Source organism: Prorops nasuta, unplaced genomic scaffold (assembly GCF_024137725.1).
Source record: "Prorops nasuta isolate Cenicafe-Biocafe unplaced genomic scaffold, Cenicafe_Pnas_1.2 PNAS00034, whole genome shotgun sequence".
Taxonomy (NCBI): Eukaryota; Metazoa; Arthropoda; class Insecta; order Hymenoptera; family Bethylidae; genus Prorops; species Prorops nasuta.
This window is the reverse complement of record NW_027116831.1, coordinates 1,201,577-1,273,665: the sequence shown is the minus strand read 5'-3', so window position 1 is coordinate 1,273,665 and position 72,089 is coordinate 1,201,577. Positions and strand designations below refer to the sequence as shown.

Genomic DNA, 72,089 nt, shown 5'->3' with positions numbered 1-72,089 from the left:
TCACTCTCACTTTTTATTGATTGAGCAGTTGATGCCGGTTTGATATTTTGTCTTTTTATTGATTATTCAGAAATTTTGGAATTTAATTCGCATTCTCGCGCAAAAACTAACGCGTACGCGCAATTTACCTACGGAGAATTTTGGTTAAATGTTATTGTGCATCTCCATACAATTTAATTTACGATACCAAGTAATAATGGGCAAATGTGGATAATGCAAATTAAATTCTATGAGAATTTCACGCTGTAAACCAAGACTATGCACCAGTCAATGAGCGCTCAGTTGTGCATAGCTAGCGATCATTGACTGGTGCATAGTCTTGGTTTACAGCGTGAAATTCTCATAGAATTTAATTTGCATTATCCCGATTTGCCCATTATTACTTGGCATTGTAAATTAAATTGTATAGAGATGCACAATAACATTTAACCAAGATTCTACGTAGGTAAATTGCGCGTACGCATTAGTTTTTGTGCGAGAACCCGAATTAAATTTTTAAAATTTTCGAATAATCAATAAAAAGACAAAATAGCAAACCGGCATCAACTGCTCACCGATTATGAAAAAATCAATAAAAAGGGAGAGTGAAACGTAATAGCAGCAACTTCTCTCTTCTATCTGATAATTGCACTTGTCACACGAACTTACCAATACTACTGAATTCATAAAGGTGATGCTCTTAATTGCACGCAAAATGCAATCTATTACCTCTACTTAACCAGGGGCTAGATTTAAAAACAGCCAACGACGTTTTGCTTATAAATATCTCAGGAATCACCCCTTTCATGGGATTGCGGCGTTAACGTTTCACCCTATAAACTTATGTACTTTTGAGTATGAGAGAATATTCCATAGTATATCGAATACATTTGAAAGAATTCTGCTGAATATTCGTCTGCTATCTGGAAATTTAGTGCAACTATACAGAATCTTGTAGTACTCAAGAAAAGTACTAAACGATTTTAATATTCATTAATGGACAGAGCCACATATTTCAATTTTACAACTGAGACGTGTTACAATTGACTCCAGTCTCCCCTATACGTGTATATACATAAACATACGTGTATGCTTATTATTTATATAAAATTCTAATTAAAAGAACATATAAACATAAAACTACAATTACAGGTAATTTTAACAATGTGTTATATAAAAAGATTACTTACAGTTTTTTCATCTTTTAAAAATTTATCCATCGTTGGTGTAACAATTCCGCAGGCTTTAACGTAATGTTCTCTTAATGAAAGAGCACGGTAGACAAAACCACAGTCTTGCATTGAACAGTGAAGAAAAGCTATTTGATCCGTGATATTGATTAATAACAATGAAAGTATTTCATAACGTTTCATCTTTCGTATATTGTATTCTTTAAACAGATATTTTTATCTATTTTCACATTAATTAAGATGCAGACACTCCTTATATTTTAATAATATCATTTTGCTCCGCGTACAATCTTATATTGCATTATACTATATCTATATTTTTTTTTTTACTAATAATGGACACATTTTACCCAGTTGGACAAATAGTTTTAATAATAATTTCTTCCAAATTAATTCTCCAAATTGCGTGTTAATCATAAAAAACTGTAAAATTAAATGTAATTAAGAAAATCACGTAACTTATTTTTACGCTTTATGATTTTGTAAAAAATCATCTTGTACTAAGATTAAACTTATCGTTTACGAGACGCTCGATATAAACGATTGTAACAGTGTGTATATCTATAAATTCAATGACATAAGCTATTATAACAGTGAACGTCATCGTAGATTCATTAAGAGTGAATTTTTTGATAATCTCTGATATGAAGAGGCCCTGGTCCAATTTGCGGCCTGATTGCCCTTTGCGTTTGGCCTCCACGTATTATGCAAGATGTTAGAATTTCTTCTTATTTTTTTAAAAATAGAGGAAGTGCTGTCCAAAGATATTCATAGTACTGTCGTTTTACATAATATTCAAGGAATATATGCAAAAAATTTCAGCCTCATTGCTCTTTGCGTTTTGCATAGGTATTGTTTTTGAAAATTTAAGAGTGATACAGTCCTTAACAAAAGTTTCGCGGACTGTAATAGTGTGATCGGTAATTGTGGCTCTCAGTTTCAGATTCATCAATGCAGAGCAAAATACAGGACATTGTTACGATATGTTATTTTACAATCCACATTTTTTTAATTAACGCTACAAATTGATCTTTCTCTTAAAGATTCCAGATTATACAAGGCACAAAAAAAAGACAAAATGGATTAAATAATTGGTTTAATTTTATTATTACACAAACGAATTTTATACGATGGGCGTTTTTACAATAAGATGCCACTCCAAACGAGTAAAAAAAGTCACAAAATTTTAAATATGATGAGAAATGACTAAGTATCGTTATCTTGTATTTTTGAGACAGACTGACAAAAACGAAGACATAACAGAGACTTGATAAGGAGGGATACTATAGGAATAGTAGAGTAATATGTCGTGTCACGGATACCAATTTCTACTTAAACGTTATTCATATACAAATGCAGCTACACAATCTTATCGAAAAATTAAAAACTTATGTCCATAGCAAGCTTCTTTTTGCTACAATAATATAAAATTATTCATATTATAATTGTACTTTTCCTTTTCTCAAAATGAATTGTAAAATCGAAGACTATACATGATGTTTCAAACATCGGGCATACAGAAGAAACGGTGGAAATTGAGAAATAAAACATATTTTACTAAAAAATGCTGGAATTAGGCATTATTGAAACCTTTAATTATATAAAGTAGCGTAAACAAAATAAAATTTGGGTAAAGAGAGTATAGTGTTTTCGTTTTTAATTGAACGCCAAAGAAAAATTCAAATTTTTGTCGCGCTTTTTCAACTTGCAATGCTCGTAGTTATGTAACTATGAGGTTTCGTCAATAAACCATTCTTTACAACAATACGTATAAAGAAGTACTTCCATAATTCTTCATTTCAGCAAGTTTTCTGGATATACACTGCTAGCCAAAAGTTTAGAACAACCCGACAAAATTGGCAGAATGACATGTTCTACTTCATGTGCCAGTGGTTTAGCAGCCCCAGGAGTTAATAGAAATCTTAAGGTACTGTTGGAAAGCTTATAAAATTTCACGTAGAACCATAATGGTTTGATCTTAAAAAAAAAACCAATAGATGCCCTTATTTTTGAAGAGAAATATCAGACAATTTTTTATGTCTCATTATATATGGATATCCAATTTCAATGACTTGCACCGAGTATAGTAATACTCTTATGAAGTTGAAACTTAAGCTTTCATTTAAGACCAAAAACATATACACTACCGGTGAAAAGTTTAAGACCCCTTGACAAATTTGGCTGAAAAACAGTTGCTTCTTAAAACGCGCATAGCTTGATAATGAAGAAAGATACAAGAAAATTGAAAACATTATTGGAAAGGTGACGAAATTCCGCATAGGATGGAATCAGATTCATTTACGAGAAGCTTATAATTACAGAGTTGCAATTAAATAATAATGCTGCTAAATTAAAAATTTTTAATTTTTCGTTATGTCAATTCAACCTGTTGCAGCACTTGTAATAATTATGATAACTATGTGAAACTTTGGTGACATAAAGCTCAAAGTCTTAGCTTTAATTTGAGCTATCAAACATAACAATATTCATTGTATTTCCTTATATTCATAACGTTTTTCTGAGTGATGTTTAGAAAAATTTTTCACAGAAAAACAACTGCCCAAGCATTTGAAACAATTTCAGATTGAAGAATCCGTCGGTATTAAACGACTTATTCTACTTTTTTCATATTGCACTTTTATTCAATTAGATAAAAAAAAGTCATTTTTAAATTAAATCAACAAATGTAGAGTATTGATTAACTAAATCTATTTTAAAATTCGAAGATTTACAATTATTATATTTCTTTTAATTGAATAAAATTGCAATATGAAACAAGTAGAATAGGTCGTTTAATACCGACGGATTCTTCAATTTGAAATTGTTTCAAATGCTTGGGCAGTTGTTTTTCGGTGAAAAATTTATTTCAACATCACTCAGAAAAACGTTATGAAAATAAGGAAGTACAATGAATATTGTTATGTTTGATGGCTCAAATTAAAGCTAAAACTTTGAGCTTTATGTCACCAAAGTTTCACATAGTTATCATAATTATTACAAGTGCTGCAACAGGTTGAATTGACATAACGAAAAATTAAAAATTTTTAATTTAGCAGCATTATTATTTAATTGCAACTCTGTAATTATAAGCTTCTCGTAAATGAATCTAATTCCATCCTATGCGGAATTTCGTCACCTTTCCAATAATGTTTTCAATTTTCTTGTATCTATCTTCATTATCAAGCTATGCGCGTTTTAAGAAGCAACTGTTTTTCAGCCAAATTTGTCAAGGGGTCTTAAACTTTTCACCGGTAGTGTATATATTGTTATTTAGTCCGGAGTTATATGACAATTAGTCGAGCAGTGCGCGACCAGCATTTCGTCCGCAAAATATCGGCTCGTTAAGCTGTAAGAAAAAATGCAGGTCGGTATAAGCAATGGGTACCAAACGGTTAGCATTTTTAATTATTTTAATTTTGATTATTAACAATAATACGTGTTACAATTCAATCAATAAAAGTATAAATATGATAATTGTATTTAAGCTTTCATTGTTTTTTTTGAAACCGTAGAATAGTTGTCAATCAAATGAAAGAAAAGTTAAATGTGGCTCTCCCTATTGGCATCCATAATTTATACATACCAGAATTTGCATCTAGGGCTTAGCGAGCAAATGTTTTATGAAAAAAATGCTGGCCGAACACTGATTCATTAATTATCAAATAACTACGAACATAATTAGAATTTTTAAACGTTTTTGAAATTGAATGAAAGCTAAAGATTCAAGCATTCACTTTTTTGAAGTTCAAATGCCTCGGACAATTTTTATGAGCGGTGCAAAAATTTGAAATTTAATATTGATAAATAAAGAGACATTAAAAATGTTGTCATGTTCCTCTCCATTAATACAAGCACGGCAAGAACTCATTAGGTTTTCTTAGGTCAAATGAATGTAGTAAGACGCAGAATTTAATAAACTTCATGACGATATCCTTAAATTTCTTCAACCTCTTAGGGTTACCAAACTACTCGCACTTAAAGGAGATATATTTTTTTTGATAATTTTACCAAGTGGTCCTAAACTTTTGGGCTGCAGTGTATGCTAATGTTTTATTGTCTAGCGTTTCTCACGTACACCCTGGATTTGGAACATCACGTAATTTTCGATTTTACAATTAATTTTGAGGAAAAAACATAAATACAATTAATATTAATGAAAACCATTAACGGGATCCCTCAAGCCCTCTGTAGCCAACATTACGGAACGAAAAACGAGGGAGAATTGTCCAGCGTTCTTTTTCGACCGATTTTAATGATTTTGGGCTTGTTGGAACCGTTAGGACTCGCACCTTGTCATAAAAAAGCCTTATTTTCCAAAAAATGAAAAAAAAATTGTTTAAAAATTCGCATTAATAATGTTGAAACGCAAAACAAATCGAAAAATAGGGCTTCTTTATGACGAGGTGCCAGACCTAACGATTCCAAAAAGCCCAAAAACATTGAAATCGGTTGAGAAATAGAGCCGTACCATTGTCCCGCGTTTTTGAGGTGGACGAAAACTAAAAAATTTTTAGGAAGAAAGCTAGGCTTCCACCCCTCTCGCGGCTCACGCTAACGTGTTCCCCTACTCCAGCATCGAAACTTACTGCGAAGCTTTCCTCATATTTACGCTATTCCCCTATCTGTAGCTATTCTCATATATGTACAGCTGAAATAATATTGAGAACATTTCATTTCGCCGATATAATGAAATAGCTGAAAATGCAATTATCATTTTGAAATAAAATTGTAGAAAAGGAGATTTCGTAATGCTTGAAATATAGGGCATACGGCGAAACGCGGGATAATGGTACAGTCGTATTTTTCAACAGAATTTGATGAGACTAGTAATAATTAAAGCCATTCTTCGTGTAGATTGTCCTAAAGAGCTCGCATTTTCGATAAAGCTTATAGTTTTCCAATTATGAACGATTGAAGATGGACGTGCGCAACAGTTGATCTACGCGAGAGAAGAAATATGTATTTGTGCGCCGTGCAACTTCAAACGTTCATAGCTGAAAAACTATAAGCTTTATCGAAAATGCGAGCTCTTTATGACAATCTACATGAAGAATGGCTTTAATTATTACTAGTCTCATCAAATTCTGTTGAAAAATACGACTGTACCATTGTCCCGCGTTTCGCCGTATGCCCTATATTTCAAGCATTACGAAATCTCCTTTTCTACAATTTTATTTCAAAATGATAATTGCATTTTCAGCTATTTCATTATATCGGCGAAATGAAATGTTCTCAATATTATTTTAGCTGTATATATATGAGAATAGCTACAGATAGGGGAATAGCGTAAATATGAGGAAAGCTTCGCAGTAAGTTTCGATACTGGAGTAGGGGAACACGTTAGCGTGAGCCGCGAGAGGGGTGGAAGCCTAGCTTTCTTCCTAAAAATTTTTAGTTTTCGGCCACCTCAAAAACGCGGGACAATGGTACGGCTCTATTTCTCAACCGATTTCAATGTTTTTGGGCTTTTTAGAATCGTTAGGTCTGGCACCTCGTCATAAAGAAGCCCGATTTTTCGATTTGTTTTGCGTTTAAATATTATTAATGCGAATTTTTAAACAATTTTTTTTTCATTTTTTGGAAAATAAGGCTTTTTTATGACAAGGTGCGAGTCCTAACGGTTCCAACAAGCCCAAAATCATTCAAATCGGTCGAAAAAGAACGCTGGACAATTCTCCCTCGTTTTTCGTTCCATAATGTTGGCTACAGAGGGCTTGAGGGATCCCGTTAACTGATTCAGCTGATGCGAGATTATATTTTTGAAATCAGTGCCAATCTATGCAACGGAGATATTTTAGACTGTTAAACAGTTGTGCGAGAAACATTTATAGGTTTTCAGCTTAATAATTTATTCTACAAGAAAGTTACATTACTTACTCCCTTCTACGCTGCGCCTCTTCTACAAAATATTCCAATTTAGCAAGCGCTTCTTTGAATATTATTCAGTTTTTAACTTTACAAATTCCTATTAAGAAATACAGATTTTAAATTTTCTTAATGAATGTAAAATTAAAATGAAAGAAATTACTTACGTTATCAACTAATGAACTGCTTATTCTTTTAATTAAAATTAATGTATCCCAATATTTCCAGCTTCTCAAATTATATTATATTTCTATATTCTTTTATTTGAAACTTTCGCGAAACAATTTGATTTGGAAATATTTTGAGTAATATCGATTATTCGAGTAATCGAGTTATCTGACAAATCTGCATTCATTCAAAACATTCCAAAAGCAAGCAAATTAATTGATGTTAATTAAACTTTTGTACAATCGATTTAATCGAAAAAATCGAATGTTTTAAAAGCTAATATCTGATTATTTATTTCAACGATTAAATTCACTTCTAAAAAAACCGTTGTCAGGGAAGGATGTCTGAAGTACGTATAACATTTCATTTTTCAATTTTCATTAACATATTTTTATTTTAAAAAACTTAAGTAACACATTAGTAAATATAATTAATAGATATTGTTTTTAATTACAGCAAAAGCAGATGCAGAAAGGAAAAGAAGGGCAAAAAAGAGCTACAGCTCAATTTGGCCCACCTGGATGGCAGACAGGAGGCCGAAGGCCAGGCGCTGCCCCTGCCGCTGCCGCTGTCGCTGCCCCTGCCGCTGCCGCCGCCGCCGCCGCCACGGACCAGCAGTCCCAACCGGGTCCGTCGGGTATTAAATTAAGAAAAAATGAAGTGCCGCGAGTCATGGGTATCGGCGGCGTGGTGGACGAGCCGATGCCCATGACTGAGGCGGCACGTCCCGACGGACCCACCAATGAGGATGGTCATGGTGTCGTTGGAATAGAAGAAGGAGAGTTTCTCCATGAGGGAGCTATTGAGGGAGAGAATGGGCAGAATGGGCCCCCAGCTCATTATAAAAGTATGTATTTCTTTTCATAATCTATATATATATATATATATAATGTAATAATTTTAGGTAATCAAAAATTGGAAATTAATAAATATGTATTTTATTATTTGTTGCAGAAACCAGGCGGAACTATCGAGCTGGCAGGAAGGTCCGGCAGAGGGCCCAGCAAAGGGGGAAACAGAGGGCCGCCGCTTATATTGGGCAAATTATGGCGGCCCAAAGTTATTATATAAATAAAATTTTTACTTGGGAAGAAATGAAGAGAGGGAGGGGAGGGAGGGGTGGGCGTGGTGGTATGGGTGGCAGAGGTGGGAGGGGAGGGTTGCATTTGTAAATTGTAAATAAATAAAATTTTTTGTAAATATTTATTTAAAATGTAAATATGTTTAATAAATTATTTAAATCAATATATATTTAAAGTTATTTTATAAAATTAAATAATATTCTTTGAAAATTTAAAATAAATAAATTTTTTAATTATAAATTATCGATTTATTTTCATTTATTAAAAAATACAAAAACGAAAAGTTAAAAATCTATTATATCTTTACGCTTAAAAAAAAGTACAAGTCAAACACACATAATAATAATAAATTGAGACTGTGTACAAATGAAAAACATTAACTTTAATGATAATGCTATATATTTCCAAATTTATCATGTTTACCATTACTTATTTGTATAAGAATGTAGCTACACATTATTAATATATTATGTTTTTATTAGTACTTGCCATGGTTTATAATCTGAATTAATAAACGTGTGAAAAATTTAATTTTTAATTAAAAATAAAATGATTTCCATAAAATATGACTTGAGAGCAACAATTACTCTGAGAGCAATTTGGTTGAAGCCACCAATCAGCAGTTCATCCTTCGAAGAATCCTTGTTGCGAGTTGAACCATCTCTTTTCTCTTGGTTGAATCCCTAATGAACGTCCACTTCAAATGGTGTTCAGAATCCTCAAGCAATATTCCAACCATAAGAGAATCTTGATGCTGGAGTGGGCCGCAGCTTCTGCAAATACAGATTTATAAGTTACAATGCAATGGTAATTAAGAATGAACTATCTTTTACTTGTGTTTATATGTAACACTGAGGATGACATTTTTGTAATCTGTAATATACAATTTCAGCATGCCTGCCTCTGATTAATGGTCCAGATGCAGCGGGAAAGCATGTGGATCGTTTGTTGATGAAAAAAGCCTCCAGTCAGAATAATGACCAATTTCCTTGCATTCAAGCCACCAGATGCATCGTTTGGAAGAATTTCAATGTGTACCTGATAAAGTAAGTTTGCTTTTAAAAAATGTCATTGGATCCTTTGAAAATGATTTCATTATATTTGCATATTTAAGTATAGCTCTTAGTAAATTCCATAAATACCATAGAAATGTTTTCATATCCTTGCACTTTTGGATTGTAATCAATTTTCTCATATGCATTTTCTCCATTTCCAGGCAGATGGCTTATCCGACAGCATTGGACATTGGTTGCAGAATAATACTGTGGGGACTCTGAGAGCAATTTGGATGAAGCCACCAATCAGCAGTTCATCCTTCGAAGAATCCTTGTTGCGAGTTGAACCATCTCTTTTCTCTTGGTCGAGTCCATATTAGCGTCCACTTCAACTGGTGTTCAGAATCCTCAAGCAATATTCCAGCCATAATAGACTCTTGATGTTGGAGTGAGCCGCAGCTTCTGCAAATACAGATTTATAAGTTACAAAGTAATAGAAATTAAGAATTAATTATATTTTACTTGTTTATATGTAACACTCAAGATGACAGTTTTGAAAAATATACCTTATTATTGTAACATGTATCTGCTGTTGATTAATGGTCATGAGGCAGGGAGGAAACAGGAAAATGATTTAGTCAGCAAACTACCAATCATTATTGGAATTATACTACCAGATGCCACTATTGGAGTAGATTCAGCGCGTGTTCCTGTTGAAATAAGATTTGATGTACAAATGTATGACTGGATTACCTTAAAATGATTTTTCCATCTACTGTTGTCACTGATGCTTATATTGTTAAATCCATCAATACCATAAGAATGTTTCTACATCCATGAATTAATGGATTATAACAAGGCAACTTCTCTCCATTATCTCCATTTCCAGGCCGATGGCAAATCAATGAGTATTGTACACTGTTTGGAGAATAATGCTCTGGACGCTTTGATTGACAGCAAATTGAAAGAATCCACCATTCAGCAATTCATCCTTCGAAGAATCCTTGTTGCCAGTTGAACTATCTCTTCTTTTGGTCGAGTCCTTATGAACGTCCACTTTAACTGGTGTTCAGTATCCATAAGCTTTATTCCAGTTATAATTTTTTTTTTTTTTTTTTTTTTTTTTTAATTAGAATGGCAGGGAAAACTCATGTTCACCCGTGCAAACGATACAAGGATCCTTTGCACGGGTAGTGTGGGACTTGCTGCCGACCTGGAGAGGTCAAGTTATTTGGAATATTAAATCCAAACTCGACACTCAACAGGATTTATGGCTATTCCGCACCTACCCACCAAAACCCTTCCATTAAAATAACCTACAAAAACGAAAACGTTGAAACAAGCACCAAAAACTTTACAGAATAATTCATAATTTACCTGTGGATGTCATACTCGATGATGATTCCCCACAATCTTCTTTATTATCCACACTTGACATTTCACTTCACTACACTTTACTCACGTAAAACATTCGAACAGGTTAATATAGATTATGAACACGAGAATTTTTGACACTTTGCTAAACTTTGGGAAGGCTCTCACGGATGGATCATACATATGTGTTAGTCTCCCGGTATTCGATAACGCAAGCAGCTCACACGCATATGCCGTAGACTTGTGTATGTAGAGTGACGTAGTAAATGTCGCTGTCCTTCTCTAAAGCCGAAGTTGCCCGAATCGGCATAAAAGTGGCTAGTCACACGCATAGGGGTATTTATCGTTGTGTGCATGCCCCCTCTGTTCAACTGTTTTTTTGGAAAAAAAGTCCGTTTCTGGCATCACTGGGGCACACTCGACTAAGAGTCTTCTGAAAGGCGTCTTTTTTGAGTCATGCTTAAGTCGTTCCGAAATTGTCCACTTAAAGTTGACTATCTTGAAGTAATCTTTGAAAAGTCGACTGAAAGCTAACTTTTTCCAGTGAGCCTAATGTCATTCTTAAAACGTTGACCGAAAGTTGACTTTTTCCAGTCAGCCTAATGTCATTCTTAAAATATTGACTGAAACCTGACTTTTTCCAGTCAACTTAAATGTCATCCTTAAAACATTGACTGAAAGCTGACTTTTTCCAGTCAACCTAATGTCATTCTTAAAATGTTGACCGAAAGCTGACTTTTTCCAGTCAGCCTAATGTCATTCTTAAAATGTTGACTGAAAGCTGACTTTTTCTAGTCAAGTTAATGTCATTCTGAAAATGTTGACTGAAAGTTGACTTTTTCTAGTCAAGTTAAAAAATGAATAAAAATTTGGCGCGAAATGGATGATAGACGCTATTTCCGACTTTTTCACTGAGGAGTGAGGATTATTGACTTATAGCGTGTTCCACCGTGTATGTATGCATATACATTTCACAACTGCAAATATGAAAATTATTATATTTTGTAAGCATTAATTTAAAATTTCAAACTTATTCCCGCCGACTAGCCGATAGGCGGTAGACTATTTGCGTGCGCATCGAAATTAGAATATATATAGACCTTGTACAGTAGGAAGAAGTCAGTGTGTGAAATAAAGAGTCTGACGACGAGCATTGAATTTATTGTGTATTCCTGACCAGTTAAAATAGTTTACAGATTCAGAAGTGGGATCCGTGCTTAGAACGCTATAAGATTACAGAGCGTAGACCTGACTTATCGCAAATTAATATTGTACATTAATTGTTAAAGTCCCGTTAACGATACAGTGAATTATTGAGACTACGTGTTGAAGTCAGTCCACAGTGCTGGGAAATATTGAAATCCCCAATAGGGCCGAACGGAAGACACAATTGTTAATTTAAAAGTGAGATTTTGATTGTTAAAGCAAAATTGCCGACGGTAAGGGACACTAGAAGTGGGTCGGTGAACATTGGCGAGCGACATTTGAAGCGTAGCGGTGACAGTTTGTTTTGAGGAAGACCAGTTTTTCTACCCGTGTTACAGCCAAGTTAACCGTCTTACATAATTCGCCCAACACCTAAACCGTAGGTGAAACCTTGTTTACTAAATCAAAATGGTAAATCGAGAAATAAATGAATACACAGTACAGGAGCTGAAGATAGTGCTCCGTTCGCTTAATATACCGTCGTCAGGCTCCAAAACGGAGCTAATAAACCGATTATTAGCAGCAGATCCAAATATTACAGAAAGGATGGCAGAAATACTAGAATCCGGTACAAATACCGGAAGCGGGGAAAGAGAAGAGACACGACCAAGGGAGCAAAATGAACCAGAACCAACCGATAACGCAATACCTGGATATGTGTTGCGGGAGCTAGAACTACTCAGACGCGAGAAAGCGATACTAGAACACGAATTGAGGTTATCATCCCACAGACAGGGACTCGATACCCCCAGTTCAGTAGCAGGTAGCAGCCAAAATCATAGTTCATATGTTAACATAAATACTATCGGGGGCCTAGTCAGCGAGTTCTCGGGAGACAGCGAATCATTTACGGAGTGGAGGAAACAAATTGAATTGGCCAAAAAAATGTACAGGTTAGAGGATGAGGCGACTAGGATCCTAATCACCACCAAGCTAAAAGGCCGAGCACTTAAATGGCTCCACTCGAAAACAGAATTTTTAGAGATGCCAACGCAAGAGCTATTAGCGGAAATGTCAAATATGTTTGGCCATCGAATAACTAGGCTGGAATTAAGAAAAGAATTCGAGCAGAGGATGTGGAAGACCGGCGAATCCTTCATTGAATACTTTCACGAGAAAACCATTCTCGCTAATAGAGTCAACGTTGAGGAAAGTGAACTAATAGATGCTACGATCGAAGGGATACCTGATGTCCGACTGAAGGACCAGGCGCGGATGTTCCGATTCAGCCGTACAGCCGATCTCATCGACGCCTTCCGAAAAGTGACCTTGAAGAAGGAACAAAAAATCCGCCATGACATTAAGGACAAGACGTCGCAGTCGACGACCCCGGGAACGCGATCCACCATGAGATGTTACAACTGTTCCGAAATAGGCCATTTCTCCACGACCTGCTCCAAACCCAGGAGAGCAAAGGGATCCTGCTTTGGATGTGGATCGACGGAGCATCGCATCAAGGAGTGCCCTAAGAAGACGCCGCAACGCAGTACTGCTAGCTTGGTCTACCTCCCCGAGGCACCGCCACCCTTCATGGTACCGGTGAATTATAATGTTCCCATAAACGGTAGCCGAAATAAAGACTTCAATATTACAGCAGTCATCGATACCGGTTCACCAGTCAGTTTGATTGTGAGCACCTATGTCCCGGAAAGCGAGAGACGTGAGGTAGCCGCTGGCGAATTCAATATATGTGGACTGAATGGTACAAAATTAGTAATTTTAGGTTTATTCGACTGGAATTTTTATATAAATGGCGCTAGGCGGGCTATAAAGTTCTTAATAGTACCGACGGAGACGATGCCATTTGAGGCCTTGTTAGGTAGGGATTATATCATTGAATACGGTATTGACATCCCGTTGACCGAAATAAGTAAACTCTCCACCAAAAACGGGCCAGAAACCCCTGAGCGTGATACTTTCGAAAAACAATTGATGATGATCGATATAAATTCAAATACCGACGTCGCTGATGTCCTCAATATAAATATGAATGCGAGTATAGAAGCAGCCAATCGCTTGAGAAACGTATATCGCGACGTTGATAGGATGCATGTGGAACCCGCTGCACTTAATTATGAGATGTCTATAAACTTAAAAAATTCGCAACCGATTACGTTCAGGCCAAGGCGCCTATCATTTGCTGATAAGGGAAAACTGCGCGCCATACTTGACGAGTTGCTAAAGGATGGCATAATTCGGCCAAGCGAATCTCCTTATGCAAGCCCAATCGTGCTCGTTCGGAAAAAGGACGGCTCCCTCAGGCTTTGCGTAGACTATCGTGAAATTAACAAAATTACAGTAAAAGATAACTTTCCAACTCCTCTTATTGAGGACCATCTCGACCGGCTAAGAAACAAGGCATATTTCAGTAAATTGGACCTTAAAAATGGGTTCTTTCACGTAAGAGTGGCTGATGAGTCGATCAGGTACACATCTTTTGTTACTCCATGGGGGCAGTTTGAGTATCTGAGGATGCCGTTCGGTTTGACGAACGCGCCGCGTGCGTTTCAAAGATTTTTGTCGACAATTTTTAAGCCACTAATTGAGCAAGATAAAATGCTATTGTATTTGGACGATATCCTGGTTGCGTCCGAGGATTTGAGCGAGCATATCGATATCCTGCAAGAAATTTTTGTATTGGCCAAGCGCCATAAATTGGACTTCCGGTTTGACAAATGTATATTTTTAGACTCGGAAATTATTTATTTAGGGTATGCAATAGACCGAAATGGAATCCGACCTAGTGGTGAGCATGTGGAGACCATTGTGAATTTCCCGACGCCACGCAATTTGCGTGAAGTACAGCAATTTGTAGGACTAGCGAGTTACTTTAGGCGATTTGTATTCCAGTTCTCGATAATCGCAAAACCCTTGCACGATATTGTTAAATCTAAAGAATTTGTATTCGGAAAAAAAGAACTGGATGCATTTAATAAGTTAAGGAATTGTTTGGCGTCTGAACCCGTGCTCGCAATATATTCACCAAAATTGACTACGGAATTGCACTGCGACGCGAGTGCATAGGGATTTGGCGCCATTCTCCTGCAAAAACAGCCTTGCGGAAAACTTCAACCCGTGTCTTACTTCAGTAAACGCACGACTGTCGCTGAGAGCAAATATCATAGTTTTGAACTTGAATGCTTAGCGGTTGTCTATGCTATTCGACGTTATCATATTTATCTGTCCGGTATTCCTTTTAAGATCCTTACCGACTGCGAGAGCTTCCGACTCACTTTGAGTAAGCAAAGCATAAACCCACGAATATCAAGGTGGGCAATGTTCTTACAGTCGTATGATTTTCAGATCGAACATAGACCTGGGAAAAGAATGGCACATGTGGATGCTCTCAGCCGCTGTCATAACGTTCTGGTCTTATCCGGCAATACGTTTGAGCAAGTACTCGCCATAAAACAGACCCAGGATCAGGCGATATGCGGCATTAGAGACAGGTTGGAGAAAGCAGAGGAGAAGTTTTATGAATTGAGAGATGGACTAATATATCGAAAGTGTAAAGACAATAAACTGTTGTTCTATGTACCTCGCGCTTTGGAAGAGAATATAATAAGGTTGTGCCACGACGATATGGGCCACGTGGGAGTTGATAAGGTGGTTGAAAATATCAAAAGGGTATACTGGTTCCCAAGCATAAGGGATAGAGTCAAACACTATATTGCTAATTGCCTAAAGTGTATCGAATATACCCCAATCACCGGAAAATCTGAAGGAAGATTACATAGTATTCCCAAGAATCCTGTCCCCCTGGACACAGTCCATGTTGATCACCTGGGTCCCTTAGGAAAAGTGGGGAAGGGGCATCAATACATATTATCGATCGTCGACTCTTTTACTAAGTATGTTCGACTATATGCGTGTCGAGGGGTGACTTCAACCGAAACAATCAGACATCTAACTGATTTTTTTCGCGTTTATGGTTACCCGAGACGCGTGATATCAGACAGAGGATCAGCGTTCACGTCCAAAGAGTTCGGCGAGTTCTTATTAAAAGCATCGATAGAACATGTGTTGGTTGCCACCGGTACCCCACGTGCAAATGGGCAGGTGGAGAGGTTCAACAGGGTCATTGTTCCGATGTTGGCCAAACTCTCTAGCGATCAGGGGAAATGGGATATGCTTCTGGGAAAGGTGGAGTTTGCGATTAATAATACTATGTGTAGATCGACGGGTACGACGGCAAGTCAGCTCATGTTCGGCAGAAATCAACGTGGGGAAGTGATTGATATCTTGCGCGAGTTTCTAGAGCAGGGCACTGAATACAATAATGACCTAGAGGTCTTACGGAAAGTCGCAACAGAGAAAATCTGTGCTAGTCAAAAGGACAATGAAAGGCGGTACAATTTACGTCATAAACCTGTGACTACGTACCAAAAGGGCGAGTATGTAATGATAAAAAACGTCGACACTACACTTGGAATTAATAAGAAACTTATACCGAAGTATAAGGGACCATACGTGATAGATAAGGTACTGGATCACGACCGATATGTTGTTAAGGACGTTGAAGGCTTCCAGATCACCCAGAGGCCATTTAAAGGAATTATTGGTCCCGAGCAGATGAAGCGTTGGATTCGCGACTCATATGAGGAATAAAAGAGTCTCGCGCGTGACCGAGGACGGTCAAGTCGTCAGAACGGCCGAGCTGTAAGCATTAATTTAAAATTTCAAACTTATTCCCGCCGACTAGCCGATAGGCGGTAGACTATTTGCGTGCGCATCGAAATTAGAATATATATAGACCTTGTACAGTAGGAAGAAGTCAGTGTGTGAAATAAAGAGTCTGACGACGAGCATTGAATTTATTGTGTATTCCTGACCAGTTAAAATAGTTTACAATTTATATAAATATTATACTAGCTAGCTGTCTCTGATTAAAAGGTGAGTAGATAGTAAATTTAAATTTATTTGTTTTATATTTCTTACTTTATATACATATATATGTAATAAATGTTTGAAAATGCCTAAAGCTTTCTCAAGCCTGTCAAATCGTCAAAAAAATCGACGTATTTTGTCCTCTTATAATAGGGACCATGTATTACAATCTTCTTCCTTAAATGGCCAAGCTTCTGGAAATTCTTCAGGTATTATTGCAGAAGTTGTTCCTATTAATATTAGTAGTAGCATATCTAGTGGTCCTGAAAATATTGATAGAACCAATAATTGTCACTTAGACATAAGAGAACACCTATTAGAATCTTCTTTGAATAGCCAAGTGTCAGAAAATTCTTCTCGTAGTATTTTAAACATAATACCTGACTTAATTATTCCAGATGTTTCTCCAAGCACTAGTACAACCATTACCAGTAATTCTCAAATTATTGGTAGAAGCAATGACTCTCACGTAGAAGTAGATTTATCTTTAAAAGAAGAGTTGTATACCTGGGCCCTTAATTGTAACGTTAATCAATGCACCTTATCTTCCTTACTTAAAATTTTATCAAAACATGGCCATAGCGATTTACCTGTTGATGCTAGAACTCTCATGAAAACTCCTCGGCCTCTTAGTCATAAAATTATTATATTATCCAACGGTGGCAAGTATGTGCATTATGGCTTATTGAAAAACCTAATTAAAATCATTAAAAATTATCCTCTTGATTTTTTAAACAGCTCTGTAATAAATTTAGATATCAATATAGATGGTGTGCCTATATCAAACAGTTCGAAAAGCCAATTGTGGCCTATTTTAGGTAAAATTTCTAAGTTCCTTTTCTCCATTTGTAATAGGTATTTACCATAATAAAAAAAAGCTTGCATTTCTGAATTCTTGGATTCCTTTGTTGCAGAATTTCTTAGATTACAAGAAACTGGTTTTGATGTAGGTGAAGGACATTTTACAGTCAATATCAGAGCAGTTATCTGCGATACTTCAGCAAAGGCATACGTTACATGTACTAAATCCCATAATGCATACTACGCTTGTAGCAAATGTACTGTAACTGGTTTAAGAATAGGCAAGAGAATGACCTATCCTAACTTAAATGCTTCTCTGCGTACAGACATAGATTTTACTAACAGAGCACAGTCTGAACACCACATAAATGGTATGTCTTCTCCACTCGAGTTGCTTTCACTCCCTATGGTTTCTAAATTTCGAATTGACTATATGCATAACACCTGCTTAGGTGTAACAAAAAAACTTTTAAATATATGGTTGCATAAACTAAAAGTATCAAGAACTGCAAGAATTCAAATTACCAGCTTTTCGGAAACACTAAAGAGTGTATGTCAATGTATTCCTGTTGAGTTTTCACGCAGATTCTTTGATTTGGATGAGTTACCACGGTGGAAAGCAACTCAATATCGTACATTTCTTCTGTACCTGGGAGTTGTAGTTTTGAGAAATGTCCTTCCACCTGAAAAATATCTTCATTTTAATGCGTTGAATTGTGCTATGAGGATCTTATGCAGTGATCAGGAATATGAAAGAAATAATGACTTTGCTCACAAACTTATAGTTTATTTTGTAAAAAACTTGAGTATTTTGTATGGGCCAGATACTTTAACATTTAATGTGCATAATTTAATTCATATAGCAGCTGACTCGAAACAATTAGGACCCTTAGATGCTTTTAGTGCTTTCCCTTTTGAAAATTATTTATTCCATTTAAAAAAACTTTTGCGAAAATTTGATTTACCTCTGCAGCAAATTTGTAACAGACTGGATGAGCAATCTTCTGTAAATCACACTAAAAAAGAGTATCATGGCCCAGTATTATTAAATCCTGTAAATAAAATTTTACCTTTCAATTGTTGTAATGCACATAATACAATTAAATTTGCTTCATTCACTTTAAGTACAAAGTCATATAATAATAGTTGTTATATTAAAGAAAACGATATTATGAGCATTATATGTATATCTTACATTGGCTATCATAATAGCATCCCAGTAATTATTGGCCAGAAGTTTAATACTCTTTCGAGTTTACCAAATTATCCTTGTGATTCAAGACTTTTAGATATATTTGTTGCTAAAGATTTGTCAGGCTTGATAATGTGGCCAGTTTCGTCAATTAAACAAAAAGCTTTTCAAGTAGACTTAACACAAAATTCTTATATAATTCTTCCTTTGTTAGCTCAGTAACTATTGATAAATATGCATAAATAAGCAGCGACTGAGATCGAAAAAAACTAAAATCTAAATAAAGCCATGTTCCATTATTGCATGACTTGGAGTACTGAAAATATATAGTTTGTGAGACGTTAAATATAGGTTTTCAGTATTCGCAGTTAATAACAGGACACGGCTTAATTAAAGTGGTATAATACACTTAGCATGAACTACGTCACTAACAACCAGCAGCTTAAGTATTTACTTAAAGCACTATAATAGTTCATGTCACGGGGAATATACCACCAATTAAAGACTTTGGTATGGATTCGAACTGAGTCCTGAACGTTGTGATTGTTGTGAAACGTGTGTCTCCACGAATAGTTCTGATTTTTACTAATTAACTCTTAAGTTATTTCATTTTATAATAATGATACTGATTATGAGAATATAGCTGACAGCAGTAGCTGATACACACTTTTCATATAATGTTTTCTTATAACAACTATATTTTTAATTATAACTATAATCAAGAGACACGGTAGTGTCTCGACGGCAAGTACATATAAAAGTAGATAATGACATGTCTATACCGCCGAGACCTACCGTTAACTTATACAATAGGTTTGGCCGCCTCAATTTTCAAACCGATTTATTTCTGTGAATGATCCATTGTCATGATTTAAGTAAAGCTTTCCTTAAACTAGTTTGGAACAAGCTTTCATTTAAGACCATGAATATTAAAAACGGTTCATGCAATCCAGAGATCTCATACTGAGTTAGCTATATATATATATCGAAAATTGAGATTCTTCTCCTTCATAATCTTCTTCTTCTTCTTCTCCAGCCAGAGTGTATGTCTCGGGCTGAAGTTGGCTGCTTAACGTAGGCTTAGTGACGTCAGTAGACGTAAACGTAAATATAGTTGTACACAATCGTAAACAGTGTGTCTATGTGTATCTCCTAGATATATGTTTTACTTCGTTTATTACGGTAAATCAGGATAAGCTGCAAGATTGACAGTATTAACCTTAAAACAATTTGAACCTAATTATGAAATAAATAAATGAAAAAACATGATTAGGCTGTTCTTATTTAAATTTGATGAGGTTATACTCATTAAAAGGATTTTTAATTACATAAAGGAATCAACAGATTAGATAAGTATAAAAATGAATTTTATGATTTAAAATGTAATATATTTTCTGGTACTTTGTGTGATTTTATTGCAGATTAAATATAGTGATGTGTTTATTATCTTACTGCTAAGGGTCGAGCTGTGTGGAGTGAAAGATTAAAATATAATATACACCGTGTCTCTTGATTGCTGAGGATGAAACTACGTGGATTGAGTTGCTGAGGATAGAGCTGACTGGATGAAGTAAGATTAATATTTATATATTTTTAACACTGCCAAGAAGAAGTATACTGTCAACATTTATGTGCATCGGTGATTATCCAGAATATATATAAATTGCAAGAAATTGTTAAGGTATTTGAAAACCATATGCTAAACTTCCAAGTATTGAAATCATTAACAGAATACATATTTAACTGTTTCTTTTCTTTAAATTGATGTGGATTTCAACTGTCCGATAGGTTATACCTTTGTCAAGATTAACAGCATAAATGTGACTAATAGGTGCTAAAAAGAAATGTGGTATGCAAAACGAGACAGTGTCAGCTTTAATTATATGCTTGATTGTAGTTTATTTAAAGTTTTGCGAATTGCTTGTCCAGTCATGCCCCTGTATCACCTCAAGCAGCTGATGGAGTTACTGAAGTTTCGCAAAGTCAGATGTTGGTAAAAAGTCAAATGTTGATTAACAAATGGAATGATTCATGTTTCTTTAAAATATTTTTTTTTTTGAAGAATTGAGATTTTTAAATGATGAATTTAATTATAGGTTTACTCAGATGTTATCATTTAGTATTTTACAGTCACTGTGCAAGTGTATTATAGCAAATAGTGATACTTGTGTTTTGACTTAAATACATTTGATACAATTGAATTAAAAATCCAAGGAGGAAGGTTCGCATACATACTGGCTATTGGATTTGAATCAACATTTGTACTTTTCACTCCTGCATTCTGGTACTTGAAACAGGCAAAGATGAAAGCATTGAAAGATTGGCAAAGTAAGAATAAGCCAATATTCAGAAAAACGTCATCCATTGCTCAGCCATAATTTAAGGATGAGATTCATTGGATGAAATTCTGTAAAATTGAGTTAATAACTGTGGATTGTTTTCCTCTATTACCTATGTCAGTATTCTAGGCCAAAGGCAGTATACTGGTCATTGGTATGGATGAAAGAATGCACGTTTATTCTCAATTGAAACTCAGTCCAAAAATTAATGGTTTCCACTCAATTTTGCAGTTCCAGAAATCCGACCAGTTTCAACAGTGTATAGTAATTAGCGAAACGAACACATTTGAGGACTCTGGCACAGGAAATGTTATAAGGACGACTCGCCAATGTATCTCCTATATCACCTTTGTCAAGAATTAGCAGCATAAATGTGATAGTATTTGGTGCTAAAAAGAAACGTGGAATGCAAAACGACATTGTCAGCTTTGAATATATGCTTGATTTTAGCTTATTTAAAGCTTTGCGAATTGCTTGTCCAGTCTTGCCCCAATATCAACTCAAGTAGTTGATGAAACTAGTGAAGTCTGGCAAGGTCAGATGGTGGTAAATGTCAAATGTTGATAAACAGAAAATGTACATTAATTAAAACATACATTTTACTTAATTATTTTTATATGTTGAAAGTATGTTTATTGATTATGAAAAATTTAATCAAACTTTTATTATAGTGAAACTTAAAACATTAAACAAGTAGCCGGGGCATTAATTATGAAGTTCATTTATTCAGAATGCATTACAAATATCAATAAATTCAATGTGTTGACTGTGATATTTTTTCAATGTTAATATATATTATTTTATTAGTTAAGCGCTGCTGTTTCCAAAAATGAGAAGTGTGGAAATTTTCTTTCAATTCTGTAGCAAAATTAAAAGAATTATTTAATTTTTTAAATATTATACTCTTACAAAACGTTATGAAATTCCACAAAAAACAGACTTCGCCTGTAAAAAAAGGCGGCAAGTACATAAACCATTTAGCATAAATAATATAGTAAAATTATCCAATTAAAAAAAGTAGTGAAATCCAAATATTAGGCAAGTGTATTTTTTCACCTTAGCAAAAGTTAAATTATTGAAAAAAAAAGGAACAACAAAGATACTTGCCGGGCCCGTAATGTCCATGCACAGTGGGAAATTGAATCGTGTGTGAGATTCAGCTATAGCGTAGTACAGCAAATTTCATGTTAAAATACAGAGTGAAGTTAGCCGAACCACAGACGATTCTATTTCTCACTGTGCATGGACATTACGGACCCGGCAAGTAACTTTTTTGTTCCTTTTTTTTTCAAAAATTTAACTTTTGCTAAGGTGAAAAAATACACTTGCCTAATATTTGGATTTCACTACTTTTTTTAATTGGATAATTTTACTATATTATTTATGCTAAATGGTTTATGTACTTGCCGCCTTTTTTTACAGGCGAAGTCTGTTTTTGTGGGATATATTTATACTTTATACTGTGAAATTAAACCAAATATATGAAAATATTATTAGGTTAATTTTATGGCCCTAGACATCTACTATATTATTTAGACATCTTTTAAATTTGTAATAAATCAATTCCGGCTTTATGACTGAATTAGTAATTTTGAAGTGTCAAATAATATTTAAAACGCAAAGTGAAACACAGAACACTTCACTTTTATATTTGAATTGCATGCCATTTTATTACCTACGTATTTTTTCATTTCTCTTTAGAACTTGGGTTTTCTTTCGAAAAAATTGTATTTTTCGTTCCATTACATTCATGGTTTAACGCGCGAATCATCTTAATCGTTAATATTTATTACTCTACAAATTCACCGCTTCGACTATTTAAATGAATATTTCTGTATAATTACAAGCTTTTTTTCTACACACACAGTTATTAGTTAAACAAAACAAATTAATGTTTTATGTGTCTCTGTAAATTAATTTAAGAGTCAAAACGGCGAATTTATAGAAAATGTATTAACGATTCTAGGGCCATAAAATTAACCTAATAATATTTTCATACATTTGGTTTAATTTCACATTATAAAGTATAAATATATAGGAAGAAGGTATACTTGTATCTGTGTAACATGGAGAGTACGCGAATTTGTAGTTATAAAGTTTATGTAAGTTTATCACCTATATCCTTATATCTATTATAGCGCATGTGGTAAGGTCTCGGCTTTTGGAACCGGTGAGCCCAGGTTCGAGACACCTTCGACTCTTTTTTTTTCATTTTTTATAATTTTAGAATATTTATAGTAATCATTAATAACTTATTTGAATTGATAACGAAATAAAAATTAAATTTTTATAAGAATATTTTGAGCGTAACTATGGAATATTAAAACCCCATTTTTACATATTTTTTAATCTAATATGTTCATAGCAATAAAAGAACATTCTACCATAAAAAAAAATTTATTTGGTGGAATCGAACTCGAATCTGAGGTTTGAAAGATGGGGGAGGATTGAACAGGACGAAAAGGAATTTTACTCGGCTCTTCGGCTAAACGAAAGTTAGATAGAGAGGGAGAGAGAGAAAGATCTAATAAAACTATGCCGTTCTTTCTCGAACTCGATGTATAGCGAAGATGTCCGAAGCTGAGCGATGGTAGCCGAAGGAGGTTACACACGCATTCGCACCACAGTAATGGTGTGTGTGCCTAACAAAGTGCTTCTCATTCGTGTCCGACAGATGGCGTTAGTGGCTTTATGGAATTTTCGACTTTTACAAACATGAGCGCCGCCTACCGGCAAGGATTATATTAGGACCAGTGATGCCAGAATGCCTACGAAACTACCCCCCCCCCCCCCAGCCCCCATGACTACCAGCTTCTCACAGCCACACAGGCAGCCTCGTCTATCGGTGAGGCACACACCATTACCTCGATGCGTGCGTGTTTCGCTTCCACCGCTTCACTTCGTTCACCTTCGGTAACCAATGAGTGCGAGAGAGAGAGGGGTATAGTGTTCTCGGACCTCTCACTCGCTCTCAATCTTACCTTCGTTTAGCCGGCGAGTCGAGGAAAAATCCTTTTCAACCAGCTCGGTGAGTAGTCCAATCAAATTAATAAAAATAATTGTAAAAAAATCTTAAATTTAGTTTTATTTTTTGTTTAAAGCGGTAAATTGTAAGAAGTGAAAACTTACAAAATTCGAACTCATAAGGGGTGTGCTTACAGCGGGGGGGTGAAAAAGGGGTAACCAAAAATATTTCAACTCCCATACGTCGCAGAATAAATTTTTTTTTTTTACTCAGAAAAATATTCTCTACAACTATTATCCAACAATATTTTTTGTAGCGGAATCGGTTAAAAAGTTATTCAGCAGAGAAGGATACAAATGTTGTAATTTTAACTTATTTAATTTAATATTTAGAATCCCGCTATTTTAACCGAAAATAAGTTCAAATATTTTTATAGGGCATTTAATTAGCTATAATTCTAGCTAGTTAAAATATGATTTTCGTCAAATAGAACCATAGATAGAGGGCATCAAAATTTATTATTTTAACTACTTGTTTTGCTCAATGAATGAAACACACATCTTCACTATATTTTATGTTGAAACCTTAAGCTCCTGATGTTTTCAATGTATTTGTGAAAAGTGCTTTAAAGAATAAACTCTTTTCCACACCACCATGGAAGTAGAGTTGTGGAGGCATATTTTTTTTTTAACGTGGTATCTCTAGAAGGTATATTCCATAGGATTGCTTACTGAGCTAGTTTCGAAACAATCGCAATGAGCTTGACTATAGGGAATCTCTCATTAAAGATATTTAATTTTTCAGGTTATTAATAAATGAATAAATTAAATGTCAATCTTAAATAATATAAGTTAATGAAAATGACATAGAAATTTTTACAACAAAATTATATGATTCCCTCAAATTTCTCGTTTTAATTTAATTCATAATTATTCACTTCAAATAATTATATATCTTAAACAAAACATCTTTCACTGTTTCAAGAACATATTCTTAAACTCCATAGTTGTTAGGTAAAGGTATATTTACCTTTGATTTAAATAAGAAAATAAATTTATTGAAATATTCATATTTTTTACTATAAAAACGTAAATTCTAATAAATGAAAACATCTAAATATAGCATAAAATATTTTTATTTTAAAACCTTTTCCTTTACATTTATCAAATTAATTTCTGTAATAAATATATCTTACTATAGATACATACTTCTTATTTTTAAAGGGTAAGGTTATTAAAAACAAATATATTGTATTTAGTTCCATATTCATTTTCTTTCATTATAGCTAATTTTTATTAAAATTGATATAGGGGAAAGTAGTCGAATATCGATCAAGCGGCTAATATTGATCACTTAATTTTACAAAATAGAATTGCGCTATAGGATAATCCTGATAGACTGTGAATTCATAAGGCAGAAGTTTATAGTAATAAAGGTTTTGGATGGCTTTGTCGAAAAGTCGGGCGTTCCTAACGAAAACATATTTATGTACGATTTTCTTATAAGAGTTAGACTTCATTGTATGAGGTGTGCTCTTGTGTGTGGCAAATGAGTCTATTATGAAATTATTGCCATAGATTAAGCTACGTCGTGATTTAAGGTATGTTTTACATTTTTCATTAAAATAGACAATTTTTATATTGGTGATTATAAATGAGCTTGATCATTTTCGCGCATACGCGGGTAATTTCGATCACGTTGATCGATATTAACCGCCTTTGATCAATGTTAGTCATTAGATTTACTACTTTCTTTATACTTTCAACAAAGCCGTCAGCAATAAAACAATAAAAAATAAAGAAGCTTATTTAAGAAGACAGAAAATGACATTTGCCTAAAATGTAAATAAAATAGGTAGGGATGATGTATGGTATCGTTTAGGTCATGTGGATCATTGGTCCATCCTATCAGGGATGCCAGATTCCAGCTATTCAAAACCAAAATGAAGTTAACCGTTAGTCAGTCGCACTATCGAGAATTTGAGAGAAAGGGATACACACACAGCGGTGCCTTGTCAGCATAGGTGTGATTTGGACTTCCGAAGACTTCGGCTTTACAGGAAGAGCGACTACCGCTAACTAACACATTTTCACGTATCATCCGTGTGAATTGATGCTGCGTTTACCCAAAAAGTCGATGGAAATCAAAATCCTTTTCCCAAATTAGGTTTTAATTTTTATAAAATGCTTATATGTAGCCCCTAATTAATTAGATTTGGTAATAAATACAAAAAATGCGGTCTTATTATAACAAATAATGTGAGTTGAGGTATAATACAATGAGGGAAAATATCGTTTGAATTTAATACATCAATTTATTTGGATTTTCATTCATTTGAATTTAATAAATTTCATTAAATTCAACAGAATAAATTTTAAACGAAAATATACAATATTTGAGTGAAACTGTGAAATCATTGAATTTAAGAAATATTTGAAATTATTCATTTGTAATAAATATTTAATTTAATTTAAAAATATTCGTTTGGAATGAAAACTCCGTTTATTTCATGGAAATAAGCTTATTTAATTGAAAAGAGAATTTCATGACAAACAAATATTATATTCGTTCAAATTTTAGTTTGCTTGAACCAAACGTGAAAAATATTTAAATTTATCAAATACGGATTTAATAATTATTAGTTTCAAATAACTTAATATTTATTTGTTTCATAATGTTATTTGATTGACTGACTTATAAATGTTTTCAGATTAAGTAAATATTTAATTAAAATAAAATACACTGTTTTAATTGATTAGAACGAATATTTATTTCAATGTAAATAAAATTTATATAATCAAAACAAATTTGTTTGAAAGTAGTATATACAAAAAATCTTAAATTGAAACATCTATTTCTTTGAATTTATAAAATTATAAAGGTTAAAATTAAATACTTAAAGAGCATTGTTCTACATCAATTTTTACAATGAAACATTTCTCTTGAATCAAACCAAAAACTTATTTCTTACAAATATGTCATTCATCAGTTTCGAAGAATATTTGTTTGAATCAAAAAATATCTTCCATTGATTCAAATGAAATGTGTTAACAAAATAATTATTTCATTTAAAGAATTTGGATAATTCATTAAATGAATCTTCATGTTTTTCATGCAATGCGCAAATGTTCTTCAGTCAGAAAACTTCGCTATTTGCATCAAACATAATTGTTTTTACATTAGTTTTATCTTTATTCCGTTGAAATAAAAAATTCTTTTCTATGAAAGAGAAGAATTCAATTAAATCAAAAGAATAAAATGAGTAAATGAAACAAGAATACGTTTTATTTTAAGTGTGAAATGCGTTTCGTTAAATTTAACCAAAAGTTTACATCAAATATGAAAATGGGTGTAAACAAATATATAATTGATCAGTTAGCAAGAATATTTGTTTGAATCAAAAAATATTTTCCGTTGATTCAAATGAAATGTGTTAACAAAATAATTATTTCATTTAAAGAATTTGGACAATTCATTAAATGAATCTTCATGTGTTTCAAGCAATGCGTACAATTTTTTTCAACGAAATAATTGCGCTATTTGCATAAAATATATTTTTTTTACATTAATTTTATCTTAATTCCATTGCAATTAATAATTTTTTTTCTATGCAAGACAAAAATTGTAATTTCATCAAAAACAATGAAAAAAGCGTCTTAATACACGGTATATATACATATATATATTCATAGTCTCAAATGAAAGTTTGTCCAGAACCATTTTAAGAAAAGCTTTATATAAATCATGACAAAATAGAACATTTAAGGATATAAATCGGTTTGAAAATTTGGATAACCAAATTTGCTGTATAAGTTACACGACACTGCTCGGCGGTACAGACATGTGATTATCAACTTTTATATGCAATTGTCATCGAGACATTACCGTGTCTCTTGATATATATATAACTTGAATTAAAAAACAATTTATTCGTATTGACACACCTACGCAGGTACATTAGAGAACACGCTTAACAAAGTCATCATATTATCGTTCAGTTAGCAACAGACCAAAAGCGCATTGGTTTTTGAACACATTAAAAATTGTAAACAAGTTTCTCCTTCGGTCGATCGCATTCCGAAATTCGGGGAGATACTTCTTCACCCCCCTTCCTCTCTTACTGTAAGAGCTTGCGAGACGTTAGTCGACTGGAGGCAGGGGGGAGACACTCTCATATGCGAAGTGGGGCAGCGTTATTGTTCCTCAAAAAATCTCAGAGTTCCTAGGTGGCGCTGGTGTCGCTACTTTGACGACGCCGATATCCCGCCATTTTCCGACCCTATATTTCTTGCTGCTTGAAAGAGTTGAAAGTCTTTTAGCGTAAATGTGTATAAAAATACTCTTAAAGTAAAGTTATTTCGACAGTAATTTTAAATACTGAAAGATGTTTGAAAGTTGTTTTTAAGTGTCAGGAGCTACAAGGGCAATTATATAATAATAACTTCAACCTGATTTTCTTTTTTTTGAAGTAAGTAAAGTTCAATGTTATCGAAGGTGTTAGGTTAATTTCAGCATAACGAAATATTAAAAAATGGTTTAATTTCTATTTCTTATTGTATACAGAATATAGAACCAATGGGCGTGACAAAATCAACTAGGATGTCTAAGAAAATGCCCTAAAACTATTTATGCATTGTGCCAGGATGATCAAACAAAAGCAAGGAGCGAGAACACTTCATTTCAATGAATATAATTGGACTAAAATGAGTCAAACAAATTAGAACCCAGGTTTGTAAAATCTATCTTTGAATGGTTTAAATAAATATAAAGTATTTTATAAACATTTTGATAAAAATGATGTGATGATGGATTCTTCTGTTTGTAGGCCAATGAAAAACACTGTGCCACCTTGAAATTTACCATCAGCGCAAGCTTATGAGGATTTGGAAGAAATTATCAATGACTCTCTTGCACTGCGAAGGGATGAAAGTGAAGTTCATCAGGTTTTTAGTAAATGTAGGATGTAAGTGATATAATTTAAAACCTATTTGAAAAGATATTCCATCAATTTGCTTTAAAACAAAAATAATCGAAAGTAGTAAATAGTTTAATTACATATTTCTTTAGAACATCTTATTAGTAATTTTATTATTTTTTCCTTTTTAGCATGAAATAGCACAGTATATTCAATGTGGTATTTTAACATAATTTTCGTGCTTAAATTACTATATATAAAAAAATCTAAACGAATATTTAATAAAAACAGATTATCAGCTCTTTTTATTTTAACTTTGGTTAGATATTTCTTAATTATAATAATTTAAGTATCAAAAAGTCATGTAAAATCACTACGTTGAATATACTCTGCTGTTTTTTGCTGAGAATTAATAAAGTAATAAAATGACTAATGAGATATTCTAACAAAATGTGTAATTGAACTTTCTAGCAATTTGCAACAGAATATATATTGTAGAAAATTGTTTTGTATACCAAAACCTATTTAAATAAAAATTGTCTGTGTCAATGTTATGGAAAAATCAAATGGTCGTTCCGTGATTTATAGGAAGAAAAACGGAAAATCTCTATGTTGCGGGAAAATCATGTTAAAGATAAAATTAAAAAATGAGGCAAGTGGGATGTAAGGTATATTAAAAAATATTTTAAAATTTGAGACGGTCTAATATATTTATATATATATATATATATATATATGGTCTCAAAAAAATTAAAACAAAATTAACTTCATATATTTGTCATTTAGTAAGTAATACAGAAATTTTCATTATTTCAATCAAAAGCTGAATCATTTTAAGGTTTTTGAATGAGACGAAGAAGATTATTGTACAATTTTATACGAGAGGAATAAAATTAAGATTTAGACTGTTTTTACCTTCATATAAATCTATAGATATATATCTTTATACTTATGATCGATTATGTTAATATTAATATGATAAGTGTAATTTTAATTGTGTAAACTTTTATTTATTAATAGGTTCTATATGATTTAAAGCACCTCTCATGATTTGTTTTGTATTATAATTTTGCTTTAAATTGTGAATATCCACCTAATAATATATACGTTATGTTTTGTATAGGTATGTTAATTTAAGATTTTATAATTTTTTCCTTTATGCTATTTAATTATGGTATAATGTATGATAAACCCACAAAAAACAGACTTCGCCTGTAAAAAAAGGCGGCAAGTACATAAACCATCTAGCATAAATAATATAGTGAAATTATCTAATTAAAAAAAGTAGTGAAATCCAAATAATAGGCAAGTATATTTTTTCACCTTAGCAAAAGTTAAATTTTCGAAAAAAAAAGGAACAAAAAAGTTACTTGCCGGGCCCGTAATGTCCATGCACAGTGGGAAATTGAATCGTGTGTGAGATTCAGCTATAGCGTATTATAGCAAATGTCATGTTAAAATACAGAGTGTAGTTAGCCGATCCACATACGATTCTATTTCCCACTGTGCATGGATATTACGGGCCCGGCAAGTAACTTTTTTGTTCCTTTTTTTTTCGAAAATTTAACTTTTGCTAAGGTGAAAAAATATACTTGCCTAATATTTGGATTTCACTACTTTTTTTAATTAGATAATTTCACTATATTATTTATGCTAGATGGTTTTGTGTACTTGCCGCCTTTTTTTACAGGCGAAGTCTGTTTTTTGTGGGATTTCATAACGTTTTGTAAGAGTATAATATTTAAAAAATTAAATTATTGTTTTAATTTCTACAGATTTTAGAGAAAATTTCCACCCTTCTCATTTTTTGAAACAGCAGCGCTTAACTAATAAAAATATATATATTTATATTGAAAAAATAACGCAGTCAACACATTGAATTTATTGATATTTGTAATGTATTTTGTATAAATGAACTTTATAATTAATGCTCAGGCTATAGTTTTTTAATGTTTTCAGTTTCACCATAATAAAAGCATGATTAAATTTTTCATAATCAATAAACATACTTTCAACATATAAAAATAATGAAATAAAATGTATATATTTTAATTAATTTACATTTTCTATTTATGAACATTTGACTTGTTACCAACATCTAACTATGCCAAACTTCAGTAACTCCCTCAGCTGCTTCAGGTGATACAGGGGCAAACCTGGAATTTTTCATAATCAATAAACATACTTTCAACATATAAAAATAATGAAATAAAATGTATATTTTAATTAATTTACATTTTTTGTTTATCAACATTTGACTTTTTACCAATATCTAACTTTGCCAAACTTCAGTAACTCCCTCAGCTGCTTCAGGTGATATAGGGGCAAGACTGGAAAAGCAATTCGTAAAGCTTCAAATAAGCTACAATGAAGCAAATAATCGAAGTTGGCATTGTCGTTTTGCATACGCCGTTTCTTTTTAGCACCAATCATTGTCACCTTTATGCTGCTAACACTTGCCAAAGGTGACATGGGAGATACATTGGCGAGTCGTCCTTATAACATTTCCTGTGCCAAAGTCCTCAAATTTTCGTTTCGTAAATTTCTATACACTTGAAACTGGTCTGATTTCTGGTGCTGCAAAATGCAGTCGAAACAACTAATTTTTAAACTGAGTTTTTTTCCATTGAGAATAAACGTGCATTTTTTCATCCATAGCAATGACCAGTATACTGCCTCTCGTCTTGAATACTTGCATAGGTAATGGAGAAAAACAATCAGCAGCTATTAACTGCATTTTATATCATTTCATCCAATAAATCTCATACTTAAATTGTGGCTGAGCAATGGACGACGTTTTTCTGAAAATTGGCTTATTCTTACTTTGCCAATCTTTCAATGCTTTTATATTTGCCTGTTTCAAGTCTCAGAATACACGAGCGAAAAGCATAATCTTTGATCCAATTCCAATAGTCAGTATGTGTGCGAAAAATCCTCATTGGATTTTTAATTGAATTGTACCATAAGTATTTAAGTCAAAGCACAAGTATTACTGTTTGCTATAATATACTTGCACAGTGACTGTAAAATACTAAATGATAACACTATGAGTAAGCCTGAAATCAAATTCATCATTTAAGAATTATAATTCCTCAAAGAAAAAAAATATTTGAAGGTACATGAAGCATCTTATTTGCTTACCGACATTTGACTTTCTACCACCATCTGACCTTGCCAGACTTCACTAGTTTCATCAACTGCTTGAGATGATACTGGGGCAAGGCTGGACAAGCAATTCGCAAAGCTTTGAATAAGCTACAATTAAGCATATAATCAAAGCTGACTATGTCGTTTTGTATACCACGTTTCTTTTTAACACCAATCATTGTTAGATTTATGCTGCTAACTCTTGACAAAGGTGGCATGGGAGATACATTGGCGAGTCGTCCTTATAACATTTCCTGTGCCAGAGTCCTCAGATGTTCATTTCGCAAATTTCTACGCACTTTTGAAACTGGTCGGATTTCTGGTGCTACAAAATGGAGTGGAAACCATTAATTTTTGCACTTTGCTTCAATTGAGAATAAACGTTCATTTTTTCATCCATACCAATGACCAGTATACTACCTTTGGCGCAGAATACTAGTATAGGTAACAGAGGAAAACAATCAGCAGTTATTAACTCAATTTTACATAATTTCATCCAATGAGTCTTATCCTTAAATTATGGCTGTGCAATGGATGACGTTTTTCTGAATATTGGCTTATTCTTACTTTGCCAATCTTTCAATGCTTTCATCTTTGCCTGTTTCAAGTACCAGAATGCAGGAGTGAAAAGTACAAATGTTGATTCAAATCCAATAGCCAGTATGTATGCGAACCTTCCTCCTTGGATTTTTAATTCAATTGTATCAAATGTATTTAAGTCAAAACACAAGTATTACTATTTGCTATAATACACTTGCACAGTGACTGTAAAATAATAATTGATGACACTACGAGTAAACCTAAAATCAAATTCATCATTTAACAATCTCAATCTTCAAAGAAAATAAATTTTTGAAGAAACATGAAGCATTTCAGTCACTAACCAGTATTTGATGTTGCTCCATCTCCATTTTCTTTAGTGCTTGGCGACTTAACTTCTTTGAGACTAAAGATCTGTAATATTTAGGTGTCTTTGCGTCTTTTGTAAACATCTATTATTGTATAATTAGCTTAAATCCAAATACTAGTCAACTGGTACTCTACGTAAATGAAGGTTCATCGGAATGCTTCATATTTTTCAAACAAGCATTACTATAATTTGGTCTGAAATATTTGTACGCATATATGATATTTGTTTCATTTACAATCTTCCTTTATCTGCACTCTCCAATAACAGAGTATTTCCAAGAATTGTTACATTATTTGTTTTATTTAAAATCTTCCTTAACCCTTTTCCTCCCAAATAACACAATTTTTTTATTAACTTTCAACGTTATATCTTTTGATGAAAAAATCACGTGAAAAATTTATCACATATCATTTATTATAGATTTTTTCCTGCTCTTTCAAATGCCGTTGAGTAATTTTACCTAAATCGTAAGCCGGATAAGCTATAAACCATTTTTCCGAAAAATGCATAAATTTTTCACGGTTTCTTCTTTCTAAATGTTTATTTTGAATAGGAAAAAATTGTCACACATCATTGTAAACACCATAAACAGTGTTATAGATGTTTACCCTTTCAAGCTTCGTTTTTTTTTGTAGTAATTCAAAATGGCGGACACAAAATGAAGTCCGAAAGGAAAAATTTTCTATTAAATTTTTGCGATTTTTTTACTCAAAAACTGTTAAGTTTGGCAAAAAATTCCTGAGAACAAAAATGTATTAGAATTAGCCAGAGAATAACCTCAAATTTTTTACACACTGTTTTCCAATATTTTTGAAATTTTTTATTTTTTGCCTCTTCAAAGAACTAAGAATTATTTTAAAAATTCTGAAAAAATTTCAGAATATTCTTCGATTAATTTTAATATATTTTTGCCGTTACAATTTTTTTTCCAAATTCTATAGTTTATAAGGAATCGTTAAATGTTCAATGTCGAAAACGTTTTGTAATTTTTATCTTACTAAGTTTTTTCAGTCGGTGGATTTTCAATTTTAAAAATACTATCGGATTCGGCTGTATAGGTATATGCACAAGTTTGGATATTGAACTTTTTCGTTATAATATTTGTGCTCTTGATACATACTTATAGGAAAATTTATGTACTAAATGTAATTATAATAGTACAACACTTTTGTAGTTATCTGAATCATATTATAATCTGTTGTGCAGCTTTTTTGGAAATTCTAAAATAATAAATTACATTTTTTTATTTGCAATCGTCAGTTATTATTTGCACTAATCCTAATTTTAATTTTTGGTCAGTATAGCTTTACATAGAAGACATAGTTGTCAGTCATAATTCTCGTACATAAATACACCTTACTTTAATTTTTCTTTACAATGCCGAAACGAAAACGACGAACGAATGAATCAACAAAATTCTCGCATCTGAACATTACAAATGTTTTGCACGAAGATTCGTGTCAACTATTGGAATATGATAATCGTATAGACGTTTCCGTAATGCCTTGTGCTAATGATTCTGATGTGGATTCTGAGTGGTTCAGCGATGACGATTTATCTCACAAAGAAATATCAAATGAAATAGAAAATGTACTATCTTACAAGCAGATTGTCAATAATTATTCTATTGATCAAAAGTATTTAGAAGAAAAACATAAGTATAAGTGGACATCGGGAGAAAAAATGTATGATGAAGTACTTAAAAATGAGTATTTATTGACTGATAAACAAAGAAATCACATCCTTGCAAGTTCGTCAACTCAATTATTCGAAATATTTTTTTCTAAGGAGATGAAAACTCATATTATTGAATCATCTGCCGAAAACGACTTGCATTTATCAATGAGTGAATTCGATACTTTTCTGGGTATAATTATTCTAACAATTTTTAATAAAAGACCAGAGATCAGTGATTATTGGTCTACCAATCCATTATTGGAGTGCTCTGTAGTAAAATCAGCCATGTCTCGGAATAGATTTCAAGAAATCAAAGGGAAAATTGCATATTCCAAAAAATCTGAGCAAAATCAAGATGACTGTGTCTGGCGAGTACGTACCATCTTTCAAATTTTTAGAAAGAATTTGAAACATTTTGGTTTTTTCCAAACCGCCATTGCTGTTGATGAGATGATGGTGAAATTTTTTGGAAGATTAGCAATAAAACAATTTATTCGAAATAAGCCAGTTAGGTTTGGTATCAAGATGTGGGCCTTATGCGGAGCTGATGGGTTTTTATTCGATTGCGATATTTACGGTGGGAAAAATGCAACTATCGTTGGGAAGTTAAAAAAGTGCGCTTTGGGAAGTAGAGTGGTTCTCGGTGTTTTAGAAAAACTTTTTATAACTACCGTAAGACAGAAACTGAAAATGTACCATTTATACTGCGACAATTTTTTTACTAGCCCTGATCTGTTTGTGCATTTGCAATCACTAGGTTTGAGAGCTACGGGAGTTGTGAGAAAAGATAGGGTAAAAGAAAAAAACGATTTGGATAAAAAAGCTCCACGCGGAACTTTCGCTGTAAAACATGATCGAACTAGCGGCATGAATTTGATTACTTTGATGGATTCAAAAGAAGTATCGATGCTTTCTACGGCTGCTGGAGTAGGATCAGAAAGTAGTGTCAAAAGATATTCAAAAGAATTAAAAAAAAAGGTGGAAATCAAAATGCCTCTTGCATTTACAACCTATAACAAATACATGGGAGGTGTAGATATACACGACCAGTACTGTAGCAAGGCCTCACCATCCATGAAAAGCAAGAAGTGGACTTTTTCAGTATTTCTAAGAATGATTGAGTCATCTATTGCTAATGCGATTATATTGTCGAATGCTGTGCGTCCGGAAAAGACTAAAAAATCGACAGTTAAAGATTTTGCAATGGAAATTACACAAAATTATTTATCAAACTCTAAACTAAAAAATCACAATTATTACAAAAAAAACAAGTATAAAAACTGCTTATACAATTGTGGTAAACGCAGCTTCTTTTATTGCAATGAATGCAATCAATACATTTGTCAAACATGTTGGAATGAATCTCATGCTGCATAAAAAAATTAGTTAATTTTTGTTTTTACAATTTTGTTATTTCAATCACAAAATAGAAAAATAAGTAAAATATGATAAAAATTTTAAATATAATAAAAAGTAAAAAAAAATAATTTCACGTTTATAAAACAACGTTATATCCATGATAAAAAATGCTGATGTACATAAATTTGTTTTATATCAAACAATATTACAGAATTTTTTTTTTTTAATAATTCTTAGTTCTTTGAAGAGGCAAAAAATAAAAAATTTCAAAAATATTGGAAAACAGTGTGTAAAAAATTTGAGGTTATTCTCTGGCTAATTCTAATACATTTTTGTTCTCAGGAATTTTTTGCCAAACTTAACAGTTTTTGAGTAAAAAAATCGCAAAAATTTAATAGAAAATTTTTCCTTTCGGACTTCATTTTGTGTCCGCCATTTTGAATTACTACAAAAAAAAACGAAGCTTGAAAGGGTAAACATCTATAACACTGTTTATGGTGTTTACAATGATGTGTGACAATTTTTTCCTATTCAAAATAAACATTTAGAAAGAAGAAACCGTGAAAAATTTATGCATTTTTCGGAAAAATGGTTTATAGCTTAACCGGCTTACGATTTAGGTAAAATTACTCAACGGCATTTGAAAGAGGAGGAAAAAATCTATAATAAATGATATGTGATAAATTTGTCACGTGATTTTTTCATCAAAAGATATAACGTTGAAAGTTAACAAAAAAATTGTGTTATTTGGGAGGAAAAGGGTTTCTGCATCCTCCAATAACAGGGTATTTCCAAGATTTGATACATTATTTGGCACTGGTTTGGCATCATACTGCAAACTATGAAATGGTGCCTTATATATAACTTTGTTTTAATAAAACAAACTTTTTTTACAATGCACTTACTTTACTTAAAAACGTTTATGTTAATTGCTGTTGAGACAATACCATGTGTCTTGATTATGAGTGAACGTAACAACCTCATCCTTCTCTGTTTCATTTACAACCTTCCTTAATCTCCATTCACCAATAACAGGGTATTTCCAAGAATTGTTACGTTATTTCTATCATTTACAATCTTCGTTAATCTGCATTTTCCAAAAACAGGGTATTTCCAAGAATTGTTACATTATTTGGCACTGGTTTGGCATCAAACTGCAAACTATGAAATGGTGCCTTATATAAAACTTTGTTTTAATAAAACAAATTTTTTTTACAATGCACTTACTTTACTGAAAAACGTTTATCTTAATTGCTGTTGAGACACTAACATGTGTCTTGATTATCAGTTAACGTAACAACCTCATCCTTCTCTGTTTCATTTACAATCTTCCTCAATCTACATTCTTCAATAACAGGATATTTCGAAGAATTGTTAGAGCATTTGGCATTGGTAGGACTTCAAATCAGAGCTGCATACAAGGAATATGCATATAAGGAATATTTTATATAACCTGCAATAAAAAAAATCCCACAAAGTACCACCGAACATTAAATTTTATACATCTTTTTGAATACAATGTGACTTATCTGATAATCTTGCTGGCTCCTTCATGTTTCTCCCTTCAATTATCCGTAGTTTTGATTATATTACACTATTACACTATCATTACAGCCAATTCATTTTTATAAAAATATTAAGGTTATACCGGTAAACCTTACAATTCAATTGACATTCAATTGACAGCTAACAGTAGTCGCCATATTAGTTATCGATTATATCGATTATTTAGACGTCGCGTTTGTAAAAATTACGTCATTTTCTTTAGCGATTAACTTCAGCCCGAGACATACATTCTGGCTGGAGAAGATGAACAATGACCGCCACTAATGGCCTGCAAGATATTTTTGATGCGTTTAGGAACCATACTTCCCCATGGATTTTTCCCCGCCTGGACTGAGTGACTGGAAAGAGTATAGGATGTGTATGATAGGCTATCCTTGTTTAAATGCCTTAAAGAGAAAGAGAGAGCCTTATACCGCGTTCAACCTGGTTTCTCCAGGCCTTCGTTTCTTATTTTCCTATCTCGGACGTCGCCATTGCTCTTCTCTCTCTAACTCATAGATTTCTATCTGCGTCTTTGTCTAAAATAATTCTACGCCACTGGGTGATTTTTTGGTGAGTCTATACCACTGGACCTATCTGTGAGTCTTGTGAGAGTGTGAAAAGTGCAGAAATGTCAGTTTGGCAGCGCGGATTTTTAATCAAACAAGTGTTAGTATAAATTGTTAAAGAGTTTTAATTTGTTGGAAAATGTTAACCAGTTATAGTGAAGTTATAAAATTTTTAATGACTTTTCTGGATTATCGAAAAAAACAGGTATACAAATTTTTTATACTTCTAAAAACTTACATTACGTATTAAGGATATATATTAAGTTAATTCTTGTCAAAATTAACTTAATATAAAATGTATGAAACAAATAGATTCATGAATTTAAATAAGAAATACATAATAAAAAATATTATTATAATTTTTTAAATAATATGCAGATCCTAGTGTATTTATTATCATGTATAGTTAATTGGTAAAATTACTGCTAATTATAATGTCTCTTTTTCCTAGGCGTAAAGGTTCTATGGAAGTTCCTACCAGGAGTAAAGTGCATACGTCATAATGATTTCAACCAGAGGAATTAAGCAACGCTAAGGAATGGAACACAGTTTCAGATCACGCAGCATGCTCTCCACATCTATAATAAGCCAACCTGTTTTCTTAGATAAGTAATATTACTGATAACCATATATAAAATGTATTCAAACATGATCCTTTGTGGTTTCCCTTATGTTTCGAAGGTCAAATGTTCTAATAAGGCTGATGAGCTACATCCAATTGGTAAATAAAAATGAGGCCAGGCTGTGTATCAATTCTGCTGCTTCAAATTTGGAATCTCCATGCAGAAGCCAAATGGAAATATTAAAAAAAGATTTGTTATTCAGGTATTATTTAACAATGATCTAAATGCATCAAAATGGCTATTACTGGTAGTCATTTCTCAATCTTGTTTATATCTAAACTTATTTTCTTTGCTGTTTTATATCCAGTAAATATTAATAGATTTGGCTATCAGTATTTGCTTTGAATAACTGTCCTAGATGATAAATGGAGATGAAAGAAAATCAAAGTAGGGTACAGGATAATGAATTAATCTTTCAAAATATTTTTCTTTTCTTTATTTAGATTACGTTTATATATTATATTGTGAATTATAAAAGATTTATTCCAATGGATTCAAGAGCAATATACCTTTTTCTGACGATTTTAATTAGCTTCTTACTTTTTCTCCTTTTTATGTTTAAACGTCGTCAATTGTCATGAATCCCACAGATAAATCTATATTTTTACTTTCCTATGGGTAATTCTACTTTGCATATGTATTTGCATCCATGCTCAAAATAATTATAATCATAGTAAATGAATGTATTTATTGTGTTCGGGAAGTAAAGCTTTGTAGATTATGGTAAAATGTATTAGTTTATTGAAATATTATTAATTGATAAATGAAATTATTGCTATTTTATAAGGTATTAACTATATGTAATTTTAATAAAATAAAATGCCTTGTATAAAGATTATTTCAATTTTATTTATTATAAATAATCATTGTTTATTAGTGTATATTAATAAATTGTTTTTACAAATAATATTAATTAAAAGAGACTATCCATTCAGGGAATATCAATCATTTATTTCAAATTGTAAAGTGTAAGATAAAGAGGATAAGTTTTCTTAAATTTGTAAATGAAATTAGCCATATTGATGCATTTAGATCATTGTTAAATAATACCTGAATAACAAATCTTTTTTTAATATTTCCATTTGGCTTCTGCATGGAGATTCCAGATTCGAAGCAGCAGCATTTACACATAGCCTGGCCTCATTTTTATTCACCACTTGGTTGCAGTTCATCAGCTTTACTAGTCTCCATTTGTAATGCAGGACAGTTATTGAGATCAAATAGTGACAGCCAAATCTATTAATATTTACTGGACCTAAACCAGCAAAGAAAATTAGTTTAGATATAAACAAATTTGAAAAATGACTACCAGTAATAGCCATTTTGATGCATTTAGATCATTGTTAAATAATACCTGAATAACAAATCTTTTTTTAATATTTCCATTTGGCTTCTGCATGGAGATTCCAAATTTGAAGCAGCAGAATTGACACACAGCCTGGCCTCATTTTTATTTACCAATTGGATGCAGCTCATCAGCCTTATTAGAACATTTGACCTGCGAAACATAAGGGAAACCACAAAGGATCATGTTTGAATACATTTTATATATGGTTATCAGTAATATTACTTATCTAAGAAAACAGGTTGGCTTATTATAGATGTGGAGAGCATGCTGCGTGATCTGAAACTGTGTTCCATTCCTTAGCGTTGCTTAATTCCTCTGGTTGAAATCATTATGACGTATGCACTTTACTCCTGGTAGGACCTTCCATAGAACCTTTACGCCTAGGAAAAAGAGACATTATAATTAGCAGTAATTTTACCAATTAACTATACATGATAATAAATACACTAGGATCTGCATATTATTTAAAAAATTATAATAATATTTTTTATTATGTATTTCTTATTTAAATTCATGAATCTATTTGTTTCATACATTTATATATTAAGTTAATTTTGACAAGAATTAACTTAATATATATCCTTAATACGTAATGTAAGTTTTTAGAAGTATAAAAAATTTGTATACCTGTTTTTTTCGATAATCCAGAAAAGTCATTACAAATTTTATAACTTCACTATAACTGGTTAACATTTTCCAACAAATTAAAACTCTTTAACAATTTATACTAACACTCGTTTGATTAAAAATCCGCGCTGCCAAACTGACATTTCTGCACTTTTCACACTCTCACAAGACTCACAGATAGGTCCAGTGGTATAGACTCACCAAAAAATCACCCAGTGGCGTAGAATTATTTTAGACAAAGACGCAGATAGAAATCTATGAGTTAGAGAGAGAAGAGCAATGGCGACGTCCGAGATAGGATAATAAGAAACGAAGGCCTGGAGAAACCAGGTTGAACGCGGTATAAGGCTCTCTCTTTCTCTTTAAGGCATTTAAACAAGGATAGCCTATCATACACATCCTATACTCTTTCCAGTCACTCAGTCCAGGCGGGGAAAAATCCATGGGGAAGTATGGTTCCTAAACGCATCAAAAAAATCTTGCAGGCCATTAGTGGCGGTCATTGAACAAGAAGAATCTTCATTTTTGATATATATATAGCTAACAGAGTATGAGATCTCTGGATTGCGTGAACCGATTTTAATGTTCATGGGCTCAAATAAAAGCTTGTTCCAAACCATTTCAAGAAAAGCTTTACTGAAATCATGACAGTGTATCATTCATAGAGAAAAATCGATTTAAAAATTGAGACGGCCAAACTTGCTGTATAAGATACAGTAGTGCCTCGACGGCGGTATAGATACGTCTATACCTACTTTTATGTACTTGCCGTCGAGACACTACCGTGTCTCTTGATAGTATATTAAACTTGTTATGTTTGTTTCATATCTATTTTGTAAAATTATTTTATATAATAAAAAACTGTTTAACCCTTATATAATTGTAATTATTTATTTTTAGTATTTTCCTTTAAACTTTAATTTTGAAATTATATATGACTGAAAAGCCCGGTTAGTTCCTCCAAAAAATCTCATAGTTCCTAGGTGGCGCTGCAATCACGGCCCCACTTCTTAACACGGCGGTGTCACCCCCCTGACTGGAGGTATTCTAGAAGCAACTATTGCGAGAGTCGCAGAATTTAAAAATATATCATTTTGGTGAGTGTATTTTCAATTAAAGAGATCTTAAGTGGATTACACTGTAACGATATTTATATTTTAACAGTTTTATCGTTGTAATAGATTTTATCGCGATGTAAAATATTCATATAATTGTGGCAATTTTTCCTCGCGTAAGGCACTTTGGAGCATGTTACGAAAATGAATGGCTGAAACAAAATTTAGTCGAAAATGGAAATATTCATTAGGAAATATGAATCCTATATAAACTAATGATTTTCATTATTCGTTATTTATTAACCAATTCTTCCACAGTGTTTATTGTATAAATCCTATACCTTATTTGAATATTGAGAAGGAATCTGGAGTATACATTGTATATACTCATTATACGACACAATTAAACGGGGCTGCTTTTCGTGACGAGATTCTTGTACGTCTTTGCTGGTGAGTTTACCTAATAAATTACCTTTTATGATATTTAAAAAAATTGGTTCTGACCACACAACAGTGCGTTATCATTAATAAATGAATTATGTTTAACATATCTTAGAATAGTATGTTTAATATTTTACTGAATGAAGAATAGAAATCATAAATAATACATTTGATTATTGAAAGACTTTGAAAGTGAGAAAAAGTTACCTATTGAAAATAATAAGAAGCTATATTCACACTTGTACATAATAGTTTAATCGCTATTGTGGGATAACCCTAATGACCAAGAGTGAAATCGTACTGTACTCAAATTTTCATTTTGTATATTCTATATTTTCTATTATATCTGTACAGCGTTGAAAAAGTTGAAGCACAATGATTGGTCATGAGACAGCTACGCAGTGGGAGGAAACATAAATATCATTGTAAAATAAGTGTCCTTTTTTTTAAATTAATCTTAATCAATGGAATTATAGTGAGAAGTATCACATTTGAACATAAAGTGCTTAATTGCTATTGTAGGATTGCAGCGAAACAATGTTTGAGCTAGACTGCTTATTAACAAGTCTATATTCTCTTTTCCATCAATTCAGCGTTAGAATATAATAGTTGCAACAATTTTTGTCCATTAGGTAGCTACGTATTAGGATTAAACATAACTTTTATGGATGTTTAAGTATTAAATTGTAAAATTAACTTTGATCATTTTGTAATATTATTGCAAAAACCTCACTCTTGGATATAATAGTTGAATTGCTATTGTGGGATTACCCTAGTAACCAAGAGTGAAATCATATTTCAGTCAAATTTTGCTTATTAACAAGTCTATATTCTCTATTCCATCAATACAGCGTTGCAATGGTTGAAAAAACTATTGCTCATGAGTTACCTATACAGATGAATAAAATAAATTTCTTTGGATCTAACTTATTAATTTGTAATGTTAAGCTTAAATGTTATGAAATTAATGGACATAGTCACTTTTCTAAATAAAAGTGTAATTGCTATATTAATATTACCATAATAACCAAGGGTGATACCTTATGTTAGTCAGATTTTGCTTATTAGCAATTGTACATTTTTTTTTTATTTAATGCCCTGTAGCATTGATTATAAATATTTTTGGTAATTAGTTACTTACGTTGTGAAAATGAATGAAAATTCATTGAAAATCAAATAATTTTATAAAAATAATTATATATATATATATATATAGTCATTATAGGATATGATATTAATTATAAGAGCTTCTTGATAATATGAATTTTTTTATAACAAAGGAGGGAAAACTTTCATTTTGAGTTAAGATAAATATCTCTTGTTGTCATTAATTTAGATAAAAATGAACATGCAATTTTAATAGTATATTGGACTTAAGGGGAATCCGTATATCGACATTACAGAGCGAAATTTGCGCCAAACGAAACGCCCTCATTTCTTAACCGATTTTCACGATTGTGGACTTTTTGAAAACGTAAGAAAATTATCTAGTGATCTTCGTTGGCCGATTTTTCAAATTCCACTTTTTTTTTCAAATTTTTAGTTTTTCATTTTTTTAAAAATCGGCCAACGAAAATCACTAGATAATCTTCTTGCGAGTTCAAAAAGTCCATAAACATGAAAATCGGTCAAGAAATGAGGCCGTTTCGTTTGGAGCAAGATTTGAAGAATTTGTTAAATTTTACGCAAAGCCGGCAAAGCAGAGAGAACATCGTAACTTAGTTTGGCTCCCCACTCCAGCATCTAAGGGGAAGCGAACCCACCTTTCACTCTCCTCCTATCTCCCCAATCCGCGGCCGGCAATGTATTGCCTGCGCTGAAAGGATTGAGGGGAAAAGAAGGGGAGAGTAGATAATTTTCTATGATAATTCTGCAATTTTTATTTGGTTTTCTTGGCCACAATAAAAATTAGCATTTTTATCAAAACTATGGATTAGTTCTAATAATGAAAAATCATTGAAATGCACGGCTGACGGTAAAAATCACGCAAATTTATGCCAAAAAATACGATGGTAATTATCATCCGATTTTGATAAAAATGGTACGAATATAATCCTCCATTCATTTCAGAGTGATCATCGTTCAAGGATTTTCAATAAGTGTAATAATTTTTTCGCTATTTACGTTAGAAGTCACGAGTGCGCAACGAACAAAACAAGTCGAACGGTCACCGGAATTGTCGCGCACTCGCCACTTCTAATGTAAATAGTAAAAAAACTATCACACTTATTGCAAATCCGTGAACGAAGATCACTCTGGAGTAAACCAAGGATTACATTCGTACAATTTTTATCACAATCGGATAAGAATTGCAGTCGTTCTGTTTGGCAAGAAATAGCATGATTTTTACCGTCGGCAAACAGTTCGAAAATTCTATATATTTCACTGTCTTATGATTTACCAAAATTCATCCACAGGTTCAATTGACAAGCGGCTGGGATCATTCGGAACTGCAGGATAGTGACTTGACGCCATATTTTTTTCAAAATTTTTGATCATTTAGGGGACCAGAAAATCAAGAATAAAGCCGCAATATACGCATAGTAATGTTGGGAGCACAGCAGAATCACACAAGTCTATGTGTGTCCGTGAGCCAAACACTAGCGTCAGCGTGTCTGAGCTACTCTTATTTACAGCAACGTGACACGCTTGCGGTGCGCTTTCGACTTCTTCTCTATTTATCAGATGGAGGATGGGTTAGTAAATTATGCAAAAATTATCAATCCACTGCAATTTCATGCTTTATCCAATGAGACAAGCCACTTGACGATGGAAGGTATGGAAAAATTTTGATAAATCGTAAAAGAGTCCAATGCAAGGCAACATCGAACACTACGGCCAATGGTGAAAATCATGCTATCTCTTGCCAAACAGAACGACTGTAAGTCTTATCCGATTATAATAAAAATGGTACCAATATAATCCTGCATTCATTTCAGAGTGATCTTCGTTCTTGGATTTTTAATAAGTGTAATAATTGTTTGGCTATTCACGTTAGAAGTTATGAGTGCGCAACGACCAAAGCGAGTCAAACGGTGACCGGAGTTGCCGCGCACTCCCGACTTCTACCGCAAATAGCTAAAAAACTGTGTCACTTATTAAATATCTAAGAACGAAGATCATTCTGAAATAAAAAAAGGATTATATTCGTAAAATTTTTATCACAATCGGATAAGAAATACAGTCGTTCTGTTTGGCAAAAGTTTGCGTGATTTTCACCATTGGCCGTACAGTCCGATGTTTCCTAGCATTCGACTCTTTTTCGATTTATCAAAATTTATCCAGACCTACCATTGACAAGTGGCTGGTCTTATTGGAAAGAGCATCAAATTGCAATGCATTGATAATTTTTTTATTATTTATTTGTCTCATCCTTCATCTGATAAACAGAGAGGAATTCAAAAGCGCACTACAAACGTGGCATTACTGTAAATAAGAGTAGAATTGCCATAGCTGAGACGCTAGTGTTGGGCTCATGGACGCACACACACTTATATGTCTCTCCCGTGCTTCCAACATCACTTGCGTATAGCGGCTTTATCCTTGATTTTCTTCTCTCCTAAGGGATAAAAAATTTTGAAAAAAATATAGCATCAAGTCATTCTTCTGCACTTTCGAATAATCCCAGCCGCTTGTCAATTGAAGCAGTGGATTAATTTTGGTAAATGATAATACAGTGAAATGCAAAGAAGTTTCAAACTGCACGGTCGACGGTAAAAATCATGATATCTCTTGCCAAAAAAAAGCCACGGTAAATCTAACACGATTGGGATAAAAATAGTACAAATATAATCCTTGATTTATTTCTGAGTGATCTTCGTTCACGGATTTTCAATAAGAGTCACAGTTCTTTTGCTATTTGCAGTAGAAGCCGCGAGTGCGCAACAAACAAAACGAGTCAATTGGTGACCGGAGTTGTTGCGCACTCGCCACTTCTAATGTAAATAGTAAAAAAACTATCACACTTATTGCAAATCCGTGAACGAAGATCACTCAGAAGTAAATCAAGGATTATATTCGTACTATTGTTATCCCAATCGTGTAAGATTTACCATGGTTTTTTTTTGGCAAGAGATGTCATGATTTTTATCGTCGACTGTGCAGTTTGAAACTTCTCTACATTTCATTATATTATCACTTACCAAAATTCATCCACTGCTTCAATTCACGAGTATCCAGGATCATTGGAAAGAGCGTGAAATAGCAATGCATTGACATTTTTTTCATGATTTATTTGTCTCATCTTCCATCTGATAAATAGAGAAGAAGTCGAAAGCGCACCGCAAGCGTCAAGTTGCTGTAAATAAGAGCAGCTTAGACACGCTTACGCTAGTGTTTGACTCATGGACACACAAACACTTTTGTGATTCTGCCGTGCTCCGAACATTACCATGCGTATTGCGGCTTTATTCTTGATTCTCTAGTCTCCTAAATGATCAAAAATTTTGAAAAAAATATGGCGTCAAGTCATTATCCTGCACTTTCGAAAGATCTCAGCCATTTATCAATTGAACTTGTGGATGAATTTTGGTAAATCATAATACAGTGAAATGCATAGAAGTTTCGAACTGTTTGCCGACGGTAAAAATCATGCTATCTCTTGCCAAACAAAACGACTGTAATTCTTATCCGATTGTGATAAAAATTGTACCAATATAATCTTTGGTTTATTCCAGAGTGATCTTCGTTCTTGGATTTTCAATAAGTGTCATAGTTTTTTCGCTATTTACGTTAGAAGTCACGAGTGCGCAACGTACAAAGCGAATCGAACGGTGACCGGAGTTGTCGCGCACTCGTAACTTCTACCGTAAATAGTAAAAAAACTATCACACTTATTGAAAATCTGTGAACGAAGATCACTCTGGAATAAACCAAAGATTATATTGGTACAATTTTTATCACAATCGGATAAGAATTACAGTCGTTTTGTTTGGCAAGAGATAGCATGATTTTTGTCGTCGGCATACAGTTTGAAAATTCTATGCATTTCACTATATTATAATTTACCAAAATTCATCAACAGCTTTAATTGACGACAGGCTAGGATGAATCGAATGTGCAGATGAAGGAGCTGATATTATATTTTTTTTAAAATGTTTTGAACTTTAGGAGAGGAGAAATAAACATGTGAAAACACTGTGCGGATAGTAGCGTCGCTAGCTTGACTGGCACACAAGAGGGTGTGTGTGAGCACGTGGGTTCATAGACACGCGTCAGCTGTTTCTTCACTGTCAAGCGGACATGGAGATAGTCGCGAATTTCAACGTAGAGCCGGTATAGTGTAGAACCGGTATAAGTTTAAGTTAAAAATTAAAATGTCTTGTGTGTGGGAATTATTGTTAGTGCTACTGATTAGATTTATATTATAAATCCAACGTGTTGTGTAAATAATTTAGTGAAGTTATTAGTCATTTGTGGTTATGATAGTGTGAATTCTCCAAACATGTGTTTTTGTGTGCTGTAAAGTGTATTTATTGTGCAATGACTAGAATTTTGTCATCATTTCAAATAAACATTTGAAATGTTATGACAGAGGGAGTCAACAATTAGATCAGTATAACATTCTATTCTATAGAATAGAATGTCTTATACTTTAATTGTCGTACTTTGTAGGGTTTCTTTTTTCCACACTACAGTGAAGAATATGATTATTCTGTCGTTGCTGAGGATTGAGCTGACTGGTCTGATTGTGTTCGTAACAACTTGGCAATGGAAGGTCTACGTCAAAGATAATTGATCAACTATTAAGGTAATTGAAAATTATACGCTATACTCTTAGACTTAATAAATAATGTGTAATAAGTTTCACGGTTGTCAGAACACCTGAGAAATACATGGGTATAAAATTTGTAAATATAAATCAAATAGCTAATCCAAATTATAATAAAATCATATAAATGTGTAAATATGAAAAGAATTTTTGATTTCAATATTTTACAAGTAATAGAGCATACGGTGAATAAATTTAGGAAACTGGAAGCACTATACCTAAAAAACAGAGGTTTCCATTGCATTAATTGTTATATTTCCCAGTTTATATTTATGATAAGAAAATATAAATGGGGCTAGTTTGCCAGAGAAAGAGCTATAATGCAAGGTTGCTATTGGGAGTATCAGTAATAAAAAAGATGGAAAAAGTTGTGAATTTCTAGGCAAATCCTTGCAAATGAGAAGTTTGCAGGTAATTTTGGGCATAAAATTTGTAAAATATTAATCAAATAGTTAATCAAAATTATATTAAAATCATGTAATGTGTAAATATGAGAAGGATTCATGATTCCAATATTTAACAATAAAGCATACGGTGAATAAATTTAGGAATCTAGAAGCAGTATACCTAATAAACAGAGGCTTCCTTTGCATTAATTGTTCTATTTCCCAGTTTATATTTATGATAAGAAAATATAAATGGGGCTAGTTTGCCAGAGAAAAAGCCATAATGCAAAGTTGCTATTGGGAGTACCCCCAGATAACAATTTACCGGCAAAATGACCGCAGACTGATGATAGAAACTTGCAAGACCTGTGGGTAGATTCATATACATGTACGTCACTCTTTTTCCCAAATATTGCTGGTAAGGCATGCGCACAGCGCTTGGCGTCAAGTTAATGGCAAATTTGAAACAGTACTGCACTTATAACGTTGACAGCAGAAAATATGCATATTACCACTTACTACTGCTTGTAGTAACTTACTGCAGATTGAATGCAGATTTCGAGCACAGGTCGTGTCTACATTAACTTTATTGCAAATTTAAAGTAGATTTGAAGCAGGTTATGAGCACATGGAATTTATACAGATTTAAAGCAGATTTCGAGCAGGTGCTTCTTGTATTAATTTCACAGCAGATTGAACGCATATTTCAGTTAGTAACTAACAACAGATCTAGCGCAGATAATGAGCAGATTATGTTATTGTTTGTATATTTAAATTTTGTATTAAAAATAAATCCACTCTTAAAATTTTGTAAAAATTCGTATTTATTTAAAGATTATAATTAAAGAAATTCTATAAGAATAATAATGTTATCACCATTAAAATAAAACTTATAGCGAAAAGTACAGTTTTGTTTGCTAATACACTTAATTCAACTTCCGTGGAAGTCTTCTATTCACTTTCTTGTTCCGTTCTTCTTTCACCTTCTGGAGAAGTGCAGTTGCAGTTCGTTTTGGAAGTTTAACAACAGTCCTTCAAAGCTGTATTGATTTTTGCTCCATACTGAAATTCAAATTATAAGAAGTTTAATAAATTACATATTAACATTACTTATTATTTCAATACTTACTTTTTCATTGAAATACGAAGACAATTTGAATAAACTAATTCGAAATTAATTCAAGATCCCTCAAATATATTTTTATATCTGCTCATCTTCAATAACATATTTTTGTTTCCCAAGATATCTATTTGATGATGCCGTCTTCAATCAAGTTTGCCTTCAACGTTTTTATCCTTAAACCATTTTCAAAGTCAATTAACAATAATAACGCAGTTTGCAAAGTTTTAATGTTGAACAGGTTCTTATTGTTCTGCGTTTGAGATGTTTCTGATGCAAGATCATTGCTATTTGGTGCGACATTAATACTGATTTGTTACTCTTTCGTATAGAAAGATAGGCCTGTTGAAAAAACAAAGATGTTCTGATTTTGTTTAAGCGCAAAGAGTTGCATAGCATTTACCGCTAATAGAAACATGAGGAAAAGCTTTATGATTTAACGTTAATATAATATAAAAGTGTACTATATTTCAGCAGAAATTTCAAAGGTTTTTAATACAATATAGCGGTCATGAAAGCATAAAATTAGAATACAGGCACATATTATAATATCAATTATGAACAGATGATTAACGTAAGTTATATGTAGTATCATTGTATAAATGTAAGTAGTATGAAATTATTTCAGAATTAAAAAAGAAAAAACTATACAATGTTAACATTACTTTTTCACATTTCTGCTATAACGGAAACATAAAAATAAACTGTTTTTAATATTATAAACTTCCAAATAAAGTAAAAAAGGTTAATTAACCAAAGCGCAATAGCAGAAACATTGAATAGAAAAATACACATAAACAAATCAGTTCACATTTTTTCTGTCTTGATTATGTATCAACCTTAACTTATGCTGTATCATCTACATTCTCCACATCCGAAATATTGTCATCCCACAAATTTTCCTCTCTTTGATGTCCGCTTCTATTCTGCATAGGTTTCCGTAATTTTTGCCTGTATCTTTCCTTTGCTGCTTTTAATGACTCTCTCATTAATGATTGAAAAGTACTGCGTAGCGGTTTATCAAAGTTTGGATTACGGCAAATAGCATCTGAAAGAGATAAATGGATTATAATTTAAATATTTTTATACTGTTCCATTTCATTATACAAAAACTTACCATAAATAGCTTTAACGATACGTCTATCATATAAAGACACCTTTTCCTCCTCTCGACCCAACCAAGTGACCTCATTTGTGTAATGGATACATCGAAGCATTCCTTGAAACAAAGAGAGATAGCTTCTTTTGCGGTATGACCTCCTACATATTGCAAATAGGTGACCTGATAGTAATATACAATTAATATAAGCTATTATTGATCATTATTACTGAGATTGAAAAGGAAACTGGAATAATAAGCCATACTTACAACGCTTGTATAAGTATCCTCATTTATTTTTTCAAAGTCATTTAAGTCTCTGGTACTTTGAATAGGTATTACTTCAGGTTTCGTTGTAGTCGCAGTATTCTTTATTGATACTGTTTTTAAGATCTTTTTTACAGCTTCTTCTATTCTATTCAATTGTTGCTTCATTTCCCTACAAATGAAGTGAATTGTATTGTTTAATCTAAATAAAATTATTTTATTTATAAAAGAAGCCATTAGATATTTACTGTAGATCCTCATTATTACATTGCGATGTTTGCGTGACGTTATTTAGTGTAGCTAATACTGTGTTGGAAACCTGACTTTCCAACCTGTTCTCAGGTTCGATATTGGATGTAGTTGGTACATAATGTGCAGACGATGCAGAATAATAGATAGGCGGTGCACAGTTCCTTGGTGAATGGTGTTCGGAGGTATAATATGATTGCGTGTTCACAATATTGGATGCGTTTTGAGAGTAATCGGTATTATGTTGCTCTAAATAAATACTATTCCTATCATTAACGGTATTAACGTTAGTGGCAAATAATTCCCTCATTTCATTAATATCGTTGTTAATATTATTTGTATTTATATTGGTTGACTGTACATTTCTTTTTTTATGCATAACAGGCTCATCTTCGGAACTAGTGGTTTGATACCTCACAGGTTTCGGAACAGTTCGTTTTGGTCTTTCTACCTAATATTTATTGTTCAGTTTGGAAAGAATTATTATTAATTAGGGAAGGAAATAAAATGGAGAAAAATTGGATTGGTCAAAAGTAATATTGGATTTATGTGTAAAAAGAGGAAAAGGATAATAGAATAAAGGTAGAAAAGAAGGAAGAGGGGAAAAGGAAAAAGTTGACGAGAAGAAAAAAGTTAATAGTGAGGAAACAGGACAAGGAAGAAAGGATAGGGAAATGAAGGATGGCGGAAAAAGGAAAGAAAGGAGGAATATAGGAAAAGGAAGGATGTGACGAGAAGGAAAAAGGTAATAGTGAGGAAACAGGACAAGGAGGAAAGGATAGGGAAATGAAGGATGGCGGAAAAAGGAAAGAAAGGAAGAAAATAGGAAAAGAAAGGATGTGACGAGAAGGAAAAAGGTAATAGTGAGGAAACAGGAAGAGGAAGAAAGGAAAGAGGGAATAGGGAAAGATGCAGGAAAAAGGAAAGGAGGAAAAGGAGAAACGATTACACAGGAAGAAAGAAAAAGAGAGGAAAAGTAAGATAGGGAGCAGTAGAGACAGGAGATAAAGATATAAGTGAAAGAAGAGAAGGCATTTATGACGGTAGAAAAGAAGAAACAGTAGTGAAAAACAACGTAGAATAAGAAAGAGGAAAGAGATGCGATAAAAGTAAGAGGAAAGAAATAGGATAAAATGAAATGTGTACGCATAAAAAAAGATTAAATGCAGTTAATAATAGCTACAAGACTTTAGTTCAATTATTCTTGTCATTCATCTGTGTGTATCATTAGAGCAACGATATATTGAAGATCATCCGCCTCATTTTCATCCTCATCAGAAGAGCTAAAATTACTGAAAATCGTATCAGTTGCTAGCGGCATTTTATAACATTTACCACGAACTAGATTCAAAGAAATAGAAACTGCATCTGCGCTCAAACCTTGACATTTATATACATCTAACAATACAGACGGTATTCCAACGTCATAAAATTGTGATACATTTAAAAATTTTCTTATAAGTAAATTATACGTTTCATCGATTATAACAATTTTTACAATAATACAGATACTACCATCAAGTAAAATGCAACAATTGTCTCGTATTCCACAACTTAATATAAAATTAGACCATTTTACACTTCCGGATGGACATTTTACTGTATTAGTTTTTCGTTTATCATGTATGTTTAATTCCGTAAATCTATTAAACAATTGTTGCAATGGATAAGCCGGTTTACGACAATATTTTTTAAAAATTGACATATTGTTTTCAAACGGAAAGGCTGAAAAGGAATTTAAAGGACCATAACGGTTCAAATCATCTGCTAAATGTAAAAGTCCATGTACATTGTAACTAGCAAATGTTGGACCGTAAAGTGACTGACAATTAAAAACAAATTTTTTTAAGGCGACTTCTGCAAAGACGACAAGTTCTGAACAAGGCGAATTTGATAATAAGATCCTAATAGCAGCATGAAGCATCAGAAAATGCTTAAAAACATTATCGTTTAATAGATTTATCATTACGACAGGACCTGTATATATTAAAAATTGCCTACATTCGGTCGCCTTGTATTTTGTATAATCGTTTAAAAACCGTGGACGTCTGGCAAATTCATAAGGACAATATTTAGCTATTGATTTTAATCGATTATTCGCTGTATTTATAAGTGCACCTGATAGTTTAGTTTGTTTATTATATTTCCCGGAAACCCAAGCAGTTATATGTTTCTTCGTTACACCTAGGCATACTAGGTGCATGTATTCGAATGGAACTTGACTAACCATGCCCAAAGGTAATAATGATAAAGGACTTCTGCCTTCTTTATGGTGGTCTTCGCCTATATATAATCTTCCATATTCTTCATCTGTTCTAGGAACATGATCTACTGTGTTAAATACAAAACGGCCTTCATTGTACACACCACAAACTTTACACTTTGAGCATGGTTGCATTGCCATATGGCCTCGATGGTTCAAAATAAAAGCTCGGGCAGGAGCATCGGCTACAAAACATCTTAATTTAATTTCAATAGTAGATTTATGATATCGAATACCGCCATTATTAATAATCGTATTAATATCTTTAACAAACATTTTAAAGAATTTATTCGCATCATTTGGTTTATTGGGGCCTCTATAAATGCCTGCTATAATCGGTTTTGTATTTGAATAATTTGCTATTCTGCATTGTATTGGCCATATTTGCATTGTATTCGATTTATCCAACGTGCAGCCATCCGTGCTTATATCTAATTCTATTACTTTTACATTCTTCAACGAAGCTTTCTTTAAGCATTCTATGATCTTAGTTTCAATGTTAAAGTGTAAATATTCTCCTGGCTCGACTTGAAATAATTCTAGTGGTTCTCGAGGTGTGTTGACAATAGTTCTAATATCTTTAGGTAAATTATGAAAACAAGAATGACTTCGCAGCAGATGCAATATACTATTTCCTTGAACATGTGTTAAGTTTATTTCTACGAAACAAGAAGCTAATTTTTCTTGGAAAGTTTCTTCATAATAGATACAATCACTAGAGTCACTAGATTCATTACATGAGCTTGAAAATGAGAAGGACGCAGTATTTCCATTATCTATCAAAGTATCACTCAATGTAGATGTTTCAGTTAACTCACAATTAACATTTGATTGAGTAGCAACATTAATACTATTACAATCTGCATTTTCCTGTAATACTGAATTCCTAATATAGGTTCGATTTCTTTTCGCTGAATCAGACAATCGTTGTCATCCTTTCTTCTAAATTTTTGTCGTGTTGATAGTAATTTTATTGGTTTTCGAGCAATCTGCAATTTTTCAGCTATAAATGATCTTTTTGATTGAAAGTTATGCGAACTCTATGTGATACACACAGTTTGTAGATGATCATATATTTGTATTGTATCATGCATGAAACTAAGAAAATCAACTTTATATTTATACTGTAGGGCGTGTGGAATCGAAAGCAGTACTATGTGGTTTGCAGAAAGGCGTGCTGTTAAAATAATTTACAAGGATTCTTAATCTTGCTTACCGGAAAGGGCATCTTAGTTTAGATGATGCAAAATTAGTAGCTTCATATAAAATTAGCAGCTTCAATGTGAATCCATCTTACAAGATCAGCATTTAAAGACAGAATCTGAAAATAATATAATTTATGAACTAATAGCCGTAAGAAGTAAGTTTCATAATTGTAAAAATATTGATTTACATTACCTAAACGCACTAGTATTGAAGAAATTTCAGTGTCTCTTGTCGTAAAGTACAACGTATAAGCCTGAGGGTACAGAACGCACTTCAATTGTCTATTATTTAATTGTTCGCAGGATCACCAATAATATTAATACACTATGCACAAACAATTATGCTATATTGTCTATTGAAAGTTAATAACTCTACCATTAAGCTGCAGTAGATGACTATTAGAGAGGTTAGCTGTCACAAAATTTTTGAGCATCGCCACACACTGATTCTAATTCTTTTTTCAGCATCAAAATTTTTGGGAGTTAAATTAATTGGACAGCACTTATCACTGAGAATACTCTATATTCTCTTGTATAATTATCACCGGTTACAGATAAAATCTGAAAATAAAATAATCTATGAAACACTAGCAAGAAATAAAAGTTACATTATTACATATATATTAATTTACATTACCTGAAAGTACTGGTATTGAAGCAGTCTCAATATATCTTGTCGTATAGTCTAACGTATAAGCCAGAAGGTAGAGAACGCACTTCTATTGTCTTGTATGCAACAGATCGCAGGAACACCAATAAATCTGCTATATATTGTTTCTTCAAAGTAAACTAATCTTCTACCAAGCTGCAATAGATGATTTGTAGGTTACCTGTCACCAAAGTTTAGATCTCCGCCACACACTGATCCTAATTCTTTATTCTACGTCAAAGATTTTGACAATTTTAGTAACTGGACAGCACTTATCACTGAGAGTATTCCATATTAATTTATAAATAATTTATGAACTACAAGTAATAAGAAGTATGATTCATAATTAGATACATATTTTTTTACATTACCTGAAAGTAATGGTATTGAAGCAGTCTCAATATATCTTGTCGTATAGTCCAACGTGTAAGCCAGAGGGTACAGAACACACTTCAATTGTCTTGTATGCAACAGTTCGTAGGATCACCAATAGCACTGATACACTTTACGCAAATAATTCTCCTGTAGATTGTCTCTTAAAAGTAAATAAATCTTCCATAAAGCTGCAGTAGATGATTTGTAGGTTAGCTGTCACGAAAGTTTAGATCTCAACCGCACAGTGATCCTAATTATTTTGTCAGCGTCAAAGATTTTTACAATTTTAGTAACTGGACAGCACTTATCACTGAGAATACTCTATATTCTCTTGTATAATTATCACCGGTTACAGATAGAATCTGAAAATAAAATAATTTATGAAGCACTAGCAAGAAATAAAAGTTACATTATTACACCTATATTTATTTACATTACCTGAAAGTGCTGGCATTGAAACAGTCTCAATATCTCTTGTCGTAAAGTCCAACGTATAAGCCTGAGGGTAGAGAACGCGTCTCTTCGTCTTAACTCCTCGGAGGTCCACGTGAAAAAGGAAGATTTCCGCTAAAAATTGCGCTAAAGTTGATGCACTTCCTTCACTTTCTTTTCTATTGCAGCGCCACACTGATTAAAAAGATAAAACATCGGAGGCGGTCAATTTGAAAATTTTTTAATAACCCGCCAAAACTTTTAAATCGAGCATCAGTCGATACCGGAGTTGATTTCATTTTGCAGTTACGCTATAATTTACGCTGGTGCAATGAAAGTAACATATTTTCTACCTGAAAATTATTTTCTCATGTTATAAAAAAAATTTATATTCTTATTGTATAAAGAATAAATAAATTACAATTATTCAAAGAATTTAAGGGGTTAATTTATTTAAAATACACAATTTATACGATCGATATACAATACATAAAATTACATAATTATTTCTAGATATTTTCAAAATTTAGATGTCAATATGGGACCAATATGCTTCCTGCTTTTGCATGCAACCAGTGCTCGAAATCAACGTGTAATATAACATCAGTATTTGGATCGCAATACATTATCGAAAGATGCTTATATTCTGTATGCAGGCTTGCTCTGAATTCAGATGACAAAATTACTCCAATATGCGTCAGATTCTACACGCAAACAATGCAGGAAATTAACGCGAAATATTACATCAGTATTTGCATAGCAATACATGATCGAAAGATGCTTAAATTCTGTCTGCAGACTTGCTCCATAACCAGAGGATAAACTGACAACTATGTGCGCCATCTTCTGAAAGCAGTAAATGCTCGAAATATTCGCTAATTCTGTTCATTGCATTTGATGAAGCACGATCTGTGCGCCAACTGTTCAAGTTTATGCTGGCAGAGTATGTGAACAACCCTTGTCGTTTCCTGCTTTAGCAGGGATGGTTATCTGGGCCAGTAATAAAAAAGGTGGAAAAAGTTACGAATTTCTAGACAAATCCTTGCGAATGAGAAGCTTGCAGGCAATTTTGGGCATAAAATTTGTAAAATATTAATCAAATAGTTAATCAAAATTATATTAAAATCAAGTAATGTGTAAATATGAGAAGGATTCATGATTCCAATATTTTACAAGTAATAGAGCATACGGTGAATAAATTTAGGAATCTGGAAGCATTATACCTAATAAACAGAGGCTTCCTTTGCATTAATTGTTCTATTTCTCAGTTTATATTTATGATAAGAAAATATAAATGGGGCTAGTTTGCCAGAGAAAGAGCCATAATGCAAAGTTGCTATTGGGAGTACCAGTAATAAAAAAGGTGGAAAAAGTTATGAATTTCTAGACAAATCCTTGCGAATGAGAAGCTTGCAGGCAATTTTGGGCATAAAATTTGTAAAATATTAATCAAATAGTTAATCAAAATTATATTAAAATCAAGTAATGTGTAAATTTGAGAAGGATTCATGATTCCAATATTTTACAAGTAATAGAGCATACGGTGAATAAATTTAGGAATCTGGAAGCAGTATACTTAATAAACAGAGGCTTCCATTGCATTAATTGTTGTATTTCCCAGTTTATATTAATGAAAAGAAAATATAAATGGGATTAGTTTGACAGAGAAAGAGCCATAAAGCAAAGTTGCTATTGGGAGATGATTAGCGAATTTCGAACTAAAACTTCGTAAAATTATTCTGTAAGGCACGCAGAGGGATAATTTTTGTCATGATTTTTTTTAGGTTTGCAGAAAAGTTTTTATGCATTTATTAATAGTGAAATCCAAAATATTCGAGATTCTGTCTTGCTGCTGCTACAGATGATTAGCGAATTTTAAACCGAAATTTCGTTGAATTCTTTTGTAATGCACGCAGAGGGATAATTTATGTCATCATTTATTTTAGGTTTTCACATAAGTAGTTATAAATTTGTCAACCGTGAAATGCAAAATATTTGAGCTTCTATCTTATTGCAGCTACAGATTATTTGCGAATTTTTAACCGAAATTTCGTAGAGTTCTTCTGTAATGCACGCAGAGGGATAATTTATATCATGATTCTTTTTAGGCTTTCACATATATATTTATAAATTTGTTAATCGTGAAATCCAAAATATTTGAGCTTCTGTCTTGCTGCAGCTACAGATGATTTTCGAATTTTTAATTGAAATTTCGTAGAATTTTTCTGTAATGCATAGAGAGGGATAATTTAGGTCATGATTTTTTTTTGGCTTTCACATAAATAGTTATAAATTTGTTAACCGTGAAATCCAAAATATTTGAGCTTCTGTTTTGCTGCAGCTATAGAAGATTTGCGAATTTCGAACTGAAACTTCGTAGAATTCTTCTGTAATGTAAGCAAAGAGATAATTTAGATCAACCTTTTTTTTAGGCCTGTAGAAAATTTGTTAAACATTTTTTAACAGTGAAATCAACGATGTTTGGGCTTTTATTTTGCTGCTGCTACTGAGGATATGCGATTTTTTAATTGAGACTTCGTAGAAATCTTCTGGAATTCACGTGGAGGACTAATTTATGTCAAATAATTTTTCAGGGCTTGCTGACAAATTGTTATAAATTTGGAATAATGAATACCACTTTATTTTAACTTCCAACTTTAAATTGCTACAGAAGATGCGCGTATTTCAAATCGAAACTTCATTGAAATCTTCTATAAAGTGACGCTATTGCTGTACATAGTCATTTTGTTACAATAACAAGAATCGCCGATATAGTTAAAAGTGACGATAATACTGTACTAAGTGATGTTGTTACTAGAAACTATGCGATTTGTAAGTTAAAGCTTCACTATAATAAGAAGGCAACTGAAATTAATAATATTATTAAGACCGTCGACATAGTTGAAAGTGACGTTAATACTATCGTAAGTGATGATGTTGCTAATAACTATGTGACGAGTAGAATAGACATAAGGGATTATCATTAGTTGAGAAAAATTCGGTAATAGTGACGACATTTCTGTAAAAACTGATGTTGTTATTGATACCAAAGAAATTTATGGCGATAATATTTCAATAGGTGTAAGTATTTTTAAGAATTCGGTCGACAAAGTTGAAAGTAACGTTAATACTGTTACAAGTGATGATGTTACTTATAACTATGTGACGAGTAGAATAGACATAAGGGATTAAAGAAATATTATCATTAGTTGAGAGAAATTCGGTAATAATGACGACATTTCTGTAAAAACTGATGTTGTTATTGATACCAAAGAAATTCACGGCGCTAATATTTCAATAGATGTAAGTACTTTTAAGAATTCGGTCGACAAAGTTAAAAGTAACTGTTGGAGATTGGAGTGTTAGTGCGGACGACCTGGGACTCTCAGGCCGCCTCGCTCCCGCTCACACTCTGTCGCTCTCTGTTACAATTACAACAGAGGTCGATAGGTGGCCCACGGCGCAGCGCTCTCTCTCGCTGTTATTATTTGGGCACATTGGGTATATAAATGCCCAAGAGTTCTACTAGGCGCGGCTCATTTAACATAGTCTAGACTCTAGACTCTTAAATTTTGGAAAACTTAGCAGCCTAACCACTCTCCTCCAACCTCACTCCAGCGACACCACTAGGACTCCTAGCTCGCAATCCTTCCTGATCGACGCTTTCTTGGTCTCCAGGAAAACGTTGTCCTCTCTCATCTAACTTCGTTGCCTGAGTATCTCAGGTGCGAGGCATCCTGCATTGGGACCTGGGGTCTGTCCAAAGGTTGGGATTAGGTAGCTCTCGTGGGTGGGGTTTTTTGGCTCAATTGTGAGCAGGCTTTACTCTTTGTACATATTCTGTTTTTTGATCTCAATAAATATTGTTTTACCAATTATTTCTGCGTTTTGTTTTGTCTCCTTGAGTTCTCCTCTCCTTCAGGACACCGCCTGATCAATTTTCGAACAAAATTCTGGTCCTTCGAGCCGGATTCACCCGGTATATATTTAATTGAGTTGAATTTTGATTTGGTGGTCGTTCGAAGCAGCTGGGGAGTTGTCTCTGGTGGCAAAATGGTAACGCAAGAGGAAATACTCATGTGCGCGGGTCACGTTGACCTTTATCGCAAAGAATTAGAACGGCTACTAGCCAATACCAAAAAGCGTGGTGTAGGCAATCTTACCGTTTCTTATTTAAATGGTCGTCTAGCTAGCGCGAAGGAGACCCTCGAGAAAATACATTCGAATCATGTAACGATTACCAATTACTTGTCCGAGAAAGATTTGCAACAGCTTAACTATACGACACAGAATACTTATGAGCGAGCTATCACTGCATATTTGACCGCGGAAGAATATATTTTAGAACAAATCGAGGTTTTAAGTGGTAATCAAGTCGCTCCTACCACTGCTAAGCCGACCCATGCTCCCGCACTGAAACTTCCTAAGTTAGATTTACCAAAATTTAGTGGTGACTATTCGGAGTGGTCCACATTTTATGACTCCTTCAAATCGATGATTCACGATAATTCGACGTTACCAGGCGTTCAAAAGTTTCATTATTTGAAGGCATGCCTTCAAGGAGAAGCAAGCTCAGTAATTCGCTCCTTGGCAGCCAGTAATGATACTTACTCAACAGCGTGGAATGCATTGATAGCTAGGTATACAAACGAACGCATTATTACATCTAACCTTCTTGGCAAATTAACGCTCATTCCTAAAGTATATTCCGACAATATCATGTCCATGAAAACCATGCGTGATACCGCAATAGCTGTACTTGATTCGTTAAGGAAATTAGGATATCCAGTCGAAGGTTGGAGTGCCATACTAGTGCACATACTCACAAGCAAGTTAGATCAAGTTCTTAGTGTGGAGTGGGAAAAGGAAATAAGACGTGTGTTGAAATACCCATCCCTTACTCAATTTTTAGATTTTATCACAGAGCAGATTAATATGCTCGAATCTATTAGTAGCAAGTTCAAGGGTAGTAAACAAAACATAGACAAAACTCCTCGCTCTAAATTGTTGAACTCACACAACACGACTGTCGACAAAACAAAATGCTGCTATTGTGACGCTGATCATCTTTTATATCAATGCAATAAGTTCATTGCTTTGAATCCTCAAGCTAGGTATAAAGCATCTCAAACAAACTCACTCTGTATCAACTGCTTGAGACCTGGGCATTCGATAGCGCATTGCCGAAGTACCTCTCGGTGTAAAAAGTGTTCCAAGGCACATCATACGCTTTTGCATTTTGAGAAACAATCTAATTCGTCGCCTCAATGCAATCCATCTCAACCTACTGCACCCACCAGTCTTCAAACCATTGATCAGTCCACGACTTCGGTGGCTGCTCATGTGAGTGCTATGGATAAACGCACGGTACTCCTTGCTACTTTTCTCGCGCAAGCTAAAGCACCAAATGGTCGTCAAATTATTATTAGAGGCTTAGTCGATCCAGGCTCAGAAACGTCTTTCATGACGGAAAACCTAGCCCAGTTATTAAGAGTTACACGTCGCAAAGTTAATGCAACGATTTACGGAGTAACCGGAGGTGCTGTACATAGCGTCTCGAGCGAAGCTGAACTCATCTTACAGTCAGTTAAACCTGATCAGGCCTCACTCAAGGTGACGGCATTAATTTTACCAAAAATCACGACTTATCGTCCTCGGTCCTATTCGCCTCTTGAATTCCCTCAATTAGGTTCACTGGACCTAGCAGACGAATACGCTTCTGCTAAAAATCCAATTGATATTTTAATTGGTGCAGATTATTCTCCTCAGCTTGTACTGAATCAAACAATACATTCATCGAATCATGCACTGATAGCACAAGCCACATTATTTGGCTGGATTGTGTATGGTACGCTTGCGTCGCACGTGCATACTGCCACGATAAACGTTTTTCATTGTTGTGACCTCGACAACACGCTTAGGAATTTTTGGGAGATTGAAGAAGTTCCTAGCACCTATAGTTTGACCCCTGAAGATCAATTATGCGAAGATATTTTCGTGAGCAACGTCACTCAATTACCGTCAGGCCGCTATCAGATTGCATTGCCTTTCAAGACAGAATCTTCCAAATCGGCACTGGGAGCCTCTCGCAGCATAGCCGAATCAGCTTTAAAGCGAGTTCTCTGTCGTATTAATAAAGCTCCTGAGCAGTCAGAAAGCTATGCTAAATTCATTAGAGAATATGAGGAGTTAGGACATATGGAGATGATCACAACAAACGTGATTGACGCGGACTCCTTGGTTTATCTGCCTCATCACGCAGTATTCAAGCTCGAGAACGGAAAACCGAAAATACGTGTCGTATTTAACGCGTCCGCTAAAACTAAGAGTGGTTTATCACTCAACGACGTACTCTTAGTAGGCCCAAAATTACAAAAGGACATAACAGCCATTCTTATGAATTGGCGTGATTTTCGTTTTGTTGGCGTGACAGATATTGTCAAAATGTTCCGCCAAATTCTAATTCGTCCGGAAGACAGAAAATTCCAATCTATAATTTGGAAAGATAATTGTAGCGACACTCAAATATATCAATTGAACACGGTTACATACGGTACCGGACCTGCACCGTTTTTAGCTTCACGGGTAATACAGGAGCTCGCAAATCAACATGGTGATGACTTCCCAGATGCGAAATCCATATTACTTCATTCAATCTATGTCGATGACATTCTTTTTGGAGCTAACGACCTTGCGCACCTACGCGATATCCAAGCTCAATTAGTTCAGTTATTGGATAAAGGTAAATTCGAGCTCAGTAAATGGGCATTCAATTCAGCAAGCACAACTCTCGAAGAAATCTCTAATGATTCTAGCAACACTAATTTTAATTTTAATAGCGAAAATCTTAGCGAAACTAACAAAGTGCTAGGCATATCTTGGGATACCAGCTCTGATTCATTTCGTTTTCTAATCTCGCCCTCTTCCATTACTAAGTTAACAAAGCGAATGTTACTTTCGGAAAACGCGAAGATTTATGATCCCTTAGGCTGGATCTCACCGTTCACCATTGTGCTAAAGCAACTAATGCAATCCACATGGTTGCTCAAGCTTAATTGGGATGACGAAGTTCCTGAGCCCATTCGATCCAAATGGGTGTCTTACTACTCGCAAATGTGCGAATTAACAAAGATCACCATCCCGCGCTGGAATGGTCAACTCAGTGAAGCCGACAAATTAGAACTCTATGGGTTCTGTGATGCTTCAAATGTATCCTATAGTGCTGTGGTGTATGCTAAATTCACCAATAATAATAGTCAAACTTCAGTCAGCCTCGTAATGGCAAAAGCCAAAGTGGCGCCTCTTAAAGCAATTAGCATTGCACGTCTTGAACTAGTCGCCGCTGCTTATTTGACTAAATTAATGCTTCATATCAAATCATCACTTAAACGCTCAGTGCATGACATTTTTTGTTTTTCTGATTCACAAATCGTGCTAGCTTGGATTGGACAACATTCGTCCAAATGGAAAGTTTTTGTAGCCAACCGAGTAGAATATATACAATCAAATTTACCGGAGGCTCGTTGGTCTTATGTCAATACTAAGTCCAATCCTGCAGACCTCAATTCGCGAGGGATTAGTCCAAACCAATTAATACATTGTGCGCTTTGGTGGGAAGGACCCTCAATAATTAGGGAAAAATCATCGGGAAATTCTCCTTTAATGTTTGAGACCAGCGAGGAAATAAAGACCTCGTCGGCATATTCAAATCATGTCACACGCGATTTACCGTCATTTCTTTGTAACTATTCGTCGTGGACAAAACTAATCCGTGTTGTTAGCTATGTGTTGCGATTTATAGATCGAGCGCGTAAAAAAAATGTTTATCAACACGCTCACTTGTCAGCTCTCGAGCTACGAACTGCCACACTGCGTGTTGTGAAAATAATTCAAGCTGCTGCTTTCTTAAACGATATATTGACGTTGCAAAGCAAAAAGTCAGTTCCGTCAAGCTCTCGATTACTTTCTCTTGCACCATTTTTAGATGCACAAGGAGTTCTACGAGTAGGTGGGCGTCTGCAACACTCATTTTTGTCAGACAACCAAAAGCATCCCATTATTTTGCCAACTAGTTACTTTACCGAGCTACTCATTAGACATATACATATTACGACCTTGCACGGTGGCCTACAGTTTACGTTGACAGTATTGCGGCAAGAATATTGGGTGATCAATGCACGAAACACCGCAAAAAGTATAATACACAGGTGCGTCGCTTGCGTTCGTCAACGTGCCAAACTAGGAACACAATTCATGGGATCTTTGCCTGCTGCTCGAGTAAACTGTAGCCATCCGTTTGAACATACTGGCATTGATTACGCCGGGCCCTCTCTTGTAAAATTGCATCAAGGCCGAAACTCAAAATCGGTTAAATGTTATATAGCGGTCTTTGTGTGCATGGCTACTCGTGCCATCCATCTTGAGCTCGTCTCCAAATACGATACGGATGCATTCTTGGCTGCTCTAGCTCGGTTTACTTCACGTCGTGGTAAACCCTCGGTGATCTACTCTGATAATGGGTTAAATTTTCAAGGGGCTAATAAGGAATTGAAACTTGCATTCCAAAGCTCCCTGAAACATACTCAATCTAAAGATTTCGAGCCTATACGCAACATAGAATGGAAGTTTATTCCCGTGGCCACTCCTCATTGGGGTGGACTGTGGGAGAGCGGAGTACGAAGCGTGAAACACCATCTAAAGCGTATAATCGGGACTTTCCTTCCTACGTTCGAAGAGATGACAACATTAATTTGTCGTATTGAAGCCTGTCTAAACTCTAGACCTCTTTCTCGCTTACGCGATGACATTGAAAGCTTAGAATGCCTAACTCCAGGGCATTTCTTAGCTGGTTGCGCCTTGCTGGCTTCACCCGAAATTTCAGTTCTAGATTTAAAGGAATCTACGCTGAATCGATGGCAAAAAATCACTCGGATTACCGAGCTTTTTTGGCAAAAATGGGCGGGCGAGTACTTGCAGTCATTACAATCTCGTCCAAAATGGCAAATTAAAAATAACGATTTTCGTGAGGGTGACATCGTTATAATTAAAACTCCAAATATTCCACCTTGCAGGTGGAACTTAGGCCGAATTATTCGTTTAATAATCGGTTCAGACTCAGTAGCAAGAGTAGCTGTGGTTCAAACAGCTAATAAACAGATTCAACGCAGCCTAACCCAGCTGTGTAGGCTCCCGGCATAAATCCAAATATTGACAAACACAATCCCAACGGTTTCTGATCTGCCGACTCGTTCACCTCAACACCTTGACGCTCTACTTTAATCAGTACTCCTTAATCATGGCTAGTGACAAGGTGCCTAATTTAGTCGACAACGTCGAAATGTTCTTAAGTGAAGTTTGGGGCGAAGAAGCAAACGCATCCGATGTGCTGGATCTTTCCTTCAGCGACTTGAGTCTTTCTGACGATAATCCATGTGTCGATTCGTTGCTTGAACTTCCGGATTTGCTCATGTCGACTAAGGAAGAAGAGGACTCCATGATGCAGGTCATTTTGGATCCGCCCTGTCCACCTGAACCAGAATCGGCTGACGTTGTCACGGAACCCATTGCGGGACCTTCTCGTGTATCATCACCAGCAATTGACCTTGCTGTCTTATACGCAAGCAGTTGGGAGAATGGAATCCTATACGATTCTACCGCAAAGGAACTGGAGCGTACAGCAAAATACGTTACAGTCTTGGCGTTCGGGCTCACCCACCGTATACCATTGAATGCTGTTTTAAAATATAGGCAGTGGAAGTCTTGGGATCCTCAAGGAAAATTGCTCTTACGTTGGACTCCAGCGTTAGAGCTGAAAACTGCCAAACTCATAATTAAAAAATGAGCTAATGTGTGTGACCATTGGTGAACATTCCGAGCTTCGCTCAAAGTTATTATCTTTTTTTTTTCTTTTTCACCATGGTCTTTGTACGATATCTTATCAATTACTCTTAGAGCCTAATTTTAGTTTTTATTCTGGAGCATGGGACTCCTTTTACTCGACAGCATCTGCGAGATTCATTTACATTGACGTAGGACCGTCAATGCGGGGGAGGATTTGTTGGAGATTGGAGTGTTAGTGCGGACGACCTGGGACTCTCAGGCCGCCTCGCTCCCGCTCACACTCTGTCGCTCTCTGTTACAATTACAACAGAGGTCGATAGGTGGCCCACGGCGCAGCGCTCTCTCTCGCTGTTATTATTTGGGCACATTGGGTATATAAATGCCCAAGAGTTCTACTAGGCGCGGCTCATTTAACATAGTCTAGACTCTAGACTCTTAAATTTTGGAAAACTTAGCAGCCTAACCACTCTCCTCCAACCTCACTCCAGCGACACCACTAGGACTCCTAGCTCGCAATCCTTCCTGATCGACGCTTTCTTGGTCTCCAGGAAAACGTTGTCCTCTCTCATCTAACTTCGTTGCCTGAGTATCTCAGGTGCGAGGCATCCTGCATTGGGGCCTGGGGTCTGTCCAAAGGTTGGGATTAGGTAGCTCTCGTGGGTGGGGTTTTTTGGCTCAATTGTGAGCAGGCTTTACTCTTTGTACATATTCTGTTTTTTGATCTCAATAAATATTGTTTTACCAATTATTTCTGCGTTTTGTTTTGTCTCCTTGAGTTCTCCTCTCCTTCAGGACACCGCCTGATCAATTTTCGAACAGTAACGTTAATACTGTTACAAGTGATGATGTTACTGATAATTTTGTGGCCAACTGATTAAAATTAAAAAAAGTAGGAAATATTATCAACAGTCGAAATAAATTTAGTGAAAGTGACGAGAATACTGTAAAAAGTAATGTTGTCATTAATAGCAATTAAGTTTTTGGCTATAATATTTGAATGAAAAGTGATTGCAGTATAGTTGTAACACATCAGTCGATGCTGTTAAAAGTTGCGATAATACTTTTGAAAGTAATGTTGCTATTCCTAACGACGTCGACGTAAATGTTGAAAGTAACGTTATTACTCCTAAAAGGATGATATTCGTTATGAAAATCAGCTGTTTCGTTTCCTCTGTCACTTCAATTTTACGTATCGTGACATCGGTAACAGCTGCACATATATGCACTGAGTTAGTGTACGTGAAGGTTGGGCCCAGTTGGGCCCACCGACACGAAGGCTGTCCATCCTTGTGTTTAAGAACATGGACAATGACGCACACACGCGCCTTTCTCTCCCTCCACCTTCCCACTTCTTACCACTAAAGGGAGAAGCGTGAGCGCGTGGTGGGAGACGACCCCCCTAGCATAACTCCTAGGGCCGTTGTAAAGTGGAAAGCAGCATTCCCAACAAATAAAAATAAACCTGAAAAAGGTCAATTTGAGTTGGCAGCTCTGCGAAGTAGCTACGCTGCAAGTTCTGCTTGCTGATTACGGCTGATTTGTGCGATTAAGTAGTAAAAGATTTAGGTAAACACAAATTTGACAGATCAGCTCGGGGGTTATATTCAAATCTGTGTCAGATAAGTAAAAATTGATCATTATTTATAATACGCACTAAAACGCGATGCTTTGTGAATAATATCATTTGTTACAGGTACTTTAATTAAATTTGGTTGGTGCGCAAAGTTAATTTTAGGAGTATATGTAAAGAAAAATTGGTTGGCTAGCAGATTAGATACATGTAGAAATCTTGCTAAATTATTTTGTCCTAAACTAGTAAGTCCTACTGCTGTATTGCAGTTGGTGGAAAAAAGGCAATCCTTGCCTAGCTTATAATACACAAACCATCTTAGGCTCAGTTATTGAATTTACCAGATTGAGGAAAAAGGATGAGTCGGTAAGGTTCTGTTTGGTTTGTTTTTATTAAAATTATGAAAAGATGTTTCTTTAAATATTCAATTATTTTAGACAAAACTTACCAACATAATTCACAATATAGGTGGATGTATAACAAAATAGATAGAAGCTTAAATAACAAATCTTATTGCCAATTGTCTTGGCTGAGACAAGCACAGAAAAATCTGAATGCAGTAGGCAGAACTTAATGGAACTTTTAATAAAACTAGTATGAAGATTGGCTCGTATGCATTATTATTAATTTGTAAGTAAAACTTGGAAATTGGATGTATGTAGAACCATTTTTGTTAATTTTTAATGGATTAATTTGATTCTAAATTTTCACATGTAAATAATATTTCTTGAATGTACTAATAATCATATTCAAATATAATATATAAAATATCTCACTGCACAAGTCTCATATTGTAACGAGGTTCTCTCGTTACGTATCAAGATACCGGATTTAATAAAGAAATTAAAGAAAAGCTAACGATTAGTAGTGGTTATTTCAAACCCTACATTACCGACTCGGTGCATAGGTTTCCGAGTGGACAGGAAGTACCGTCTAGGAACATCCCTGTGGACCGTCAGAAGACCGGATGAAAAGACCGGCGCTCCACTTAAAAGTCCAAGCCGACCAAGCGAGCAAGGCAGGGCTGTGCCAAGTAACTTGGTGGCTTGAGACGAGGAGAAGTGGGCACAGGGACTCCTGCGAAAGGCGAATTCTCTAGTCCCCTGAGGAGGGGGAAATAAGAGAGTGAGTCGGGCCTGGGACGTCGCGCGAGACGGACGTACACCACACCGGCTCACCGATGAGTGTGTCCGTGTGCGTGAGGTGAGCTTGCTCCCTACGCAACGAACACACTGTATGCTCTCGATGCATGAGGGGCCTGTGCAGGTATGGTAGGTTTCTGCTGCATGCCGGGTGCCGCCGCTAAGTCCATGGCTACGCGCATGGCACCGCGGACTTGGGCATTGCGGGGATGCACCACCCTGACAGTCCCTTATGGGAAAAGATCACGATAATGTTCTCGTCTCCTCACCTCCCCTCATATGTATGAGTGGGTGGGTGGGAGAGTGTGTCTATTGTCGCGAGGCTCGGGCTACCTGTAAGGAACCCTCCCCTCTCTCCACGACCTAGCACACTGAGCAAACCAGGCTTCCGTACCGTCCTCTATGCACTACCAATCAGCCCATTGGGAAATGCATACGATTGGAATGGCGGGGTAAGACCCCTATGTTAACGATGGGTTGTTGGTCACCCACACGACCAACTGGCGCCCTGAAAGTACCGAATGTAAGGACGGCCGAAGGTAATAGGAAGATAGCTATCACGATCAGCCCATCGTGGTAGAAGAATCCATTACAAATGGCGCCCAACGTGGTTTTATGTAAATTAAATTATTGAAGATTTTGATAATCTAAATAAGCCATGTGTCCGAGCATAAATATCGTCAGTAAAAGACTGAAAAACATGAAGCACATGATTGTCAAGAGGATTTACTCATGAGTAGTAAATTGCTCAATCGGGTTCATGCGGCCCCATGGAACTCGAGCAATCAGTGTAAGCTATCGAAAATCATATTAAAGGAGAATCACGGACGATAATATAATTTAATATTATATTCGTCCGTGTTAAATCGAAATGCTCTCGTAAAGGCTCTTAGTACAGGCAGGATTCTGCCGAGCGCTTGTTTGTAAACAAAGCTAAGCGCTAGCCAAGGCCGAGCCGGCTGACAACAGTCGTCGGTACTCGCGCACCGGCTGAACTATCAGCCTAGTTACCGCGATGTTGTCAATTGAATTAACCGGATTAATCCAGTTAATTAGAAATACGGCAACATCGGTTATCGCCTAGCGAGCGGTGAGTGAGCCGGCAGGAGCTCATATCTAATCCTTCCTTGGACCAGACCAGACCTCCTCCGACTCACCATGGCCTCACAAGCCCCCCACACCTTCGCCGACGGCGAAGCCGTCGCTCCCGCAGCTTCGCTGCCTCCTGCAGCCCAGCTGCCCTCCGCAGCCCAGCTGCTTCCTGCGGCCGAGCCGCTCCCTCCTGCTCCGCGGGTCCAAGTGACCTTACCACTTTCCGTGGTAAGGCCACTTACCGTGGAATCGGTGTCCCCTTCTGGGTCACCGATTCCAGATTTCGAGGGGGACCTTGATCCCCTCGAGCTCCTGGTGGTAGACTTCGGTCTACCATCAGAGGATACCGGAGCGAGCATAGGCTCGCTCGATCTCGCCATGGAGGAGGAACGGCTGCTCTCCTCCCCGGAATTGCGCAGGGAGAGTCCCAGATCACCTGAAAAGGTGTCTGAGCTCGCCCAGCGATTCCGTGGGATGAGCACAGCTGCTCATTCCTCCACAGGAGGATCGCCTCCGGGCCCTTCCGCGTCCTACGCGGAGAAGGACCTGGTGGCGTTCTTCCTGACGGACCTTGACCTCTTTCACCGTGTGGTGAAAGCGGTTGAGGGGGCCTCGCGTCCTGCGACGAGGAAGCCCCCCCAAGCTCCGCCCCGCAAGGGACGTGGCAAGGGGAAGCGACCTCGTCCGGAGACAGAGGTTTCGAAGCCGCAGCCGAAACCTGCATCATACGCGAGTGTGGTGTCAGGCAAGGCCGCAAAGGCTAAGAAACCCCTGCCGCCGAAGGAGGCAGAGGTCCCGCCGGCAAAAAGGCCGAAGCTGGATTCCAGCGTGAGGCCCAAACAGTCGGCGGCCAGCGGTATCGGCGGTCCCAGCAATTGGTTTTGCTGGAACTGCAAAGGCAGGGGACACCGGTTCAGCCAGTGTCCCACACCCGTTGTGGAGGATTTCTGCAAGGGGTGTGGTCGCAAGGGTAAAACCTTGCGGACCTGCATCGCCTGCAGTCCGACGTGGCAGACACGCGGACCGTACGTGGCGAAGGCCGGTACGTGAAGCAAATGCGGAAGGCGTCCAGGCCTAAACCACGGCCTTCGGAGAAGGCGAAGGTGGCATCGCGGAAGGCTTCACAGCCGAAAGCGGGGCCATCCAAGCCTTCAAAGAAGAAGGCGGCGAAAAAGGAGGTAAGCCTCGATAGGGTTTCACAGCTCGTGGAACCTTAAAGAAGCTCCTCCTTAAGCTATCGTTCAAGATACCGCATTAATTACCGTTTATGATATCGCTTATGATACCGCAAATCCTTGTGATTTTCCTACCCATCCAAAACTCCTTTCCTTATTTTCCTTCCTTCCCAAATAAATAAACAAAACAGTTCTCGCAAGGAACACAATGGGCAGATTGAGGCTGTAAACAGACTCTCTGCCAAAAAGTTAACGGTGCTGCCATCTAGCGGTCACCAAGAGAGCCACTGATCGATAATCGATACAAATGCTGACATCTTGCGGTGATCGAGCGAACTAGAACATTGGCTATTGATTATCGATGGTTGAATCGATACAAGCACTGCCATCTAGCGGTGATTGTTCGAACTAGACCGCAGATAATTGATTATCGATGGCTAGATCATAGATCAAGCACAAATTGGGTAGTTAGCGAATAGGACAAGTGGTGGCGCCACCTTCCACGACTATTGCGCGCGCACCCAAGCCACGGGTGGGGGTAACCTACCGTGAGCGGGTTATCGGAGCCAGCGGAACAGACCTGGCTCACTCCAGCGACAACCTCCGACATTCATAGACGCCTTAACACCGAACGAGCCTTAAGTAAGTGCGATGGCAGAGAATGCGGAGAGGAGAGGGAGTACCGGGTCGGGAAATACATCGGAGGATTTCGATGACCCGACAGATAACGATGCTGTCCAGGGTGACCTGGCAAGCAAGGTATCGAATCTCGATGCGAGAATGGAGAAATTGGAAAATTCTTTCCAAGATCTCATCTCGCAAATATCGAGATCCTTCGAGCAATTAGCTCAAGGAAAAGTTATCGGAGGAACAGCGCAGGCTGTTCCCGCTAAGCGTCCCAGAGGCCGTCCGCCTAAAAACGCGACGAACCAACCGGGACCGGCCAATCAGGGCCAGCCTTTGCTGACACTGACCAGGCCAGGCGAAGATATCGAATCCCAACTAGCTTCTGACGAAGCTTCGGGATTAAGTACCGCTGCGGTGTATCGAGGAGCCTACGTAACGAAGGCCACTCGCAAGACACCCGGAAAAGATATCGGCCGAGGGGAAGACACCATGCCCCGTTGGCGAGTTCTCGAGTCACTCCAGAAATCGAATCTAACCTTTGCGGGCGATTCAACGGAAACGGTTGAGAG

At 34.9% G+C, this 72,089-nt stretch overlaps 3 protein-coding genes across 3 annotated transcripts; 2 read left to right on the top strand and 1 right to left on the bottom strand.

Moving 5' to 3' along the window:
- The first annotated feature begins 34,392 nt into the window (after positions 1 to 34,392).
- LOC136783636 (piggyBac transposable element-derived protein 3-like) lies at positions 34,393 to 36,069 on the top strand. Its single transcript, XM_066743885.1, has one exon. The coding sequence runs from the start codon at positions 34,393 to 34,395 to the stop codon at positions 36,067 to 36,069; it is 1,677 nt and encodes a 558-aa protein (XP_066599982.1).
- A 16,288-nt stretch (positions 36,070 to 52,357) lies between these two features.
- On the bottom strand, positions 52,358 to 54,641 carry LOC136783611 (uncharacterized). Its single transcript, XM_066743866.1, has 2 exons — positions 54,630 to 54,641; positions 52,358 to 54,283 (listed from the first exon to the last, which is right to left on the bottom strand). Exons 1-2 carry the CDS (start codon positions 54,639 to 54,641, stop codon positions 52,358 to 52,360), a joined length of 1,938 nt encoding a protein of 645 aa, XP_066599963.1.
- A 5,486-nt stretch (positions 54,642 to 60,127) lies between these two features.
- LOC136783610 (uncharacterized) lies at positions 60,128 to 65,272 on the top strand. The gene has a single exon (XM_066743865.1). The coding sequence runs from the start codon at positions 60,128 to 60,130 to the stop codon at positions 65,270 to 65,272; it is 5,145 nt and encodes a 1,714-aa protein (XP_066599962.1).
- Positions 65,273 to 72,089: the final 6,817 nt, after the last annotated feature.

Coding starts and splice junctions, on each gene's coding strand:
- LOC136783636 (XM_066743885.1), top strand. CDS start 34,393: ATGCCGAAACGAAAACGACGAACGAATGAATCAACAAAATTCTCGCAT.
- LOC136783610 (XM_066743865.1), top strand. CDS start 60,128: ATGGTAACGCAAGAGGAAATACTCATGTGCGCGGGTCACGTTGACCTT.